The sequence below is a fragment of the Bubalus bubalis genome, chromosome 15 (genome assembly GCF_019923935.1).
Source record: "Bubalus bubalis isolate 160015118507 breed Murrah chromosome 15, NDDB_SH_1, whole genome shotgun sequence".
In the NCBI taxonomy this organism is placed as follows: domain Eukaryota; kingdom Metazoa; phylum Chordata; class Mammalia; order Artiodactyla; family Bovidae; genus Bubalus; species Bubalus bubalis.
In genome coordinates, this window is record NC_059171.1 from 68,678,768 (window position 1) to 68,750,856 (window position 72,089).

Below are 72,089 nucleotides of genomic sequence, written 5' to 3' on the forward strand. Positions count from 1 at the left end.
CCCACTCACCCTGTCACTCCTTTTCCCTCTGCTTACATTTCAGCCCAACATGTCTTTATGCATCCAAGGATTCTAGGCGCCTCAGTGAAGAATAAAAATGTGGTCTCTGCATTAGTTCTCTAAAACCTGTGGTGCTGAGACCTAAGTGAGATAATTAAATATATTACATGGTATGGTTGTTGTTTAGTTGCTCAATCGTGTCTGACTCTTTACGACCTCATGGACTATTGCCCATCAGGCTTCTCTGTCCATGGGGATTTTCCAGGCTAGAATACTGGAGTGGGTTGCCATTTCCTTCTCCAGGGGATCTTCCTGACCCAGGGATCAAACCCACGTCTCTTGCATTGGCAGGTAGATTCTTTACCACTGAGTCACCAGGGAAGTCCTAAATATATGATGCCTTTTAATTCTTCCAACAGCTTTATAAGGTAGAGATCATAAGAGAGAGATTATTATCTCCCGTTTGGTGTATTGAAGGTGTGTGCTGGGGACAGGGCCTCTTTTCCTCAGCAAGTTGGCAGGTTACTCTTGGCTCGGATCTTCACTCTCATTGGTGGGAACATCTGTATCTTCCCCTGAGATTACTGTGGTGTTGTGGGTAGTTGCAGCCTTTACGCTTACTCTGTGGTGCACTAGCAACATTCTTCAGTGGATGACTAGGAAAGGGACAAACCAGGAGGCAGTTGGATTTCTGTACCAGTGGCTGTTAAATCTCTGGGGTCAGGGATCCTTTTGAACGTCTGATAATTGCTAAGCATCCTTTCCCTAAAAAATGTAGAATCCAGTTTGAATAACATTTCAGAGGGTTCATGAATAAAAATGCTGCTTGATATAGGCTACTATGCCAGACCCTGGGCTACTGCAAGCATACAATAGACACTCGTAGCAGCTGCTTCTGGAAACCTCCCTATACCCTACACCCCATACCCTATTGCCCTTACCACTACAGCGCATGCAAACCTAACTTCCAGCGGAAGCTCCTGCATCTCCCGGCCTAAGTGCTTTTCTTTAGAGTTAGCCAGACCACCCGGACGTGCCCAGGAATGTATGTCTGCTGGGAACAGCCCTCCATCCGTTACTGACAGGTGTATTAATACCCCAGCTCCCTTTCCCCTTGGTGGGGTCAGTCTGAGGAACACATGCTGCTTTGTCTCCCAGTTTGCCTGGTGGGGTTAAGCTCACTTGCCTGCACTCGTGACTCTTCTTTCTCCCCACTCCTTTATCAGTGTTCTTTCCCTTCACTGTTAAATAAGTTAGTTGGACTGGAATCTTTGTTTCAGAGATTGCTTCTGGGGAACTCAAACTAAGACAGCACATGGTAATTATACATAGAGTGATTTATTCCTTATGCTGTATAAGGTGGGTCTTAATTTTGCAGATGGGGATCAGGGGAAGGTAAAGATGCTGTCTGTGTATCTGACACACAGGCAGGCTTAGTAACAAGCTCAAAGGTCCATGGCAGGGTTGGTTTACGTTCAGCCTGGGCCAAAGCTTCTTTCAGTAGAGACTTGTCCTCTGTTTAATTTGCTTAGATAAGACAACTGCCTTGTGCCAGGCACTGTATGAGATATTGAGAATGCACAGGACAGCATGTCAGATAAGTCACTCAGTATATGGCACTTGTGTTCTAGGAGAGGACAGGGACAGTACACACGCACAAGAATGAAATACTTGCAGATGTGATGAGGACAGTTGAAGAAAACACAGCAAAGTATAATATAATGAAGGAATTGGAGGGATCAACGGTATAGTAAAGGCCAACCTTGGAAAGGGTTTCTGCTCCAAGAATTGATGCTTTTGAATTGTTGTGCTGGAGAAGACTTCTGAGAGTCCCTGGGACTTCAAGGAGGTCAAATCAATCAATCCTAAAGGAGTCAACCCTGAATATTCATTGGAAGGACTGATGCTGAAGCTTCAATACTTGGGCTACCTGATAAGAATGGCTGACTCATTGGGAAAGACTCTGATGCTGGGAAAGATTGAGGTCAGGATGAGAAGGGAGTGACAAAGGATGAGACAGTTGGATGGCATCACTGACTCAAGGGACATGAATTTGACCAAACTTGGGGGGATGGTGAAGGACAGGGAAGCCTGGCATGCTGCAGTTCATGGTACTGCAGAGTCAAACATGACTTAGCAACTGAACAATAAGAAAGGATTTGAGAGTAGTTCTCATCCCCCTAGCTTCTCCATCTTAGTTCACTGTACCTCTTTTTTTTTTTTTTTACCTCCAATAAATACTTAATATATCTTAGGTACCAGCAAAGAAAATGGACATAGTCTCTTAAGGAGTTTACAATCTAGGCAGAAGAAATAGGGAATAAATAAAAAAATAAACAAATGAAGAAAAAATATCAGATGGTAATAACCACTTTTAGAAGAAGAATAACACTTAATGAAAGAGCATATTTTGCCTTTCTCAACAAAGGTTCCTTAGAGAATTAAGTGCAACTGTCCTAAGGCAGACACTGGATCTAATTGACTAACTTTTAATTTACACACATCTAGTACTCTTGCCTGGAAAATCCCATGGACAGAGGAACCTGGTAGGCTGCAGTCCATGGGGTTACGACACGTTGGACACGACTGAGCGACTTCACTTTCACTTTTCACTTTCATGCATTGCAGAAGGAAATGGCAACCCACTCCAGTATTCTTGCCTGGAGAATCCCAGGGACGGGGGAGCCTGGTGGGGCTGCCATCTGTGGGGTCGCACAGAGTCAGACACGACTGAAGTGGCTTAGCAGCAGCAGAATGGTACTGGTATTTACAATCCTTGAGAAAATTAGGGAGGGGCCTGTTCTGAGGTCATTTGCTGCATTTTATGGTTCAGATAAGGAATCCTAGTTGAGAAAGTCCCTCCAAGAAGGTATCATTTAAATAACATTCTAGATTTCAAAAAGAAGTTAACATCTGAAGATCAGAGTTTTCAAGATAAGGAGAAGGGCTACTGGAGAGCCCTAAGAAGGAGACTGAAGGAGAGGAGAAGAGAGGGGAAAGGAAACGGTACGAAGGAGGTGGGAAAGGGTCAAGCCATGGAGAATCTTGTACATCAAAATTTGGAGGGGTTTCCCTTGTGGCTCAGTTGTGAAGAATCCAGCTGCCAAAGCAGGAGACACTGGTTCCATCCCTTGTCGGGAAGATCCCACATGCCCTGGAGCAACTAAATCTCTGTGCCACAACTATTGAGCCTGTGCCCTAGAGCCCAGGAACTGTAACTGCTGAGACTACACGCCGCAACTACTGAAGCCCACACGCCCAGAGCCCATGCTCCACGACAAGAGAAGCCTCTGCAATGAGAGGCCCGTGGACCTCAATCAGAGAAAAGCCCGCATAGCAACAAAGACCCAGCACAGCCAAAAATAAATAAGGAAAATTATTCAAAATGAAGTTTGAAGCATATATTTTATCCAAAGTATAGTTTGTAGAAAGCCAATAATCAGAGAAGAAAGCCCAACTGAGACACTATTGTAGTATCTAGCCAAGAAGTGTTGGTAGCTTTATTCAAGAAGGTAGGAGAGTCAACAAGACTTGTTGGTGAGTTAGATTTGGTGGACAAAGGAAAGAGAAATCAAAGATAAAGCCTGGCTTTATGAATGGTAAATGAATGATGGGGCCATTTACATGGAAGAGGATGACTAAGAAGAAACAGATTTGCAAGACTAAGCTCAAGGATTCTCTTCCTATGTTATGATTGAGGTGCCCTAAGGTGAATCTAAGTAGAAATGTCAAGTTGGCCACTGAGTATGTGAGCCAGAGTCTACAGAGAAAAGTTTAAGGAAAAAAAAAAGAAAAAAAAAAAAAAAAAAAAAAGAATCTTTGCTCTGTAGAGAATGAGGGCACCCACAGAAACACACCTGTGGTCCTGTAATACTGATTGCCTGGCTCAGCATCTTCAGTCTCTCAAGGTGGTCCTGTTTTGGATGATAAATTGTATCAGCACCCTCCATGGAGAAAAAGATAAAAAAGAGATAAAGGGAGCTTCGGAAAGACCTCAGGGTGCTTCAACATTTATAGACTGAGGAAAAGAGAGAAACTAGTCTAAGAGACTGAGAAAGAATCGTCAGTGAGGAAGGAACAACACCTGAATTGTAGCAGGAAGACAAAATAAAGCGTGCTTTATGAAGGTGAGATTGTCAAGTTCTGTCAAATGTTGCTGGAAGGTCAAGCAGGCAAAGAGCATCGGTGAGATTCCTGCATCTCACCTGCTGGAAGTCATGGTTCCAACGAGTGAGACTGCAGCTATCTCTAGACCACAAAGTCCCCTGCTCCTGGAGAAGCCTAACCTGTGGTATCACCGATGAGTTAAGGACGATTGGCAGTGTACTCAGGAAGACCACAGAGTATTTTGTTTAGCATGCTCAGGACAGCTTAGGCAAATTGAAATTTCTTGAGATGAAAGAACAATGTCTTCTTTATGACATTGACTGATACTAAGCTCAGAAAGCATGGAAATTTATTTCAGAAAATAGCCTTCGAGGGCTCTGGCTTACTAATGACCGTTGCACTACTATTACCTCTGTCTGTTACCACCCCACCTGCTGCCTCTGCGGCATCATCTCTTCCAACTCCCGGCCAGTGCTGTTTTCTGGCAGATCGCGCTCCCTCAGCAAAGCTTCCTGGCTGGTTACATAAAAAGCAATGTGGGAAAGAGTTAACTGGCAAACAAAGAGATTGCATTTGCAACCCAAGAAGGCCTGCTGTGACTTGTTATCTGCAGAGCTAAGCTGTTTGCTGTACAAGTGATATTCGAAGCTCATTGCTGTTAATGCCAGTGGGGGCACTTAACACCTCTCTGTAAATGGTCTCAAGATTAATATCTTGCCGTTTATTTTATGTTATTTTTTCCCCTTTGGAGAGAAAGCCTTTACTCATCTTTTGCCTTCAGGAGCCAGAGCTGAGAGAAGGTCATATCTGGCAGGCTCCTGGAATGAGATGCTAACTTGATGGATCCTTCCAAATTTCTCCCTGTGAGATGCTAGCTTGACGGTTCCTTCCAAGCTTCTCCCCGTGTAGCGTGAATCATAGAGCTGGAACATTACTCAGCAGAATGGAAAGGGCACACGTTGGGATTCAAGATCTGCTGTCAAATCTTTGGTAACTAAATAAAAGAGCTACTTAACTCATCTCAGCATTAACTTTCACCTGTTCAAAAAAAAAAAAAAGAAACCTATATATAAAATGAAACATATATATATATCTCGCAAGCTTATTATGAAAAGTCTGCTCTCATCTGGCTTCTGCTTACTCCACTAACTGAAGCCAGTCCAGAAGTGCTATTATTTCAATTATATATTCATCAGCATGAACCCACCCCCCTCCCTGAAATATTCTCTCCTTTTAATTTCTGTGACCTCATGGTATTCCTGGTTTTCTTTCTGCCACTCCTAGCTATACTGCTCAGCTTTTGTACTGGTCTCTCCTCTTTTATCTGATCTCAGAAGTTGAAAATCTGATCTCAGAAGTTGAAAATAGGCTCTCTCTTCTCTTTCCAAGCTCTCTCTAGATATTAGCCATTATCATCTCATTAAACACTATGTGTGTGCTGATGACTTTCAAGTTTATCTCTCCAACCCAGGTGTGTCTTTTGAGATGCAGTCTTATCCATTGAGCTGCCCGTTCGACACCTCCACTAGGATGGTCAGACACCGTACACTTAGCATGCTGGTGAATCTTGAGTTTCTCCTTAAGAATCCATTCTACTCCAAGTCTATCACATGTTAGTGAACAGCGTCATAACCAACCCCACGACTCCAGGGAGAAGCCTAGAGTTCACAGTTAATACTTCTCTCTCCTCTACTCTCTGTAAAATATACATCTGCATCTCATGGGAATTCTACATCCAAGGATAGCCTGGATTCTTCCATTGACCTTTATATTCACTGTCACCTTCTGGGTGGCACATTTTCCATTTTCCCTCCCAGAGCCATTCTCCATCCTGCTCTATCCCTCAGCAGGTTTATCTGTATAAGCTGTACCAGTAGGTCCCCCTGCCCTTGGGCTTCTGGCTAATGGAGAGTGAGCGTGAGTGAAAGTCGCTCAGTTGTGTCTGACTCTTTGTGACCCCATGGACTGTAACCTGCCAGACTCCCTTGTCCATCGAATTTTCCAGGCAAGAATGCTGGAGTGGGTTGCCATTTCCTTCTCCAGGGGATCTTTCCAACCCAGGGATTGAACCCGGGTCTCCTGCATTGCAGGCCCGAGTCTTTACCTTCTAAGCCACCAGGGAAGTCTAATGGTGAGTAAGGGTGGGACGTTGGAAGGAGGGAGAAGAGCGAAGTGGGGGTGTGTGTTCCATGGGCTCCCTCCTTTCAGGAGGGCATGGATTTGCAGGGATTCTCAATGGCCAGTCTCATGCCCCGTCAGGAGGCAGCCCTCTGCCCTGTGCTCTAGCTGCCCCTCCTTCCATTTGTGTCCTCCTGTCTGGTGTAGAAATGGCTCTGTACTAGCGCTTGTCCCCAAGAAACTGCTCTGTCCTTTCTGACTTCCCTGTGCCCTGCCTTCATCTTAACCCCTTATTAGATCCCCAAATTCCTTGTTTAAAAGTATTATTTCCTGCTGGAAGCTGAATGATAAGTCACTGCAAAGCAAATAAGAAAAAAAAAAAAAATTCCTCCTAGTCTCCTATACTCAGTGAAACCAGCCTAATACAGTTTCTCTGCAGCAGCACTGATCAATTGTTTTTAAATATATATCATTTCACTCTTCTGCTGAAGAGCATCCAGAGGCTTCCTGTTGTGTTTGTAATAACCTCCTAATTATGGAATTAAGTCCCTTTGTGATCTGACGCCTGTTAACTTCTGCATGCGTGTCTTGCACACGTGCATGGCTTGTTTCTTGCACTTCAGCCATGCATATTATTAATGTCCCAAAACACTCCACCACTCTCTTTCCTGCCTCGTTTCTGCCTGGATTGTTCTCCTCATGGAGGACATGCATGTTTGCCTCCTTCTTATCGCTGAGGTCTTAGTTTAATTGTCACGTCCTCAGAAATGCCATTTCTGCCACTTATCATAATGCAGTTCCTTCCCCATTACTTTGTGTCATGGCTTTCTGTTGTTTCTTTCATAGCAACGATTTCACTAATAATTATTTATAATTTTATTATTTCATTACAGGCATACCTTGTTTTATTGTGCTTCACTTTATGGCACTTTGCACATACTGTATTTTTACAAATGGATGGTTTGTGGCAATCCTGCATAGACCAAATCTGTCACCCAGTTTTCCAGTGGCATTTGCTCCCTTCATGTCTCTGTGTCATATTCCGGTAATTCTCACAATATTTCAAACTATTTTATTATATTTCTTAGGGTGATCTGTGATCAGTGATCTTTGATATTACTAATGCAAAAAGACTAAGACTTGCTAGAAGCTCAGATGATGGTTGGTAATTTTTTAGCAATAAAGTGTTTTTAATTAACATATGTACTGTTTTTTTTAGACATAATGCTATTGCACACTCAATGAACTGCAGTATAGTGTAAACATAACTTTTATATGCCTGGGAAACCCAAAAAATTATGTGACTTGCTTTGTTGTGGTATTTGTTTTATCACGGCGGTCTGGAACTGAACCGCAGTGTCTTTGAGCCATGCTTGTATGTAGCCCTGCAGTAGACTCTAAGCTTGAGCACGTAGTTGTTGTTTTTTTTTAACCCCATTATGCACATTGCCTGATCTATGGTAGGAACTGAGTAGTAGAACTTACAGAATTAAGTTATAAAATTAAGGAATTAAGCAGGTGAAAATACCTGACTCATAGTATGTGCTATATTTATTGAGCATATACTCTTTACTAAGTACTTTCTGATACCTGATGTTAGTTAATAATATTAGTAACATCAAATCCACTCTCTTCAGGTTCTTTTGGTAATCCTGGGCCGACTTTCAAGACACAATCCATGGGAATACGTAGGGTGAGTAAAACAATTGATTTTCATAATTTAGGGGTATGGAGAAACCTATTCTTTACAGACACTATTTTCTAAATACTGATATAATTTTTCTTAGTCCAAAGAGAATAAAGCTGATTTATCCCTCCGGAAGTTCCAGGTAGACACCAGGATCTACCTGGGGCCTCCCAGGTGGCTCACTTGGAAAGAACCCACCTACAAATGCAGGAGATGCAGGTTCAATCCCTGGGTCAGGAAGATCCCCTGGAAGAGGAAATGGCAACCCATTCTAGTATTCTTGCCTGGGATATTCCATGGACAGAGGAGCCTTGTGGGCTACCATTCATGGGAGTTCATAAGAGTTGGACACAACTTCACGATTAATAACAACAATGATGAAAGGCAAATAATAATAGCTCTTATTCTCAGACCCAGCATTCAGACTAAAAGGTTTTGCATAAATATTAGAATTACCTATCACTTCTTCGTCCATACTTCTCCATATCTTAAAGAAAAATAATGACACTTCCTTCAATGAGTTTTGGAAGTTTAATAGATAAAATATATAGCAAGTACCCACTATAGTATCTGGAATCAAACAGATACCTTAAAAACATCGATTTCCTTCCCCTCCTCCATCTGATAGAGAGTAGAATAGATTTCACCAGCAGGTCTGCCAAGAGCAGTGCAAATGAATTGTATCTTCACCTGGAATACAGATGTGCATGTAGGGGTTGCTAAATGTGCTGATGCTGGCAGTTTATCCAGCGAACCATTGGTCAAGGAAGTGATAATATTTAAGCTGAAATTTAAAGGATGAGCAAGAGCCAGGGTAACAGGAGAGGGAAGTGAGTTTGGAGGCAGTGCCTTGGTGTGGTGAGGGACCAGAGCCATGATCAGGTGAGAAGAATCTGGAGACTGGGAGGGAGACTGGACAGCGGAAGTTGGAGAAGCCAGCAAGGGCCAAGTTCAGGCAGCACCTTGGAGGCCATGCCTGGGGTTCTGGATTGTGTTTTAAGAGGAAAGAGAGGTCATGGCAGGTTTTAAGCAGGAGAATGATAGATGATTTTCTGAGAGCTTAGCAGGTATTGGATATAATAATTTTCACAACACTCTTATGAATTGGATACAGTTGAGCAGACGGAGGCCTAGGAAGATTAAGTCACTTGCTTAAGAACACATCTACCCTCAGACTAGCGTGTTCCAACACCTTAATCTTAACCATGGCGTGAACCCTCTGTTCAGGGTACATCATATACTCTATGTGATAAAGTTCTCTAGTCTCCCATCTGTTCTGATTCCATCCCTTGCTTTCAGTTCTGCATGTATACCAATAACTTTATCTTTCTTCTTGTATTTATCTGTATGGTCATGCATTTATCTGTATGGTCTCTGTTCCCTTTCTAGAATGAAAGCAGAGACTTTATTGGATTCATTGTTTTACCAACTGTGATTTGTAAAGAGCCAGGCACATGATAAGATGCTCAATTGCTACTTTGCAATGTGCGAAAATACCTGGGATATAGCGGACAACTACAGCCGAAGTTCTAGAATATTCCCTGGGTGCCTGATGTCTGCAAGGCACTTACAGAGCACTTTTGCATACACTGATTTCATATTTACCCTCTCCACAGCCTCGATAGGAAGAAGCCCTTGTTTCTCTTCTAGGCTTTCCATAAAAAGATAAGGATATGCCCGAAAGAATGTGCTGTGAGAGCAGTTGTGTACGGAGGGGCAGGAAGGGGCCATGCCTCCGGTGTGCTTACAAGTGACCATTCCTGAGGTCTGAGCCACTTCTTCCCTCCAGGTGGCCACTGAGAAAAGCACTATCTCTTTAAAATAACTCACACCATTAAGACACTAATAATAAATCAGAGTTATGTGATTTTTCCTAAAAAGATTCAATCCAGGATCCTTCCCCAGAAATCCAGTTCCTGCCACAATGGGCATCCTGTTTACTGTAGATGTGAAATTGTCCTAACTGGGAAGTGTCTGAATAGAGTTAAAGGGCAAAGATACACATGGGTATAATGCCTAGAATTTTCCTTCTTTGTTAAATGCCCTATACATATATGTACTTCTCAAAAACACTGCCTAGATTCAGTCTTTTTTTTTTTTCATTGTGGTGAAATATGTGTAACACAAAATTTATCATTTTAACCATTTTGAAATGTGTAGCTTAGTGGCATTAAGGACATTCACAATGTTGTGTAAACATTAACATCTGGTGTGTGTGCTCAGTCGTGCCCAACTCTTTGTGACCCTATGGACTGTAACCCACCAGGCGCCTCTGTCCATGGGATTTTCCAGGCAAGAGTACTGGAGTGGGTTGTCATTTCTTCCTCCAGATGTCTTCCAGACCCAGGGGTTGAACCCCTGTCTCTTGCATTGTAGGTGAGTTCTTTACCCCTGAGACACCTGGGAAGCCCCTGTGTAACTCCACCATCCATTTCTAGAAACTTTTCGTCTTCCCAAACTGAAGCTCTGTACTCATTAAACATAGCAATCTATTCTCCTTATTCCTAGCCCCTGACAACCACTTTTCTGTCTTTTCTGTCTCCAAATTTGACTACTCTCTGTACCTCATACAGGTGGAATCTTAAGGCATTTGCCCTTGTGTTTGGCTTATTTCACTTTGCATAGCATCTTCAAGGTTTATCTAGCCATAACATGAGCCAAGATTTCATTCCTTTTTAAGGCTGAATAACTTCCTATTGCCTGAATAGACCACATTTTATTTATTCATTCCTCTACTGATGGACACGTGGGTTGCTTCTACCTTTTGGCTAAGGAGATCCAACCAGTCCATTCTGAAGGAGATCAGCCCTGGGGTTTCTTTGGAAGGAATGATATTAAAGCTGAAACTCCAGTACTTTGGCCACCTCATGCAAAGAGTTGACTCATTGGAAAATACTCTGATGCTGGGAGGGATTGGGGGCAGGAGGAGAAGGGGTGGACAGAGGATGAGATGGTTGGATGGCATCACTGACTCAATGGACGTGAGTCTGGGTGAACTCTGGGAGTTGGTGATGGACAGGGAGGCCTGGCGCGCTGCGATTCATGGGGTCGCAACGAGTCGGACACGACTGAGTGACTGAACTGAACTGATTGTGAGTAATGTCATTATAAACACAAGTGAATGGATATCTGTTCAGACCTTGGATTCAGTTCTTTTGAATATGCACCCAGGGGTGGGATTCTTGGATCATATGGTAATTCTATATTGAATTGCTTGAGGAACTGTCATCCTATTTTCCAATCAATCTTTTATTAAGATTTTCTTAAGTAACCTTTAAAAATCTGAATTAAAGACTGGTTTTAAGAAATGTTACAAGAAAAGCTGGTCTTCCATTTGCTTTCAAGATTCCAACTTAGTCACTACTTTCCAGGCTGCCCTAAAGACCGCTTTATCATTAAACAAGGGACAGGTACTCCGTATTTTTTCCTGTGTTTTTGTTCCCCACATGAGTCAGTGGAGGAAGCCAGGGGCTGAGGGAGTAATGCCAAGCTTTTTGTGTTTCTTCCTCCGCTGTTCCCCTAAGTTCACCACCTCAAAGTCATCCCAGCGGAGCCAGTGAACCAAGCATTCAGACTATTTCCTCATGACCCATCTGTGACCTCCTGAACCTCTGAATGGGCATTACCAGACTCTGCTGGACCAAGACAGAAAGCCAGAATCACACAATAACATTAACTCAGCTCCTGAATCAGAAGTTAGAGGCGGCTCTGAGTCCTATTCTGTGCTCCCAGCCCATTTAACATGATCGTGGCCAAGCCACTGAACTCACTCTAGGAGTGAATTAGGCCTTTCTTATTCGAGGTCTTTTTCTATCAATAGATCCCCCAGAACAAATAAAACTTTACTTAGAATCTCAACACATGGCACAGATAATAATAAAGGTGCTAAAGGAAAACTATTGCTCTACTCACAATACTGCTGACATAAAATGTGTGGGTTTTTTCCCCTCACACCAACCACCAGTTCCCCAACTCTGGGCACCAGCAGGATGTCCTACAATAAATAAAATTCAATTCCCTCAGGATCTACCTGGAGTTAGCACAGACTCCACAATTTAAGAACTCAGTCTCACAAGACTGCCCTCGCTTCAGATACCAGTCACAAGTCTAGGTTGTCACCTGTACTTCTGAACAACTGGATATAAAGTGAGAGTTTCCAGCCCCTTCTTTGGGTTTGACAATTTGCTAAAATAGAGAGCTCAGGGAAGCACTTTATTTTATCCTTTACTATAAAGGATACAAGTGAGTAGCTGTATGAGGGGGTACAGGGGGTGAGTTCTGTACAGGGTCTCCATCACAGGACTTCTGTCCCTGTAGAGGTGGGGTACACCACCCTCCTGGACATGGATGTGTTCACCATTTCAGATGCTCTCTGAAGTCTATGCGTGTGTGATGCTCAGTTGCTTCAGTAGTTGTCCAACTCTTTGCGACCCCATGAACTGTAGCCCTCCAGGACCCTCTTTACATGGTATTCTCCAGACAAGAATATTGGAGTATGTTGCCGTGTCCTCCTCCAGGGGATCTTCCTGACCCAGGGATCAAACCCACATCTCCTGCATCTCCTGCATTGCAGGCAGATTCTTTACCACTGAGCCACAGGGGAAGTCCCCTGAAGTGTGTAGTTTAGGGATTTTTTAATGAAAGCATCATTATATAAGCATGATTGATTGTTAACTCAATCTCTGACCCCTCTCCCCTCCTCAGAGGTTGGGGGTGGGTAGGTGGAGCTAAGAGTTCCAAGCTTCCAGTCATGGCTTAATTTTTCTGGTGACCAACCCCTAACCTGAGCCCATCTAGGAGCCCACCAAAAGTCTCCTCATTAGAACAAAATAAGCTCCCATAACCCAGGAAACTTCAGGAGATTAAGGAGCTCTATGTAAGAATTTATCACTCCCATCATCATTCAGGAACTTACAAGGGTTTTAGGAGCCCTGTATCAGGAACTAGAGCAGAGGCCAAATACATATTTATTATGTCATAGATGATTTGCCTAAAGAAGGGCTAGAGGGTAAGACATTCGTCTATTCATTGGCACTCACGTTCCTTATTCCCCCTAGAGATTTTTGAATCTCCATTGTGGCAACCTAGTGCCCAGTGGAACCTAGTTTGGGTACCACTGAATTAGATAACTTGATATGGATATCCAGCTGCAATATGCAATCAGTGAAGCTCTCCAAGGCCCCAATACGGAAGCTCTCCTAATTATGAACCAGTTTCCTAAATGCATTTCATAAATGCATTTGTTCATCAGAAGTCTAAATATACAGTAATATACCAGCAATGATTCTTGCCATTAAGGAAGCTGATAAAATTTTACTCTGACTCACTGCTTCATTTATGTTTATGAAAGTTTGTCAGTATTTCAGAGATGAGAAAATGGAAGCTTACAAAGGCTATGTGATTTTCACAAAGCCACATGGTTAGTAGACAGAGGAACCACAATTTGAACCTAGGAGCTTTGGCTCTTAAACAAAGTTCTCTAATGCGATTTGCAGCAACATGGATGGACCTGGAGGGTGTCATACTGAAGTCAGTCAGACAGAGAAGGAGAAATATCATATGGCATTCCTTATATGTGGACTCTAAAAAGAAATGACACAAACGAACTTACAAAACAGAAAGAGACTCACAGACTTTGAAAACAAACTTATGGTTGCCAGGGGGAAGGGATAGTTAAGCACTTTGGGAAGGTCATGTACACACTGCTATATTTAAAATGGATAACCAACAAAGACCTACTGTATAGCACATGGAAATTTGCTCAATGTTATGTGCCAGCCTGGATGGGAGGAGGTTTAGGGAAGAATGGTTACATGTATATGCATGGCCGAGTCCTTTTACTGTTCACCTGAAAATACCACAACGTTGTTAATTGGCTCTACCCCAATACAAAATGTTTTTGGTGTTTAAAAAAATTAAAAATTAAAAACATATCTCCATCAAGCCTCCTTTTAAAGCCAGAAGTGGATAAGAAGAGAAGCTTCTTTATACAGCAAATATGAGACACAAAAGCTGTATCTGTTGGACTGACCGCTATTGTTGCAATTCAATGTGAGAGATGACTATCTCCAGCCAAAGTCACTGACCTGACTTCAGAGACCCGAGTCCTCTGGGCCAGCCCTGTGCCTGCTACATCAGCAGAGCTCTTCAGCAAATGCCATTGATTCAAGTGACTCAGTTAAGGGTTCAGAGCTATAAAATAATTCATGTACTCTGGAATTGGGTCTCTGGGCCTGAATTTTCCATCAACTTTTAAATCATTTTTGCTCCTTCTTTCTGCCTTGTAAGGGAGTAGGGGTGGCGGTTCTTTTTAATTATGCAGGTACTTCCTCTTAGATCTTGTTTTCTTTCTCAAGGTTCCATGCAGAGAATTTCCTATAGTTGATTGATAAAAGATCATTCCAAAGGCCGAGTTAAGAAATATTCTTATAAATAGATCATGTTGTTAATAAAAGATCATCCCAAAAGGGGCTTTGGAATAGAGAAGTGACTGAAATTAGAACACTCAGCAATGGTGACCACAGATAAAATGGCTCATGCTCAAGAAGGAAAATCAAGAGAAGGATGGGATCAAAACTACCATTTATTAAATACCTCTGGTTTGCTAGAATCCTGACTCTGCTTATACTAATCTTGTGACCTTAGACAAGCTTCTTAACATTTCAAATCTCAGCTTCCTTAACTGTAAACTGGTATAAATTATATCTTCATAGGATGTTGTTAGGATTAAATAAAATATGTTAAGTGCTTTGTTTCCAGAAAGTAGCAAAACATAAATTGTTCTTGTTAAAAGCTATTACTACTGTTATTATTTGTGTTCTTGAAACCCTTACCAGCCTCCCAAGTGAGGTATCAGCTGGAATTTTGGGTTTCAATAATAAACAAAGATATTGTACAACTCTTGCTCACTGGGTGATGAGATAGTGCTTCTGTTTATGACTTACATTTGAAAATCAGACAACATGACGGTTGTTAGGCAAGGGGAAGATGCAGAGAAATGAAGCCAGCTGAGGAGGCAGGACTTGTAAATTTTGCAACTGTCCTCAGTTTAATGTTTGACATTCTATGCTCATTACTGACTGCATGGCTTCACAATAAATTGGGAATTTGCTATGTGGGAAAATGAAGATTTATACAAAGCCAAATTGAACAAATGGTGAATAATTGATTTAGCTGACCTTACAACTCCCACTTGTAAATAGTACAGAATGTTTCACTCTGGCAGGAATTCAGTTTTCTGGGCACCCTGACTCCTGCTAGCAGTTTACTGTAAAGACTCAGTGCTTCCTGACTTTCTCATACATCAAAAAATCTTAGATCATGAACTCTATCTTCATGTTATTGTCAACTAAAAAAGATGCACAACTTGAGAGTTGGGAGTTGAGTTTTATTTGGGGGCAAAATGAGGACTGCAGCCCAGGAGGCAGCCCTCAGATAGCTCTGAGAGGACTGCTCCGAAGAGGCAGTTGGGGAAGGTCAATATATAGAATTTGTGTGAAGGGGGAGTTCAATACCATCAAGTGCTTAGTTCACAACAGATTTTCTGCTACTCAGGAAGATCTGATGTCATCATAAAAGGATTTAGTGCTTTTCCCTAGATATGAGGAGATGCAAGGATTAGGATCATGACATCAGTTCCTGAAAATACCCAGTCATCTAAAGAGCTGTCCCACCAAATTCCCTGGAGCACAGAGTGCCTCACTCCACCCTGAACTCCCTCAGGGGGTGTTGAAGATCAACAGCTGCAGCAGGATTCAATCTCTGCAGAGGCAGATGGCAAATGCCCTTGTTGTTCAGTCACTGGCAACGCTTCTCTGTTCAGTTCAGTTCAGTTGCTCGGTCATGTCCGACTCTTTGCGACCCCATGGACTGCAGCATGCCAGGCTTCCTTGTCCATCACCAACTCCCAGAGCTTACTCAAACTCATGTCCATTGAGTCAGTGATGCCATCCAACCATCTCATCTTCTGTCATCCCCTTCTCTGCGCACCTTCAATCTTTCCAGCATCAGGGTCTTTTCCAATTAGTCAGTTCTTTGCATCAGGTGGCCAAAGTATTGGGAGTTTCGGCTTCACCATCAGTCCTTCCAATGAATATTCAGGACTGATTTCCTTTAGGATGGACTGGTTGGAGCTCTTGTCAAGTGCCAATTTGTAGTTGACATTATTCTGGCATAATCTGTAAGAAGTATGGTTTGTGTTAGATGCTCTCTGAAGAATGTGAAGATCCTTTATGTTGCCCTCTGATATAAGGATGTAGTTTGACTCCAGTTAGTATAACTTGAGATATATTTGAGTGGATTTAGAAATTACTATGTTTATTCTTCTTAGGAATAAAATAAAGTAAAAGAAATAAAAGAAAATAAATATAAAATTGACAATGTTTCAGCATTGTTTAAAATCCCTTGACTGGTGTCTGAGTATAGTGCATCCCATCTTAGAATACATTAGCAAAGGAAGTATGTATTTCCAAGGTTGGTATTTCAAGGAATGGTATAGATGAAAATAATGAATATTCCTTGGGAATTCCCTCACCACTGACTGACTGAATCACAGGTGGCTTAGTAAAAAGATACAGAAATAAATGAGGACATTTTAGAAGATATCTTTGTAGCACTCCAAAATTATGGATTACTAGAATTGAAAGTGTTCTTGACAGGTCATTCTGGTTAACCTTTTGATTACAGATTTAGTTCTGTTCAATAAGGGGCTTCCCACATGGTACAGTGGTAAAGAATCCACCTGCCAATGCAGGACATATGGGTACAATCCCTGGGTCAGGAAGATCCCCTGGAGGAGGACATGGCAACCCACTCCAGTATTCTTGCCTGAAAAATCCCATGGACAGAGGAGCCTGGAGAGCTACAGTCCATGAGGTTGCAGAGTCAGACACAACAGAATGACTGAGCACACACACAGCCCATTCAATAAACACGCCATGAGCACCTAGAAGAGGCATTAAGCTAGAATTATTGGTGGGGACATGTTTGATTGTTGGTGGTGGTTTAGTCAGTAAGTCATGTCCTACTCTTGTGACCCCATGGACTATAGCCTGCCAGGTTCCTCTGTCCATGGGATTCTTCAGGCAAGAATACTGGAGTGGGTTGCCGAAAAAGGAGCAAAGTGTGTGCCATCAAGAAGTTTATATGCTAGTGGAAGAGCGATTTGAGTAACATAGACTGAAGCTAGAGACTGAGGTTGATGTAAATAAAGTTCTCTAGGAGTAGTTGAGGAGGAGAAATCTAATTCATGTGATTAGTCTGGCCAACAGATTACCATTCATAAGTACGATCTTTTGCTTTCACCCTTCATCAAAAATCTATTGACCACCTTCCATTTAACAAAACCTTTGCTGGACATCTGGGGACGCTGAATACAGTGATCATGGTGACTTCATGGGCCCAAAGCCTAACAAAGATGGCTGGAAATTGAACAGGAAATTGCAGTGTTATGAGTATTCGTAAATGTTATTGCATTCCTCTGCTTTGGACAGACCTATATGTAACTGTCCTGGAATGACTGTGGGAAGAGATGAGCCAATACAGGCAGGAGGATTGCCCAGTTTTTGCTCCCTCTTTCTCAAGCTGGAGAGATGAAGCATATAAATGAGAGAACAACAAGCTTATCTTTATAAAAAACTGAGACCTCAAATAAACACAAGTGGTGCTAATTTTGCTAGGCCAAATGCATAATTAATGAGCTAAAAAGGTCACTGTGATTTTTTGCTAAGACTTTGGGCAGCTGGACCGTTTTCTAGATTGAGTCAGGAGTTCAAAATTCAAGTTTCAGCTTCAGCATGAAAGTAAACGTGCATCCCTGTTGGTAGGATTTTATTCAACTATATTGTGCCTCAGTTTTCTTTGATATGGCATGAAGTTATTTCAGTCAAACTGTAGGCCTGTTTTTTCCTTCTTCGACAGTCAGCATCTAATACTCTTTACTGACCACTGAAAGTCATTCTGGGCATTACTCATGACATAAGGCTCTTTGGCTGTACAGTACAATTAAGCTGAAATACATTTCAAGGGTGATGTATGCTATGGAGGCAGAGTCAGTTTTTAGTGCCGGCAAGTGTCACATCACTGAGATGCTGTTCAAATTTATGATATAACAATCACAAATTTTTGGTCTATATGTATATGAGCAACCAACATTTGAAAGGACTAATATTTCTAATACATCATGTCCAAGAGTTCTTCTTAAATGACCAATGAGACAACGACAGTGACAATGTGTGTAGACTCTATTTGTCACTTGGGACTGTGTGACACTGGAGGACTTATATAACCTTTCTGCATCACAGATTTTTCCTCCTAAAAATAGGGCTAATAACTGTGTCCACCTCATTGGACTGTTTCATATAGATAAGATACATAGCATAACCACTTACTTCTGGAACATGGTAAATTCTCAGTGACCTATTGGTGTGGGTTCCCCATCGGACAGTGGTGTCCCTTTTGAGTTCCCTTTAGACAGGACTAATTTCTATTCATATAGGTAGGAGGTGGCAAAGCTGGGATTTGCACCCAGGGAGCTATCAGAGACTGTAGTCCAATCATTGTTCTGTCTTCCTGATTAGCTATTAATAGAACCAGTGACTTTTAAACATTAAAGCTAATCGACAATATCGGTCTATGAAATTCTCTTTCCTGGAAGGCTGTTCATACCTGTTCTCTATTTCATTAACCCAGTTAATACTGGTAGTTATTATTAATACAATTCCTCCTGCTTTGTTCTAGGACCAGAGTTATAATCCAATTAAATTTTAATTTTGGTTGGGTCTTGAGGGATGTATAGGAGTTCACCAGTTATGAGTAGCGAGAAGTGAATTCAGATTGAGGAGAAATAGCAGATGAAACAACATTAAGCTGTGAAAAGGCAGAATATGATTTAAAAGCAGCAGCAAATGGTGAACAGTCCAACGGAGCATAGAATTTGAAAAAGAAGTATCTGTAGATAAAATGAACAATAAAATCAGAATTTGGTTGTGATGAGCCTAGAGTGTAGACAGTGGGAAGTCACCGAATGGTTTCACGAAGGGGAGTGACATGAGCAGATGTGAGATATATCTTACTGGCAGCAATATGCAAAGTGCACGCATCAAACTGAGAGCAAAGATGTGAGCTGATGCAGTAGGAAACGGTGCTTTGGCAGGAGGTAGTGGGGCCTGGACAGTGGCAGTGGGGATGGAGAATTGCCCCCAAAGTAGGAGAAATCTAATTTTGTGGGAAAGTTTTCCAATAGCTTGGGTGAAACAGATTTTTAATTTCCACCCATACCTCCTGTCCTGTGCCTTCCCTAGGAGAAGAGCTGTGATAAAGATGTTTGGGTCTATCATCTATCTATCTAATCTTCAAAAAATTACAAAAGAAACTTGTCTTCACTACCACTGGTGAATTCATTTCAAGCTATGAAAAGAATGTGGTGGTTTAGTCATTTGGTCATATCTGACTCTTTTACCACCCAGAATTCAGAGACTGTTAGCAACTTAACCCCCAACTCCCCAGTGGATCCATTCTTAAAGAGAATTCCTAAATGGTGGGAGATCTGCAAAGCAGAACTGGCCTTCATGGCCTAATTCAAATAATAAGGCAGTCCTTCAAACAAAGCCTCCTGTGCCACAGGGCAGGGCAGGGCTTATGGAAAGCACTGAACTGACTGACTCCAGCCTGTCCCCAGAGGCAGCTGAGGTATTCACTCTTCCTTCTACTCTAAGGAAGTTCCTTCCTAGCAAGTGGGGTGGATTTCCCGGCTGGAGGACAAAGGGCACCTCCTCTTCCCTTCTTAGTGTGGAACTCTTTGACTGTTTAGATATCCTCAGAGGCCCTGATTCACTCCTTCCTTTCCATGTCCACCCTCTAGGCTCCTGAGCATAGGTAGAAAGAAACAACACTCAACGTTCCTACCATGAAAGGAAATGCTAACCAGGACAAGACCGACAACCTTTTTCTCTAGTGATTTCTAGACCTGTCTAATCTGCAGAATCACCCAGAGAGCTTACTGATTTCTAGAACTGTCTAATATGTAGAATCACCCAGAGAGTTTATTTACAATACAGCTTGCTGATCCCAGACACATAAGTGTTATCTGTACATATTCTGGACCCCTTTGGAATTGCCATTATATATATATAATGCATATATGTAACCATGTATATACATGTATATATGTATACACATATATTTAAATATACATATTCATAAATTGCACATATAAATATATGTATATTTTATATGCATGTATATTTATAGTTACATAAATATATATGTATACATATATAGTATACATATGGAGATTTCAAAGAAGAAAATATTTAGCAAGCATTATTTTAAGCCTATTATTTAAAATTATGTTTATATATTTATTAAATTTTATGTCTATATAGTACTTTTTCTTTGGCATTTCCAGGTATTGCAGCCATTAGCATAGATTTGACCCATGGACCACATCCAATTTTGTTATTTTCTCAATGAGAAGGTTGCAGTCTACAAATATTCTCCAACTTTCCAGAAACCATTCAGCACGTCTGTGGCTGAGCCAGGACCACTCCCAGTCTCCCAGGTTCCAGGTCAAAATTCTTTCACCGAATTTATAAATACAGATTCCTTTTAAAACCAAGGGGAGATTTGTCTTTGTCAAAACTCCATGTGAGAGGATGTAGGGGCAAAAAACACAAACCAGACAAGCACTCAGGTTTTCATGGGGTTGCACAGAAGTAGCATTTCCGAGCTGTCTGAAGGGGCTGCAGGACGGTGGGTAACCAGGGTCCCACTGGGGCGAGCGGAGCACTAGGTCTTACCCACTGGCCATATTTCAAAGGCTGGTGAATGGGGAGAGCTGTGCTGGTGGACGCCAGTCTCATTCATCTCTTAAGCATATGAAAGACATTTAGAGACTGAATGATTTTCAGTTCCCCTAGGTTGGGGAATTGAAGGTAAATATGGTGCGGAAAATGCTTTGGCCTGGCTTTAAAGGCTTGTGTGAAATGCTCCCTAAGGGGGGAACTGCGGGTCACTAAAAGGTTGCTTCTTGCTAATGCGCTTGATTGGCTGTTGGCGCACAACTCCCTCTGAAGTGGCGATCCCTTGGACTGACCACTGCCCTTTTGCTGCAGTTATCAATGGTCTTGCAATTTCCCTCAGTTTTAATCAATTTGGTTTCTGAATAGCTCTTTTCTTTGTTTTAAACAAAAGAGGCAAGTGTTCCAGAGGGACGGCTCGCTTCTCCTGGCAGTCCCTGTTTTCTTTAGGAAGTTTTTGGAGACTACTCACTTAGGCAGGGGCAGAAGCCCTGCTTCTCCTTTCATTAAAACAAGAGCCATTCCAGCTGACATTCCAGCCCACCAGTGTGAACCATGTTGCAAGGGCCAGGGGTGCATGGGATAGGGGGTGATCAGAGATGGGACAGGGATGGGAAGACCTGTAGCCTAAAAATAGACTTAAACAATGGGGGCATGTATTAGGTTTGCCAGTTAAAACATGGGACTCTCAGTTAAATATACAGATAAACAACAAATTCACGTGGGACATACTTAACTCTGCATTAAAAATTGTTCATATGAAATTCCATTTTAACTGAGTGTCCTCTGTCTGTATTGGTTATACCTGGCAACCCTACCTAGTATAAATAGATGAAGGTGAAGAAGGGAATAAGATTTAAGTTCATCAAATTAAGAAGGTGTGGGAAAAATTAACAATAAAAATCATGGTGAGAAAGAACTTTCATTTACTGGTTAGTACATTTGTGTATTTGAAGATTTATTTAGAAAAAAGTTACTGAATCCTGTTATACAGCAGCATTTTAAAATTATTTATTTAGTTATTTAGTTATCTTTGGCTGAGCTGGGTCTTCACTGCTGGGTCCAGTCTGTCTCTAGTTGCAATGAGTGGGAGCTACTCTCTAGATGCAGTGCTCAGGTTTCTCATTGAAGTGGTTTCTCTTGGTGTGGAGCATGGTCCCTAGGACACATGGGCTTCAGCAGTTGGGTCCCATGGGCTTCAGCAGTTGGGTCCCATGGGCTTCAGTAGTTGGGGCTCATGGGCCCTAGAGCACAGGCTCGACAGTTGTGGCTCATGGGCTTAGTTGCTCTGTGGCATGTGAGACCTTCTGGACTAGGGATCAAACCCATGTCTGCTGCATTGGAAGGTGGATTCTTTACCCATGAGCTACCAGGGAAGCCCGGGACAGCCCACATTTTGACAGGGGTATTAAGATGAATGGAGATTAGTATGATTCAGTTCAGTTCAATTGCTCAGTCGTGTCCGACTTTGCAAACCCATGGACTGCAGCATCCCAGGCCTGCCTGTCCATCACCAACTCCCAGAGTTTGTTCAAACTCATGACCATTGAGTAACTGATGCCATCCAACCATCTCATCCTCTGTCATACCCTTCTCCTGTCTTCAATCTTTCACAGAATTAGGGTCTTTTCCAATGAGTCAGTTCTTCGCATCAGGTGGCCAAAGTATTGGAGTTTCAGCTTCAGCATCAGTCCTACCAATGAATATTCAGGCCTGATTTCCTTTAGGATGGATTGGTTGGATCTCCTTGCAGTCCAAGGGACTCTCAAGAGTCTTCTCCAACACCACAGTTCAAAAGCATCAATTCTTCAGTGCTCAACTTTCTTTATGGTCCAACTCTCATATCCAAACATGACTACTGGAAAAACCATAACTTTGACTAGACGGACCATTGTTGGCAAAGTAATGTCTCTGTTTTTTAATATGCTGTTTAGGCTGGTCATAGCTTTTCTTCCAAGGAGCAAGCATTTTTTAATCTCATGGCTTCAGTTACCATCTGCAGTGATTTTGGAGCCCAAGAAAATAAAGTCTGTCACTATTTCCACTGTTTCCCCATCTATTTGCTGTGAAGTGATGGTACCAGATGCCATGATCTTAGCTTTTTGAATGTTGAGTTTTAAGCCAGGTTTTTCACTCTCCTCTTTCACTTTCATCAAGATGCTCTTTAGTTCCTATTCACTTTCTGACATAAAGGTGGTGTCACCTGCATATCTGTGCTTATTGATATTTCTCCTGGCAGTCTTGATTCCAGCTTGTGCTTCACCCAGCCTGGCATTTTGCGTGATGTACTCTGCGTATAAGTTAAAGAAGCAGGGTGACAGTATATAGCCTTGATGTACTCCTTTCCCAATTTGCAACCAGCCCATTTTTCCATGTACGGTTCTAACTGTTGCTTCTTGACTTGGATACAGATTTCTCAGGAGGCAGGTCAGGTGGTCTGGTATTCCCATCTCGTTAAGAATTTTCCAGTTTGTTGTGATCCACACAGTCAAAGGCTTTAGCGTAGTCAATGAAGCAGAAGTAGATGTTTTTCTGGAACTCTCTTGCTTTTTTGATGATCCAGCGGATGTTGGCAATTTGCTCTCTGGTTCCTCTGGCTTTTCGAAAACCAGCTTGAACATCTGGAAGTTTATGGTTCGTGTACTGTTGAAACCTGGCTTGGAGAATTTTGAGCATTACTTTGCTAGTGTGTGAGATGAGTGCAATTGTGCAGTAGTTTGGGCATTCTTTGGCATTGCATTTCTTAGGGATTGGAATGAAAACTGACCTTTTCTAGTCCTGTGGCCACTGCCGAGTATTTCAAATTTGCTGGCATACTGAGTGCAGCACTTTCACAGCATCATCTTTTAGGATTTGAAATAGCTCAGTTGTAATTCCATCACTTCCATTGGCTTTGTTCATAGTGATGCTTCCTAAGGCCCACTTGACTTTGGACTCCAGGATGTCTGGCTCTAGTGAGTGATCACACCATCATGGTTATCTAGGTCATAAAGATCCTTTTTGTATAGTTCTTCTGTGTATTCTTGCCACTTCTTCTTAATATCTTCTGCTTCTGTTAGTTCCATACCATTTCTGTCTTTTATTGTGCCCACCTTTGCATGAAATTTCCCTTGGTATCTCTAATTTTCTTGAAGATATCGCTAGTCTTTCCCATTCAATTGTTTTCCTCTATTTCTTTTCATTGATCATTTAGGAAGGCTTTCTTATTTCTCTTTGCTCTTCTTTGGAACTGTGCATTCAGATATCTTTCCCTTCTTCAAATGGATATGTCTTTTCTTTTCTCCCACATTGCAGATGGATTCTTTATGGTGTGAGTCACCAGGGAAGCCCAAGAATACTGGAGTGGGTAGCCTATCCCTTCTCCAGGGGAGCTTCCCAAGCCAGTAATTGAACTGGCGTCTCCTGCGCTGCAGTCGGATTCTTTACCAGCTGAACTACCAGGGAAGTCCATTAGTATGATTGAAGACATACAAATCAATGTTATGATGCAATATGATAAGTACAACAAAAATCAATATAATTATTGTTCTTGGTGCCTTTTCCCACTTATCCCACTGGAGAGGTTTGATCATCAAGAGCTGAGATCTCTAGCCAATAAGACTCAGGAGATAGCAGTCTTTCGTCATCAGAAAGGTTATCTTCTAATAATCGGACCTCATTCAATGTAACTCTTCAAGTAGACTGAGAAGGTAATGAGTGAAGACTGTACACCTATATGTTGTAAAATAAATGGGCTTCAACTGAATATCTAATGGAAACCGGGTCATAGCCATGAGTATAGTCCACAACTGTGTAAGAAAAATAATAAATGAACGAAGATGTGCTATGTCTACTTAAAGTTCTCTCCAGACGAGAAGTCCTGAGGCATCTTATTAAAATTTATTTTTAAACTATACCAGACCGTTTGCGTGCCAGTGTATTTTCTATAAACGATTGTAATGCCTTTCTAAGGTATGTCATTCTGTCTGTAGTACATGGATACATAAACATATCACAGGCACAGATATACTCTTTTCAAACCAGAGTCAGATTTAATGAGAAACTAAGACCAATCTAGTGAAAACATCAGTCAAATTGGATTTTAAATCATTCCTGCAGTACCTATTAGTTTCTGTTGGGGATACAGAGACATACAAGAGACAGTCTGCTTATCTCGTAAAAGGAACTTAGACAGCAGTATGGAGATAAGATAGTTCCCTGGTGCGTCCTTGTTTTAGATGCTGCCATGCCAGCCACAGTGTTGGAATTCTCAAACAAACATAAGCCACTCACCTAGGAAACTCTGCTAGCGCCAGGTGTGAACTCAGCACCTTGGCCAAGGTTGATTTACTTGGAGTGGACATCTAACTCAAAGACCGTCAACTGGCCAGTAGCATAACAGTGACCCCTTGACCATCCAGATTCTCTCCTGGAGATGAGCAGATAGCAGGGAGGGAAAAGCAGGGACAGGGATAATGGTAGAGTGAGGGTGAAGAGCGCCCAGGGAACCCCATGCAGGAGAGGCGCAGGCACCCACCAGGCAGGGTGGATGCCCAGAAACGCCCTCTGTGTCTGTGTGAAGGATCCAGGTGACCCTCCTGTACCTGAAGGTGTTTCCGTCTCCCTGAGGCCTGGATGTATGACCAGCTCTGTTTTTCCTGGAGGCCGGATTGCCCGGGGTGCAAGGTCTGGCATTTCCTTACAATAACGTTTGATAACTCGAAGTAACGTGAGGGAGGCCTGTGCGCCTCTGAACAAAAGATTAAAATCACAAATCCAGGCCCAACAAGATGGTTGTGTTGCAAGGCAGCACAGGACTTGCTCTTAGAGCAAAAGGAAAGGACGCTGAAAACGGCAGGTGTTAGGGTGAGGGCTGGTTTCTGCTGGGAGAATTAAGCAAAGCCTCGGTAGAGAGGCAGCATCTGAAATATGCTCTGAAAGGAGGGGAACATCAAGGGGCTCCTAACCTAACCTGGTTGGTAACTTCTAAGGAATTAAACTCCAGTACTTTGGCCACCTCATGTGAAGAGTTGACTCATTGGAAAAGACTCTGATGCTGGAGGGCATTGGGGGCAGGCGGAGAAGGGGACGAAAGAGGATGAGACGCCTGGATGGCATCACTGACTTGATGGACGTGAGTCTGAGTGAACTCCGGGAGTTGGTGATGGACAGGGAGGCCTGGCGTGCTGCAATTCATGGGGTCACAAAGAGTTGGACATGACTGAGCAACTGAACTGAACTGAAGGAATTAAAAAAAAAAAAAAGAAAATGTGATTGTTAGAAAAGCCTCCTCCACCTACTGAGCTGAAGTCAGATGTCCATATTTTAACTCTCTCCCTCACACACACACACAGACACACACACTCATTTGGCATTTACTTATCTTGCTGTCTCTATCATGAAACACTCTCATGTCTTTTCATTTTCTTCCTGCAGAGAAAATTTGTAAAGGAGAAACTTAAGAAAACAAGCAGAGGGTTATCAAGTTAACACCTTGCCTTATTCCAGTTGTGTGTTTACCTCATTGAACACTTACAAGAATTTACTGATATTAATGGAATCAGAATGAGTAAACCATTTGTCCAATAGTACTCAAACATAAGGATACAGGTTTCTTTCTTTCTAATGAAAAATAATGTGAAAACAAAAACTCGCTATTTTCATGTAGGACCGGTTCTCAAATTGGCCCTTGTGGACCTAGGTCCTCTCATCACTTCCTCGTGGCTCAGGACCCACCACAGGCCAACCTCCTTCCAGTGACCTAAGATCTATGACGGTTTTGACTCTCTAGACCACATCTTAAAACTTCCCTGCCCTCTGCCTCTTACCCTTGGAATAATGCTAAAGAATTGGTTGTGAAATAAGCAAATCAAACACTGAGGTATTAATGAATGATAATGGTCAAAATGCAATTCCCTGTTAAGACTATCTTTGCATTTTATCCTGGAAAAACTGCTTTGAGAACTCAACATATTCCTAACAGTGCAAGTCATTTTAGCAGCTCAGAGGGTTCTTTATAAGGAGATCAGGCAAACCATAAGTTAGAGCCTACAAAGTGGCCCTGCTTATGAGTTTTATAAGGAAAATCTATTTTATAAATATATTTTGACTCTACTTGATTTATAAAAATGATTTATTTTTATAAATAAAAATAAATCATTTTTATTTATAGTTTTATAAATAAAAATCTATTTTATTTATAAAATAGATTTATCTTTAACTTTTACGTATAAATCCTAGAACCCCCAAATACCAGACTCAGGGAGTATAATAAATAAAGGTTTTGAAAGCCCAGCTCATATGACAGTTTCAAGTGCACTTTCCTTTTTGAAAAGGTATTGAAATGATATTTTGAATTCACCATAAAGGCTGGCTGACCAGTGCTTTTTTTCCCTCAACTCTGGCCTTTTATACCTCTTCTTGAGTAGCATATAGGCACTGCGCCCCCTGTACCAGTTTGCAAGAATTGATTATTGGATTTTCAGAAATGTTATGAGCTGTGCTGTTCTCTCATGGAAGGCATGAAATTAGCCATAATGCAAGTATTTACACCATGGACATTGGCAACCACTACCCTTCTGGATTTTGTGTATTTATTTATTATCACAGAACCAGTTCCTGAATTGTTAATCATCTACCATCAAAACCCTGCCTGTCTTCCTTCCTCACTCTTTCCCTCCCTCCCTTCCTTTCCTTCTGTGTCCTTCCTTTTCCCCCCTCCTTCCTCTCTCTCCCCATCCCTTTCTCATTTAACTTTTTTTTTTTCCTCTGCTTTCTAAAGCTTCTAATATGTACTGGGAATTTTGACAGGCTCTTTACCAAAAGAATCTCATTTCATCATTATGACAATTTTATACTATTTAAACTCAATTTTTAGAAATAAAGAAACAGAGGATCAGAAAATTTATGCAACACCCCAGGAACACTACCAGTAAATAGAAGTGGAATTGAACCACAAATTAGTCTTGTTTGAAAACTCATATTCATTCTTTAAACCTGTACTAAAACACATATATACATATACATCACCAAAAAAGCAACAAAAAGTGGCTTGACAGTTCCCAAACAAACTTACTCTGTCTTTAGATCTTGCCTTGAAAGAGCTATTACTGAATGATAAAAGTGCCTTAACATCCTCACCAAGCTTTTGGTTCCAAAGAATTGTATCAAACAAAGTTAAAAGTAAGAATGGGAAGAAGCAACCTGCCTTGGCATTATCTAAGGGTGTAAAATTCAGGTAAAATTTTTCACTGTACATTGGAGAATGTGAGCTTTCTTAGTAGAGCAGTCCAGGAGAGTGTGCCATCTTGGCAAAGAAAACTAAGGGTAGAAGTAATCAATTACCTCCTTCATCCCCAGTAACTCCTGTCAAAACTCTGAATGTAAATGCAACTTAGAGATGTTCAGGCTCTTCTTTTCCATCTCCTTAATCCTGTATCTCTGGAGGCTGCTTGTCTTCCTCTCTGGGCACTGGTTTACTCTGTAACTCAGCTCTTACAACACCAAATTCTGGCTGAGTTCATGGCAGATGATTCAGAAACATCTGGATTTAATTTCCTTGATAACAGACATGAGATTAGAAATTAAGGGGAAAATGTTTTGGCAAATGGTATTTGAGGAGATTGTCAAGCCCCAAACCCAAGGCAAATCTAAAATAGAAATGAATAAATTCACTCAACACACATTTGTTCAGCAGGCGCCTCTGTGCGGCTGGCAGACAGTAGTGTGCTGGGCAATGCAAGACAGAAAATGACTTTTTAAACTTGGAAATCAACAGAATGTTTTCAGAGAGGGTTAAGGACTGAGAAGAAAATAAAATGGGGTTTTAACAGGGTCTTTTCTAAGAAGGTTATGAGTGGTGTCGCCATGTGGAACTGGGTATTTAAGAAGAGTCTCCTTGAGAAGGGAAGATGGGAACTGAGATTTCAATCACTCAGTGAAGCTTTGAGAGGTATTTGAAACTTGTTGTTGTTTAATGAATCTGCCTGCAATGCAGGAGACCTGGGTTTGATTCCTGGGTCAGGAAGATCCCCTCGAGAAGGAAATGCAACCCACTCCAGGATTCTTGCCTAGAGAATCCCATGGACAGAGAAGCCTGGCAGGCTACAGTCCATGGGGTCGCAAGAGTTGGACACGACTTAGTGACTAAACCACCATTGTTTAATAACTAAGTTGTGTCCAACTCTTTTGTGATCCCATGGGCTGTTTTTCACCAGGTTCCTCTGTCCATGGGATTTATTGGAATAGGTTGCCATGTCCTCCTCCAGAGGATCTTCCTGACCCAGGGATGGAACTTGATTCTCTTGCATTCAGTTCAGTTCAGTTCAGTTCAGTCGCTCAGTCATGTCCGACTCTTTGCGGCCCCATGAATTGCAGCACGCCAGGCCTCCCTGTCCATCACCAACTCCCGGAGTTCACTCAGACTCACGTCCATCGAGTCAGTGATGCCATCCAGCCATCTCATCCTCTGTCATCCCCTTCTCCGCCTGCCCCCAATCCCCTCCAGCATCAGAGTCTTTTTCAATGAGTCAACTCTTTGCATGAGGTGGCCAAAGTACTGGAGTTTCAGCTTCAGCATCATTCCCTCCAAAGAAATCCCAGGGCTGATCTCCTTCAGAATGGACTGGTTGGATCTCCTTGCAGTCCAAGGGACTCTCAAGAGTCTTCTCCAACACCACAGTTCAACAGCATCAATTCTTCGGCACTCAGCTTTCTTCATAGTCCAATTCTCACATCCATACATGACCACTGGAAAAACCATAGCCTTGACTAGATGGACCGTTGTTGGCAAAGTAATGTTTCTGCTTTTGAATATGCTATCTAGGTTGGTCATAACTTTTCTTCCAAGGAGTAAGCGTCTTAGCTGGGTTCTTTGCCACTGAGCCACCTTAGTCATCAGTAAATCTCCTTAAGGCTCTCATTCCCTTTCTACACTTCTACTATGCATGTCTTTGTCAGCCAACCCTAGTGTTATTAACGCCTGTCTACTTTTCCACTATTTTATTCTCCATCCTGTATGCTTAGTCTTCAGGCTTCAAGTTCTGGTTCAGCTGAGGCAAGATATATATACATATGTGTGTGTGTGTGTGTGTGTATGAATGTGTGTACATATCTATATATATGTGTGTGTGTGTGTGTGTGTGCGTGTGTATGTGTATTCCAAACCTGGAGGAGGGCACAGCAATCCACTCCAGTATTCTTGCCTGGAGAATCCCATGGACAAAGGAGGAGCCTGGCGGGCTATGGTCCATATGGTAGCAATGAGTTGGACACGACTGAAGCAACTTAGCACACATGCACATATATTAGAAACACATGGATTTTTAGAGTCAGATTTGGTTAAAATCTTAGCTTTGTAACTCAGTAGTATTATCTTAGGTATATATTTAATTGTGCATGATTGAAATATACCATTTCATAAGTTTTAATGTTAAGTATACACCCCTCAAAAAAGTCAGAACATAAACATACACACTATCTTTAATGTTTCTTCATGACCCTTTGTATAATAATACTTTGCTCATAATTTCTTCTCCTCCCACTCTCAGGAAACAAATAATATGCTTTCTTTCATCATAGGTTAATTTGCATTTCTAGAATTTTATATAAGTTGAATGGTACACTTTTGGCAGGACCTGATTTCTTTTACTCAGTATAATGATTTTGAAACCCATCCATTTTGTTCCATGAGTCAGTAGTCCATTTCTTTTTATTGCTGAGTAGTATTCTCTTATAGATGAATCAGACTTTGTTTAAATCCATTTATATGTTGATGGACCTTTTGGTAGTTTCCAGTTTTTTGCCTATTACAAGTAAAGTTTCTATGAGTATTTGTGTAGAATTCTTATGAACATATAAGAAGATAAGCTACTTGGATAAATTACTTAGAACACAATGGCTAGCTTTTATGTTACATGTATATTTTGCTTTTAAAGAAACTGCCAAATTGTTCTCCAAAGGGTTGTACCATTTCTAATTCCTACCAGTAGTGTATTAGAGTTCTAGTGGTTCTATGTCCTCACCAACTCTGTGTAAGGTGATTTTTTTTCACTTTAGATAATTTAATATGGTGATAGTGGAATCCCAGGGATGGCAGAGCCTGGTAGGCTGCCGTCTATGGGGTCGCACAGAGTCGGACATGACTGAAGTGACTTAGCAGCAGTGGCAGCGGTATCTTATTTTTCCTTTATTTTTAAATTAATTAATTCTATTTTTTTTTTTAACATCACTGGCCAGAGTCCAAGAATTACAGAAAATTAAAGGAAACCCACCTTTGTGTGTCAGGTTTATGCTGGGTGCTGTTCATGTATTTTTGTCTTCAGTGCTCACTGTCATAATTTTGTGAGATAAACGTGATTATCCTCATTTTCATACATAACAACTGAAGGACAAATGGACAAGTAACTTGCCTAAGGTGAAAGAGCTAGAAAGTGGCAAACCTGGATAGATAACATTCCCTGCATGTGTGTCAGTCACTACAGTAACATCTTAAGATGCAATCCTTTCACCCTCACATCAACCCCATGAGGTTGCTTACAGCATCTGACAGATGAAAACATGGACGTGTACAGGGCTCAGGTGACTTCCTCCACATCACACAAGTCCAGTTAGCTGTGTCAGGGTTTGAATCAAGGTCCCTTTGGTTCTAAAGTTCTTCTTTTCTCTGTACTTAGTTGTGCCAAGAAAGGGAGAAAGTCTGCCAGAGAAGGTTCATGAGAGATGAAACTGGATCACAAGAGAAATGTAATCATCATTCCCCAGACTTGAGAGATATTTGTGGGATGGAGATTAACGGCTGGGAAAGCTTACATCAAAATGGGGATAAGAACACCATTTCCCCAGCCAACAGCTAGGCTTGAAAGTTCAGTTCTCAGAGGAACTGGAAAGGCAACCAATGCATGGAGATTTGAATAAAAATGTCTAGATGGGCATTTTGACCTAGGGAATTATTGAGGAAGCTGCCACATAAGATCTTCACAGACGGTCAAATGGTTTCTCCCTTTAGTGGAGACACAGCAGATTAATTTCAGAACCTCTTAGCCAGAGTGATGGGAAATGCTGCTTCTCCCTGATTTGTATGACAATTATGTTTTCAAACTCTGAATTTAAACTGATGAGATTCCTAAGCCTACATTAGCCACTTAATAGCTATGTCAACTTGGACAAATTATTTAAGCTCCCTGAGCCTCCATTTTTTCATCTGGGAAAAGGGGGTAATATGAACACTTCCCTTGTCATTGCATATCAGCTGAGAGGAGATTGTGGCAAGCAGGGACCGGGGCAAGATACAATTTTTCAGTACATGCTACTTAGTAATCTTTGCAATTTAAAAATTTCCCACTATTAAATTTGACAAAATATTGAGTCTTTAAAAATGTAAACCTGAGGTTAAAGATACTGTCATTGAGTATATTGTCCAGCACAAAACTTACTATTCAAGCAGCTGATCTAAGATAGATCCATTCTTTTGGCACTCAGAAAAAAAAAAAAAAAAAGAAATCTAAATTTATTGAGCACTTACTGTCAGGCAATATACTATTCACTTTATATTCATTATGGTATTTAATCTTGCAAAACCACATTTGGCCAACTTCATATCATTTTACACATGAGAGAAATAATATGTAGATATATGAGAAATAAAGAATTATTTCTTTCCACAAACTGCAAAGCTGACAACTGGAGTATCTGAGATCTGAACCCACATTTGTCTAACTCCAAAGTGTGTGCTCACTACCGTGTACTGCCTTCTAAGCTGGGAGCAAGAGGCTGGGCACCAAAGACCTGTTCTCACAGTAGGCTGACTTCCCCCCACCCAGCCCCTGCTTGAACAACCTCTGGTCTGAACTTGCAATAATCCAAAGAGGACTGGCCTTCTAGGGGAGCTGGGTATTGTTCCTTAGCATTCCATAAACTATTTTCTAACCTGCCATATCCTGTCACTCCAGCTTCCTTCCCCTAGCTGATAGCTGAGCAGACTGTGAACTGCAGACCTAATGCACACATCACTTGTCTCTTTGTCCCATTCATGCAGTGATCCTTGAGAGAAAAGATTTATGGCCCTCCTACACTTCCTAGGAAGCACGTTCCAGATGTAGAATGAAGTTTACTCTCTTAAAAAACAAAACAAGAAATAAATAGATAAAATAAGGGCAGCTGAAGAGCTTGGTCCACACCCTCTAGAACAGACACTTTGTGGTCCTCACGTGTAGGGGGTATAAGTGACTTCCCTTTTCCTTTCTCCTTATCGCTTTCCTTTAAAGTGCACTGGAAGCGTTGCAAAGGGGAAAGTATAAACAATGTCAGGGGTGGTGCTATATTTAAAGGAAATGTAGGCCTCGCATCCTGTCCTTCTCTAAAAATAAATAAATAAATAAACTCCCAAGAAAGTCCTGGACATCTTGTAACCATGCCTGGTGTGTTGGCTTATTTAAAGTTAGATAACCAGTTTCGCTTCTAAAACAATCTTAGAGCAGACTTTCTGACTTTCATGTTTGAAATGAAAGGCACCAAATTCCAGCCCTCTGGACTAACCCTCTAATAAGTGGGCTTTTTGTAATTCTAGGAATTTCCTCTTTAACACAATCCCCAAAAAGTAACATTAATAGGATTTGCCCTAGAATGATCTTCAAAGATGGAAGGAGAAATAGTGGGAGCAAACAGGAGAGCTATGAACTAAATCATCTTATACATGTGTTTTGCTTGACTTGAATGATATTTTAAAAAAGAAGTGAAAGGGCATTTAATCATTCACATACTTTGCACTTTAAAAATTGAAGATTTTGGATTATTTTGAGAAAATGGAAGTTATGTTAACATTGGGCTGGCCAGCCCACCTGGTAACAATTATATGAAGTTCAATAGCCACTGGGCCCTGTAGGAGATGTGGGTTTCCCTGTGATATGGTCTCATTCCTCTCTCTGTGTCCAGCACTGAGGTCGAGGGTCATTATATCACCTTGGCACTGTTGCAAAAACATTATTTTTTGAAAGAATAATTCTTTCATTTAATAAATAATAAAATAATTATTTCTTTTTCTGACCCATTTATCTCTGAAAAAATGAGATCATGAAAGTTGAACCAAGCTGTATGGTATTTTCTTTATTCCTGACTCATCTTTTAATTTATGTTACCTGCCTTTCCCATTGGGATTTAACATGGATACCTGTAGCTCGGATGGTAAAGAATCTGCCTGTAATGCAGGAGACCTGGGTCCAATCCCTGGGTTGGGAAGATCCTCTGGAGAGGATAATGGCAACCCACTCCAGTATTCTTGCCTGGAGAATCCCATGGACAGAGGAGCCTGGTGGGCTACAGTCCACGGGGTTGCAAAGAGTCAGACACGACTGAGTGGCTAACACTACTGCTACTATTACCCTTGATCTAGAACAGTGTCTGCAATTAGAAGACCAGGAAACTGAAGTCTGAAGATAGAAGGTAACATTTCCAAAGTCAGGCCCCAAGTTAGGCAAAATGCACTAATAATTATTCACAGATTGTGGCTCTAATTTTCTGTAGAACCGCTTGTGGGAGATGTTTTGGAATTTTATGGGGATAGCTTGGTTGTCCTGAGGAATGGGAGGATCACCTGACGTTTAGTTGAGTGAAGGCCAGAGGCTTCTCTCAGAAGTTTAGGAATATAAGGACAATCTAGAAAGAGAGTAAGGGGAGAAGAGACAAAGATGGGACCAAAAAACAGGAATGCAATGTTACGGAAGTCAAACGTGTGCTGGGTGCTCAGTTGTATCTGACTCTTTGAGACTTCATAGACTTTAGCCCACCAGGCTCCTCTGTCCTTGAGATTCTCGCAGCAAGAATATAGGAATGGGTTGCTGTTTCCTCCTCCAGGGGTTTGTCCCCACCCAGGGATCGAACTGGAGTCTCTTGCACCTCCTGCATTGGCAGGCAGATTCTTTACCACTAGCGCCACTTCCTAAGCCCATGGAAGTCACACGACAAACATATTTTAAGAAGAGGAAGTAATCAGCTGTGTTAGATGCAACTAAAAGATCAAGAAAAAAGGAAAATTGTGAATTGGCCATTTGATTTGACAAAATGGCTCTTCAACTCTTTATTCTAAGTGTTTTAAAATGTTCATCGTCATGGTCTTAGAGTGGGACATTTAACATTTCCGTATTGAGGACTCAGGTAGGTTTTTAATCTGAGGTCCTGTGTCCTTCTCTTCTGGAAACTGTTTTCATATTCTTTCATTATTTTTTCTTCCCCTCCATTTCTCAAATCATTCTCTCTGGAATTGTTAGTATTCAGATGTTGACGTTTCTGGGTTCATTTTTAATTTGGGTTTTCTCTGCCATTCTCTCTGGTGGTCCAGTAGGAAGGAATCCACCTGCAACGCAGGGGACCAGGGTTCAATCCCTGGGTCAGAAAGATCCCCTGGGGAAGGGAATGGCTCCCCACTCCAGTGTTCTTGCCTGGAGAATCCAAGGGACTGAGGAGCCTGGCGAGCTACGTTCCCTAGGGTCACAAAGAGTCAGACACGACTGAGTAACTAAAGCTTTCACTTTTCTGCCATTCTCCATTTTGGTATATTTGCTTCTATCTCTGGGCGATTTGCTCAATTTTTTAAAGAGAAAGAGAAGGCAGGGTCAGCCAGTTGGCAAAGAGAAGAACCTATTGGATCCATTTACTTCACATATAGACATTAAAACAATCTTTCCCACTCTTATACCTCAGACTTGGGGAATTGTATAAGAGGACATACATATTACTTGGCAATCTCCAGTAGGATTTCAAAAGCCTAAAAGGAGAAGAAAGCATGCCTTGTGGGGATGGGTAAGTGCCCAAGTGATTTGCTTGTCTTGTAAGTTGAAGACAACTACCAATACTATGCTAAATCCCAGAGGTTCTTCTCAGAAGAATTTGAGAGGTTGCAAGGCTTGGTTCATTTACAATGGGTTACTCTCCTGCTGATAAGAAAGACAGACATGGAGTGCTTGTGTCCCCCAACTCCTTAAGTCTTTGGTGTTCAGAGGGCTCCAAGCTCTGTCTTGTTGTGACCACACCTGTTCCCTGAACATTCAACTCTTTGATTCCCTCTTTATCAGATTTTTTTCTAGATTTAAAGTTTTGTGATTCTGTAAAGCTACCATCTCTTGAAGGGCTGAAATGTTATGGTTTGAGACCATAATTGCATATAACATCTTCCACTGTGTGCCAAGTACCCTGAGAGACTTAGGGACAGAAAGCACAATCTCCACCTGCCACCTTTGAGCAAAATAAAAGAATAGGAAGGGGAAAGGCAGCAGACAACGCAAAGCTGTGCTCTGAATTTAGCATGGCAAATGTGTTTTTTCTTCCATGTCAGTGCAGGGAGATCTATAGAGGCTGCTTTGAGTGTGTATTAAGAAATTCAGGTTGGATCATGCCTCGGTTCAAGGTAAAGAAGTGACACGTTTGATTAGAGATATCAGCCTTTGGCACAATATGGGGGAATAGCATTTTTTTTTTCCTTTTGCATTTATCTACCCTTCTGTAAATGTTTTAAGAGTTTATGAGAGAGAAAGAGAGAGGGAGAGAGATCACTGTAAACTGTATCCAAAAAAAGTGGATCAAACACATTTCCTCTGTTAGGTGGTAAGATTTTGTCATGAGGACAGATGTGTGAATGACATCCCAGGGGAGGGGGATGGAAGAAAAGGCAAAGATGTGTGACTCCTTACATTAAGGCTTCATTGATGTAACTGTTACATCTGGGACCCTGACCTCTTGTCCTCCTAGTTCCACCAATCATTAGCTATGAGTCCTAACACAGATTATTACTTCCGTCGCAGTCAGAATTGTCACTCACAAACAATTTTGTTTCTAACCCAATATTGTCATTCATTAAATGAGGGGAAGACAGCATCATGCAATGTCATGTTCCCCAGAGAGTTTTCCATGAAATTTTATGCTTATGGATTGTTCATGGGTGCTATCTGCAAAGGCACCCTGTGATCAAGTAAATTTAGGAAGCACTGGCCAAGGAAAACTAAACTGAATTATTTAGGACATTTTAGAGTCATTGATATGTCAGTGGTACCATGAATTTTATGGGAGAAATATTATATACAGAAATAGCCAAGATATTTGATCACAGAACCTTTTTATATTGACCATAACGAGGGGCTGGTGTTTATGTGTTGTTCTCCATTTTCCTAACACCTGGCAGGACGCTGTGAAGAGAAACAAAGGAAGTGAATGGACAGATGAGATACGGATGGTGAGACCTATAAACTGGCTTTGAATACCAGGGCTGCAGGTGGGTGATCTTGGAAAAGTCGACTAACATTTTTGAGTCTCAATTTCCTTATGTATATAATAGTGATAATAAGATCTACTTTGTGTGTTGCTGTTGGAATATATGGAGACAAAATATGTAAATCATATGGTATCATATTCCTGGTACTAAGTAGGTGCTCAATAAATGTTAAATCTTTCTTTTGCTTCTTTCCTATAATGTAATTTGTACTTTAGTGAGGGGGTAAATGGCAGTGGGGGCTTCCCTGGTGGCTGAGCAGTAAAGAATCTGCCTGCAATGCGGGAGGCCCAGGTTCGACCCCTGGGTTAGGAAGATCCCCTGGAGAAGGGCATGGAACCCACTTCACTCTTCTTGCCCGGAGAATTCCATGGACAGAGGATCCTGGCGGGCTACAGCCCTTAGTGTTGCAAAGAGTCGAACACGACAACACGACTGAAGCGACTGAGCACACACGCAAATGGCAGTGGGGCTGATGGCAAATGGGATGTGGGACTGGTAAACCTTGAGTGCGTTAGAGTTTTGTGCAAAGCAGTAGGGAAGAGGAGAAACTCTCCTTTTCAAACCAAAACATGGGCCTGAGGGGCCAAAAGGAACATTTCTGCACCATAGGATGACCAGATATTTGCACACATTTTGCTTGCACAGGATCACAAATCCAATATAAGCATTTGGGTTCATCATTGAAAATGGCAATAAGAAGAAAATACTGGAAATAAGATTTGTCTCGTGGTTTCAGAACAGCAGAGGTACCAGATCAGCCTGTCATGACGTCTTGTCCTTTCTCACATCCTGTTTCATCTGAACTTTCCTACTCTTAACGTCATTTTTTTAGAAAGAATTTCTAGACTTGTTGACAAATGAACCAAAGTCCACCCAAGCTTGGTGCATCTGGATCTGTACAAACTCCTGTTGATCTTCACCTCCCTTGGTGCAGGCTTGGCCAGTACAGCATAGAGTGGGCAGCTAAGCCAATAGCTGTCAGTCAGTAGCTGATAACTTACAAGGAGTTTTGATATCAGGGGTGATTGACAACTACCAAATACCAATCAATGTGGCTTCCTGTGTAAGCGGGGCTAACATAAAAGGAAATTGGCCAATCAAGGGAGAATAAAGCAGACAGGCACACAGAGTGCATGCTGTCATAAAGCTTTTGTGTATGTGTATGTGTGTGTGTGTGCCTCCACTGAATTCCTGTTTTGTTTTCTTTTTTAAATAACAAGACTATAAGTAGCATACATACATGAGCTGTGTGCTCAGCTGTGTCCCACTCTTTGTGACCCCATGGACTGTAGCCTGCCAGGCTTCCTTTGTCCATGAGATTCTCCAGGCAAGAATAATGAAGTGGGTTGCCATTTCCTACTCCAGGGGATCTTCCTGACCCAGGGATGGAACCATCATCTGTATGTCTCCTGCATTGGAAGGTACATTCTTTACCACAGGCACCACCTGGGGAGCCCATAAGTAGCATATGGAGTTCACTAATCCTTCTTCCTCGATATTTCTATGGTGGCTCAGTGGTAAAGAATCTGCCTGTCAATGCCTGCCAATGCAGGAGACGTGGGTTCAATTCCTGTGTCAGGACGAGCCCCTAGAGAAGGAAATGGCAACCCACTCCGGTCTTCTTGCCTGGGAAATCCCTGGCCAGAGGAGCCGGTGGGCTACTGTCCATAGGGTCTCAAAAGAGTCAGACATGACTTAGTGACTAAACAACAAATCCTTCTTCCTCTATATTCCTAGCCTATCCTTCACAAAAATCTACCTCCCAGCCAAAAGTTTGGACAAAACTTGCTCCTTTTTTTTTTTTAACTTTTTTTTCTTTCTTTCTTTAGAACTTGACTTCTATTCTCAAGCCTGAGGTATGAAGGGGTCCCTGAGTTGGTTTCCTAGGAAGGTTTACTTCAAAGTGGCTGAGAGATGAAGATCAACACAAGTTTGTACAGATCCAGACGTGCCAAGCTTGGGTGGACTTTCTCTTGCTTGCTTGTCAACAGCTTTGATGCTGGGCCAGGTAAAGCTATCTGTAGCCATTACTTCCTTTGATGACATCAGACAAGTACTACCTAGCAACATCAGCCGTGCATTCCTGTGGAAACTCAGGTTAATCTTGGAAGATCCTCTGAAAAAGTCATTTTGTATGTTTTGGAAACTCTATTAAAAATTACTGGTCTAATATTTATCTTTCAAATGAGGTCAAGAATTATATCATAATCCTTTTCATTTTTGCAAAGCCACAGATTCTTCAAGCTAAGGAGCAATTCAAGCAATTAATTTTTTTTTTTTTTGTAGAGTTTTAGTCCAGGCCCTCCACATGTCAGTGGCTCTGGAAGTGGGAGGAGTAGGCACTGGCCTGGGATTGATGAATCTCAGGTTTTAACCTGTGCTCTGCCACTTACTGTTTCTGGCACTTGGAGCAAATGCGTCCTTGTCTCTCAGCCTTTGCTTCCTGAAATGAATAGAATTTAGATGTTGGAGCTAAAAGCCTTCTTTAGAAAGCAGGATGTCCAACTGCCTTCTCTTGGCAAGTAAGAAAACTGAGGGTTTGTGCAACAAGCTCTTGCTGGGATCTCAGGGTGCTCACTCAGCATTTAGTTCCCATTCTTCCAGAAATAGTATTCTGGGTTGCTTTGAGGAGCAACCATTTCTTTTAGTCTCTATCCATTCAAAAGGAGTGACCACAGTCCCAGCTCTGAGGGCAAAAATGTTCCCCAGACTTAGTGATTTGTTGAGGAGTAGGTCGTAACTCAAGTCAGGTTAATCAGACACAGTGGAACTCAATAAGAAGCCTTTTCATAAGAAATTGTTGGAAAAAAGAGATGTGTATTTTCTATGAGGGTGATTGAGAGTAAAGGTGGAACAAATAAAAACCATGCTTCAACCATGGGAGGAAGCTTGGTTTGAAAATGAAGCCAAAGAACAACTGAGAGAGCGTGGTCTGGGAGGAAGGTGGGTCCTGTAGGCAAAGCTTGAGTCCCTGGACCTGCCACATCCTAAGCCAGATGGTGGAGCTAGACAACCTTCATTTGAGTCACAACTCTGCCACTGACATGCTATGTGACATCCTCAGGCAAGACACTCAGTCTTTGTATGTCTCCATCACCTTATCTGTAAAATGATATTAATGAATGGAAACCTACCTCATGAGGCTGTTATGAAAAATGAACGATTCTTAGTGCGTTTGTGTGCATGTGCTTTGAGTGTGTGCATGCTCAGTCTTTCTGACTCCATGGACTGTAGCCCATGACGCTCCTCTGTCTAGGAGATTTCCAGGCAAGAATACTGGAGTAGGTTGCCATTTCCTCCTCCAGGGGATCTTCCAACCCAGGGATCAAACCTGTGTCTCCTGTGTCTCCTGCATTGGCAGGCAGATTACCACCTAGGAATCCTATGCTTAGAGTAGAGCTCGCCATATTTTAATAGGAAGTGCTATGTGACTATTTATTAACAGCATTATTATTGCTTTGATATAACTATACATTTTAGTTACAAGGGCCCTTTCTTTTTTGAACCATTTTCATCTCAGACAAAACTGATTAGTCATTAGGTTAATGACGGATCTTAAAACCAGATCTTCTGACCCCTATTTCAGACATTATTTCCTGATTACCACAACCATGTCATAAATTACAAGGTGTAATATTAGACTATTGATTATATCGGAGAAGGCAATGGAACCCCACTCCAGTACTCTTGCCTGGAAAATCCCATGGATGGAGGAGCCTGGTAGGCTGAAGTCCGTGGGGTCGCTAAGAGTCGGACACAACTGAGCGACTTCGCTTTCACTTTTCACTTTCATGCATTTGAGAAGGAAATGGCAACCCACTCCAGTATTCTTGCCCAGGGACGGGAGAGCCTGATGGGCTCCCGTCTATGAGGTTGCACAGAATCGGACATGACTGAAGCGACGTAGCAGCAACAGCAGCAGAAGCAACTTAGCAGCAGTAGCATTGGATTATATAAGGGATCAGTCTATACTCTGAGTTTATCAACCTATATGTTAATTAATGTTAAAGACTGGATATGCAATGCCAAGGATTATTTGTTTTGATTTTGTTAAGTCTAAAATTGTTATGTTTCATAGGGTAATGGTCTCTTTGTTTTTAAAGATGCACATTAAAGCATATAGAAGTCAATGTTATAATGTCTATAATTCATTTTTAAATAATTTAGCAAAAGCCACAAGACAAGATGAAACAAATGGGACAAAATGCTAGCAACTGCCCTCCAACTGAATGCTGGATAACTGAGGGTTCATTATAAAATTCTCTCATCTTTTCTGCATGTTTGAAAAATTTTATAATGTAAATGTTAATTACAATTTCAGGCTAAATTTTATGCTTTTTATGCTTGAATGTAGAAACCATACGGGCAAGGAACAGGTCTGCCTTAGCTTTTGTTGTGTGTCCCCTCAGCTGAACTGTGTACCATGGCACATGCTCAATAAGTATGTAATGAAAGAGGAACAGGTCAGGCCTTGTCAGCTGGGAAGGAGCACCCCAGGCCAAGTGTAACTGTGCTGTGCCTGCTCTCTCTGTCCTCCCATCACCAGTCATCCTGGGCATGCCATGCCGATAGCTTCTGACTCCTAGTGTCTGGGACTCCCCTCCTCAAGGCTGTGCTCAGGGCACTCAGCCTCTTCCTGGGACTAGTCAGAAGGCTGAGAAGTTGACATTCTCCAGGTATAACCCTGAACTGATGAGTAACAGACCCTGGAGGATAAATATTTTAGCTTCCTTGTCTCTCAAATGAACATCTGAGGCTTCTTCCATATTCTCTCCCAGAGGTCTCTGGTGTAATTCAATAACAACTGCCCATTAACACAGCCTTTATTGATTATTCCCCTTCTCTTTCTTACATCTGCTCTCCCTACTAGCGCTTCTTAGGATCGCTTTTGAAGTTAACTACAATTGACCCCTTATGACACAGGTTTGAACTGAGTTGGTCCACTTATATGCATATTTCTTTTTTCTATGGTAAATGTACTACAAGATAAGCAGTCTAATCTGCAGATGTGGAACCATGGATACAGAGGAACTGACAGACACCAGAAACCGTGCATATGGAAGGCCAGCTATTAATTAGATATGCAGATTTTGTACTGTGCAGAGAGCTGGCACCCCTAACTTTACGTTGTTTAAGAGCCAACTATATTTGCTGTAAAATCCCTGTCTAAGATTCAACTACTAGGAGAAAAAAGAATCAGCCTAAACAATCATGGAGGAATGGACTAGAGAACTTTCTGGATAAATTGAACTTAATCTTCCCCTTGGCGTGAGATTGTTAAAAGGCAGAGATTTCTTCCTGGGGACACCCCATGGTCTTTGAGCGTTGGACCAGGTCACCTGGCTACCTGGACATTGGACATCGGGAAAACCTCAGAGCTTATTTCCAGTTTCACTATTTCTAGAACCAAATTACTCAGCTATTCCACTCTCAATCCCCCTTTCTGCTTTCTCCATAGAGGTATTTCCTGGTGCTGGTTTTTGAATCACCAGTCAAATATTCTTTCCATCTCTGCATGGTGACTTTGCAGTACAGTAAAGACATATGCTCTTCCCTGAGGGCCAAGCCTAAATTCCATCCTGGCTTCTTCAAATACCCTTGAATGAAAACAGACATTCCTTTCTTCTACAATCTTTGTGTATACCTATTCATTAGACATGCTATGTTAAATCCATTAATGGAGTTGTAGTGCCTATGAAACTCCTAAATTGTAATCAATTCAAAATAAAGCCCTCTCAAAATGAAACACAAAGGGGAGTAAAAAAAAAAAGTTGCTTAGCTACTCATAGTATTATCTGCTCAGTGACAATCAAGAAACTTAGAGCCTCAAGTCAAAGAAATCTAAATTTGATTACTGAGTCTGCTTCACCACCCTCCTAGGTAGCTTTGAATCTATGCCTGTGTTTTGTTCTCTCTCCAAACAAACAACAGCACACACAATCCACAGGGACATTTCAGTTCTTATTTTCCCAGGCAAATGGGGAACTTATTTCTCATAAGAGAATGATTTCAAAAGGATATATGAATCAAATGATGCATTCTTTATCTTCATGTTTCCAAATGCTCCCCCTGAGTTGTTACAAATCTAGCCCTCCAGGTGTTAAAATTCAGTCATTCTCAACTTCTCTTACCTAAACTTTTCTCAAAGGTCATCTTAAATTCTGTTGGTGCTGTCTCCACAGTGTTCTCTCAAACCTTCCTACTCCCACTTTCTTTGTCTATAAAGAGACGACCCTTCCTATTGGCTGCATCATTTCAAAGGTTCTCATTGGTTTCCCTGCCTCCCGTGTCCTGTCCTCTTCTCCAGCTGTCCCCATTCCATTTTTTTTTTTTTTTTACCCTGCTGCCATGCATATGGACCTTATATCAACCTCTTGTTCTCAAATAGTCAGTGGTCCTTCCACTGAATTATACGTTGTCTCTAGCTAATTGTATCCTCCCAGGTGGCTCATGGTAATGAATCCACTTGCCAATGCAGGAGATGAAAGAGATGTGAGTTTGATTCCTGGGTTGGGAAGATCTTCTGGAGAAGGAAATGGCAACCCACTCCAGTATTCTTGCCTGGGAAATCCCATGAACAGAGAAGTGTGGTGGGCTACAGTCCACGGAGTTGCAAAGAATGGACACGATTCTTTGAATGGACTTGGCGATTAAGCAAGAGCAGCAGCAGCAACTGCATCCTGCTTTGTTTCGCTATTCAGTACCTTGAATCCTATGTTTCATCCTCACAAGTCCTGGAATGTTCTTTTTTCCTGCCACAGTGCCTTGGCTGTTCCTTATCCTGGATCTCCTTCTTAAAGTCTTCTCTGTCCTTAAGGTGTAGCTCAAATTTTATTGCATCCCCAAATAGTAGAGGATTTTTCTTTACTCATTAGACTATAGCACACAGTTTCTCTATAATGAAATTTGCTAGCATCATTGGAAATTAATTCTCTTCTGTGTTTTCCTCAGTTGCTGGTGAGCTTTTAGAAGGCTAAAAATCTGCTATTTTATTCATTTCAGAGTCATCCCTTGGACTTTAGAATTGTGCTATGTACAGAGTAGGGGCTCAATAGATGTAATCCCCAAGATCAGTTATGGAGAAGGTGAAGTTTGGCTCTTATAAATATAAGTGAAAATAAAGTCATGCTGGTGCTTCATGTTTTCAATCTCTCCTCTGAGAACCGACAAGTATGTTTTTAGAGGAAAAAGCAGAACTTTCAAGCATCTACTGTGGTGGACTGCAAAGACTCTCAATGATCCCTGCTTCCTGGTGTTTGTGTACCTGGGTAATCCTGTCTATTTGAGTGTGGCTGGATCTCAGGACTCACTTCTGATGAATAGGATATGGTGGAAGTGATGTGACGTCACTTCCACGGCTAGGTTACCTAAAGGCTATGACGTCTATGTCACCAGCACTCTCCCTTATGCTGGCACCCTCTTTTGCCCTCTTGCTTACATGGCAGGGAACCAAGGAAGGCCTTTAACTAACAACTTGCAAGAAACTGAGGCCTCAGTCCAACAACCTCTGAGAGGCTGAATCCTGCCAACAACCATGTGAGTGAACTCAGAGGCAAAACTTTGCCAGTTGAGTCTTAGGATGACTGCAGACTTGTAAGAGACCCAGAATCTGAGGACCCAACTAATCTGTCCCAGATTCTTGGCTTACAGACTGAAAAAATAAATACTATTGCTTAAAGACAGTATGTCTATCAGAAGTTTTCAATGCAGGAATAGATAACCGAGACTTCTATCTTCGAAAATTCTGACTACCATATTCGGGCTATCAGGATGTACTGTCTCATTGATAGATTGCCCCTGGTCTTGATTTACATTGTCTTTCTATCCTCTCTAAGTCTTTGGGGCTTTGTATAAAAATTCTTAGCTCCTAAGAACATGGCTTATGCATTTTTCTGTATAGAGCTAGTACAGAATCACATAAAGCTAAGTCTTTAATAGATAAGAACTTAAAATAAATCTTAGGGAAAATATATCAATTATGGATTACCTACTGGTTCATGCATTTATGTGGTGTTAAATATTTTCCTTTTCAATTCTACAAATAAGGAAAATGAGAATCAAGGGAAGACATTTACTCAAGGGCACACATTTACCAAGTACTGAAATCCGATGTCAAGCCGAGATGTGTGTATTGTTGAAACCAAGCTCTTTTCCCTAAACCAAAGTTTTCAACTGTAGCTGTTCACTGTAATCACCTGAAAAGCATTAACTAAACTTTGAGAAATCCTGATTAATTCTTCCAGGGCACAGCCTGGGCAATGGGGTTTTTTAAAAGCTTCCTGGATGATTCTAATATAGATTCAAATTTGAGAACCACTAGACTATACATAGACCCTCCCAAGCTGCATTCTTTGCTCGTGGAATTTAACCACACTCCCAATTTGAAATTAAGCCACTTGAATCCCTCTGGAAAAGGACAAAAATCCACCAAGACTGAAGCAATTGTTGAATACAAGCTGTGGAGAGGTGTTCTAGGTGAGGAGGAAAGAGAGAGGAGAGAAGCTCTGACCTTGACTTACACTGACCACGAATAAAGGAGATTTTATTACAGACCAGGAAACTGATCAGCAGTTCTCCCCACATCTTACACGGCTAGACTATTTACTCATATTTCACTTGTCCTTGAATAATGGCCATTTCCCTTGAATGATAGTATATTAGAGTTGAAAGGGAACCTAGAATTTCATTATTTCTTATACAAAGAAACTGAATCTTAGGGGGAGTGGTTTGCTAAAGGCCACACAGAGAATTAGTGGCAGAACTGAATTTAATCTAAATATTTACACTCTTTGCTCAAATGTCTCGTTATCAGAGAATCCAGCCCTGATTGCTATGTATAACATAGCAGCCACCCCAAGCATTCTCTATTCCATTTACTCTACTTTTTCCCTATAGCTTTTATCATACATGTTGTTCAGTTATTTATTTCTATCTTTTCCCCTTACTGCACTGAAATGAAAACTGCACAAGAGCAGGATCTTATCTAGTTTATTTGCAGCTGTACCCTTAATGCCTGGTGGCCTGAAGGGGGCCCTCAGTAAGTGTTAGCTAATTAAATGCAGAATAACTAGTCAAATATTCACAGATTAACCATCCTAAGAGTCAGTAAATTCAGCATTGAAAGCACAAGAAAGTACAGATTGGGCTTCCCTGGTGGCTCAGATGGTAAAGCATCTGCTTGCAATGCAGGAGACCCAGGTTCAATCCCTGGGTTAGGAAGAGCCCCTGGAGAAAGGAAAGAATTCTTTATATATTTTGGATATAAGTTCCTCATCAGATATATGATTTATAAACTTTTTTCCCCATTATTTGAGTTGTCTTTTCACTTCCTTGGGTTGTCTTTCAAAGAACTTTTTTTTTTTTAAATTTTGGTCAAGTTCAATTTATGTATTTTTTTTCTTTTTTGTTGTGTTTCTGCTGTTATATCTAAAAGGCTATTGCCTAATCCTTGGTAACAAACCTTTATTCCTATTTTTTTTTCTGAATGTTTTATAGTTTAAGCTGTTACATTTAGGTCTGTTACACATGGTCCACTTTAATTTTTTTTACAAGTGGTGAGGTAAGAGCCCAGGTTTATTTCTTTGTATGTGGGTATTTAGTTTTTCTTCCACCGCTTATTGAAAAAGACTACTTTTTCTTGTGTTAACATTCTTGTCAAATAATAATTTATTATAAATATACAGTTTCATTTCTGTACTCTTGATTTCATTCCACTAATTTAAGTATCTATCTTTATAACAATATCACACTATTTTGATTGTTGTGTGATACAAACTATTATAAGTTTGTAATAGTTTTGAAATTAGAAAGTATGTGTCCTCTAAGTTTGTTTTTCTTTTACTATAGTGTTTTGACTCCCCAAGACAGTTTCATATGAAGTTAATTAATTAATTGATTAATTTAAAATTTTTATATTTTATATAATTTTGAAAGTTACTTTCCATTTACAGTTATTACAAAATATAGGCTATATTCCCTGTGTTGTAAAGTACATCCTTGAGCCTAGCTTGCACTGCACACTTTGTATCTCCCACTCACTCAGCCCTCTGTGCCCCCACTGTTGATAACCACTAGTTTGTTCTCAATATCTGTGAGTCTGCTTCTTTTTTGTTATAGTCACTGGTTTGTTGTATTTTTAGATTCCAGGTTTAATGGTATCATATTGTATTTCTTTCTCTGTCTGACTTCACTTCACTCAGCATGACAGTCTCTAGGTCCATCCATGTTGCTGAAATTGCATTATTTTGTCCTATTTTGTGGCTGAGTAATATTCCACTGTATTTAGGTACCGCATCTTCTTTATCCATTCCTCTGTTGATGGACATTTAGGTAGCTTCATGTTCTGGCTATTGTAAATAATGCTGCAATGAACATTAGGTGGCATGTATTTTTTAAATTATGGTTTTCTCTGGACTTATGCCCAGGAGTGGATGAATTTTAGAGTTAGTAGTCAAGTTCTTCAATTTATGTATATGGCATTTTGATAAAAACTCTTGAATCTTTAGATCAACTTGGTGTATACTGCCATTATAGCAATATTGTCTTTCAGTTAATAAACATAAGATGCTGTTCCATTCTTTTAGGTCTTCCTTAATTTCTTCCCATGATGTTTTAGTGTACAAGTCTGGCATTTCTTTTGTGAAGTTGATTCCTAAGTATTTCACTCTTGTTAATACTATGGCATCTGGTCCCATCATTTCATGGCAAATAGATGGGAAAACAATGGAAACAGTGACAGACTTTATTTTTAGGGGGCTCCAAAATCACTGCAGATGGTGACTGCAGCCATGAAATTAAGAGATGCTTGCTCCTTGGAAGAAAAGCTATGACCAACCTAGACAGCATATTAGAAAGCAGAGGCATTACTTTGCCAACAAAGGTCCATCTAGTCAAAGTTATGGTTTTTCCTCTAGTCATGTATGGATGTGATAGTTGGACTGTAAAGAAAGCTGAGTGCTGAGAAATTGATGCTTTTGAACTGTGGTGTTGGAGAAGACTCTTGAGAGTTCCTTGGACTGCAAGGAGATCCAACCAGTCCATTCTGAAGGAGATCAGCCCTGGGATTTCTTTGGAAGGAATGATGCTAAAGCTGAAACTCTAGTACTTTGGCCACCTGACTCATTTGAAAAGACCCTGATGCTGGGAAAGATTGAAAGGGGGAGGAGAAGGGGATGATAGAAGATGAGATGGTTGGATGGCAACACCTACTCAATGGACATGAGTTTGAGCAAACTCTGGGAGCTGGTGATGGACAGGGAAGCCTGGCGTGCTGCAATCCATGAGGTCACAAAGAGTTGAACATGACTGAGTGACTGAACTGAACTGAATGCTGATTACTTTTTAGTTTAATTTTTGGATTTTTCTAGTATATAAAAACAAAATCAATTTTGTATATTAATATATCTGCACCCTAACTGAACTAGTTCTAATAGTTTTCAGAATTTCTTAAGGATTTTCCACATAAGACATTATGTCATCTGTTTTACTTATTCCTTTACAATCTGATGTCTTTTTTTAAAATCTACACTAATGGCCTTGACTTGAACCTCCAGTGCAATGTTCAATAGAAGTGGCAAGAACAACCTTTTCCTGTTGTCTGTCTTAGCGGGGAAAGCATTCAGTCTGTGACTAGTAAGCGTGGTGCTAGCTGTGGGTTATCAGTCGACGTCCTTTTACAGATTAAGAATAAAAGGTAACCTCTAGTCCTGTTTTGTCGAGTGTTTTTGTCACAAAAAGATGTTGATTCCGTCAAATGATTTTTCTGTCTCTGTTAAAATGATTATGTAGTTTTTGTCCTTCATTCTCTTAATATGGTGAATTGTGCTGATTGATTTTCATTTGCTAAAACAACTGCATTCCTAGAATGAATCCTACCATTTCATGGTGCACAATTCCTTTTATATACTGCTGGATTTGGTTTCCTAGTATTTTGTCAAGGATTTTTGTATCTACATTTATAATGATTATTGGTCTAGAGTTTTTTTTTCCTGTGGCATCTTTATCTGGTTTTGGAATCATTGTAATACTCGTCTCTTATTATGAGTTGGAAACTCTTTCTCCTCTTCTATTTTTTGGAAGAACATGTAAAGAAAGGTATGAATTATTTTTTTAAACATTTGGTAACCTTCATCCATAAAGATGTGGTCATGTGCTTTTTTGTGTGAAAAGTTTGTTGATTTAATAAGTTAGTCTCTTTACTTGTAGTTGAACTATTTAGGTTTTCTCTTTCTTCTTGAGTCCATCTTGGTAGGCTCTGTCTTTCCAGGAATGTGTCCCTTTTACCTATGTTATCTAATTTGTTGGCATATATTTATTATTTTCTTAATAACTTATTTCTTTGAGATCAATTGTGATGGCTCCTTTTATGATTTTAGTAATTAGAGCTCTATCTCTTTTATTCTTGGTCAGTTTTGCTAAACATTAACCTTTTTTTTTTTTTCAAAAACAATTTTTTTTTGTTTTGTTGATTTTCTTTGTTGTATTTCTATTAAATTTTTTCCATTCTATTCTTTATTATTTCCTTCCTTCTTCTTGTTTAGGATTTAGTCTGGACTTTTCCTATTTTGTTAATGTGTAAGGTTAGGATATTTATTTGATACTTTTTCTTCTTCTTTGGTCTCTTCTTTAATGCCAGTGTTTAGAGCTATAGATATTCTGCAAATATTGTTCTAACTATGTTGCATACTTTTGATACCTTGTGTTTTAATTCTTCTTTGACTCATCAGTTATTTAGGAGTGTGTTGCTTAATTTCTATCTATTCATGAATTTCCCCAATTTCATTTTGTTACTGAAGTTTTAATTTAATTCCATATTGCCATAGAACATAACTGTATAGTTTCAAATCTATAAAGGGACTGAATAAAAATTCTGGAACTGAATAAGTAATTGAAATGAAAAATTCATAAGAGGACTCCAACAACATATTTGAAATTATCAAAGAAAGAATCAGCAAGCTGAAAAATAGGTCAACTGAGATTATCCCATTGGAGGAATAGAAAAAGAATGAAAGAATGAAAATTAGCAGTCTCAGAGACCTATGAGATGCTATCAGCTGTGTCAATCCCCGTATTCCTGCTGAGCCTGCATTCTCACTTAGAAGAATCAACAGTGCAGTGAGCATCACCTCTAGAAACTGTGTACTTCCCCTCACTGCCATTCCTACAGCTCCTTCCTCTGTATCAGGCAATCCTCACTAACTTTACATTACCTGCCTAGCCGCCATGGGAACTAAGTTTTAAACTTTTCAGACACAGTGTCAGAGATAAAGGGAAGAATATTTTAAGAAGGAAAAACAGCAGAAACAAAGTATAAGAGGGAAGAAAATACATGTCTGAATGGGAGAGAGTGAAGATGAGTTTGGATGAGGAGGCTCAATCTGTGGGAAGGGCAAGAGTAGATACATCTGGGAAGATGAATGGGACTAGACTGTGAAGAATGTATATGGGAAAACTCCTACATACTATTTTATATATCTTTATGTGTTTCAGAGAACAGGAACACCAAGGATCTTATTTGATCCTCACAGATACCCTTAAATGCAGATTATAATTATGGCTCTATAGCTGTGAAAATTAAAGCAGATGCTTAAATACATACATAGGCTGTCAATAGTTAATAACAGAACTGGAACCAAAATCCAGTTCTCTAATTTCAGGCCCACTGCCAATAAACAGATAAACAAGCCATCAAAAACTAGCCATACACGAGCCAGAACTTGGTCTTGTTCTTTGCTCTGTTGTTGGCACCTAGTACAATATCTAGCACTTGAAAGAAATGATTGAATCCTTCCAACCTCAATCTACTTACTCCGTGGTTAAATATAATTTTGGCTTCCACAGAGGCTCAGCACACAAAGAGCTCCTGGAAGACAGAAAACTTTAACCAAGAGCAGCTGTTTGACTTCAGCTTCCTAGCTCCTTGCATAGACTGAATCAGCTCCTTCGCTGGGAAGTTTCCGGTTCAGAAGGCATTGAGGCCTGGGCTCTTTATTGGACTCCCTACAATGAGGAGACTTGGCTGACCTGTGCGATGGTGATGAACAGACTGGGTGGTGGGTAGGACTTGAGGACATGGTGATAAACAGTTGTCATCTGAAACACAGACTCTGTTTCCAATTTACTCTCAATAGCGCTATAAGATGTGACTATTATTTGCTTAAAAAAGAATTGCATCTCAAAGTTTATAGCCTCTGAGGAGGCATTCTGGGACCTTATATGAATATCTCAGTTCCTCATAGAGTATTTGTGGACAATAAGATTTAGAGAGTAGCGTTATAAGACTGCAGCATTTCCAAAACCTAAAGCACGAAAGCTATCTAATGTTGTATTTAGTTTAGTCATGAATTAATGGGTACATTGAACAACAGACTGGTTCCAAATCGGGAAAAGAGTATGTCAAGGTTGTATATTGCCACCCTGAGTATTTAACTTATATGCAGAGTACATCATGTGAAATGCCAGGGTGGATGAAGCACAAGCTGGAATCAGGATTGCTGGGAGAAATATCCATAAACTCAGATATGCAGATGATACCACCCTTATGGCAGAAAGTAAAGAAGTAAAGAGCTTCTTGATGAAAGTGAAAGAGGAGAGTAAAAATGTTGGGTTAAAACTCAACATTCAGAAAACTAAGATCATGGCATCTGGTCCCATCACTTCATGGCAAATAGATGGGGAAACAATGGAAACAGTGACAGACTTTATTTTCTTGGGCTTCACAATCACTGCAGATGGTGACTGCAGCCATGAAATTAAAAGATGCTTGCTCCTTGGAAGAAAAGCTATGACAAATCTAGACAGCAAAAAAGCAGAGACATTACTTTGCCAGCAAAGGTCCATCTAGTTAAAGCCATGGTTTTTCCACATGTATGGATGTGAGAATTGGACTATAAAGAAAGCTGAGTACCAAAGAATTGATGCTTTTGAACTGTGGTGTTGGAGAAGACTCTTGAGAGTCCCTTGGACAGCAAGGAGATCCAACCAGTCCATCCTAAAGGAAATCAGTCCTGAATATTCATTGGAAGGACTCATGCTGAAGTTGAAACTCCAATTCTTTGACCACCTGATGTGAAGAACTGACTCATTGGAAAAGACCCTGCTGCTGGGAAAGATTGAAGACGAGAGGGGAAGGGGATAATAGAGGATGAGATGGTTGGGATGGCATCACCAACACAATGGACATGAGTTTGAGTAAGCTCTGGGAGTTGGTGATGGACAGGGAAGCCTGGTGTGCTGCAGTCCATGGGGTCACAAAGAGTCGGACACAACTGAGTGACTGAACTGAATCCTTCCCAGCTGGCTCAAGTGGTAAAGAATTCACCTGCTAATGCAGGAGATGCCAGTTTGATCCCTAGTTCTGGAGGATTGCCTGGTGGAGGAAATGGCAACGCACTCCAGTGTTCTTGTCTGGAACATCCTGTGGGCAGGGGAGCCTGGTGGACTACAGTCATGGGGTCACAGAGTTGGACACTACTGACCGACTGAGCACAATCCAGATGGAGCTTGGTTTATTATAGAGAGAAACATACAGGGAATCCAGAGGTTTGAGTCTTAACGTGTTCCAATTTAGCAATCCTTAGCCAAGTTCATAATAGCTTTGAGTCTCAGAATCAGTTTTTATAAAACAAGGATGGATAATTCCTAAGAGTTTTCCAAGTTTATAATTCATTTACTTGAGCTTTGCAAAATTCTCAGAGAAACTTCAAGTTCTGTGATTGATTTTGTTGTTTTTGTTGTTCCTAATTCCAACTGAAAGGAATGAAGGCTTAGTTACCTCTATGACATATTTTTATAGTGATCAAATGGTTACAACCAAGTTAAACATTTTCTCTAACAATATTTTATATTTGCTTAGCATCTTGTAATTAAAAAAAAAATAACATGGATTATTAAATTTGTTTTACTTTTTCCATAGTAACTCCTAAGGAGACCAGGTAGGTGGTGAAGATCTAAGGGAATTATTCTCATTTCAGATAGGAGGAAACAACTGAGTATTTTCAGTAATTTAGCTAAAATAATGTGACTAATTAATGGAAGAGGTGGGATGAAATACTAGGTCATCTGATTCATGGCCCAAAGCTTTGAAACTTATTAAATAACTACCCATGTGTAATCATTGCTCTAGACATTGAGTATGTTTTTAAAATAAGACATGCACCACTTTTCCAGGAGCTTCCAATCTGTCAGATCTGTAATCAGATAATTTGAGTAGATTGTTTGGGAAATGAGCAAAGGGAGTAAAATGAATAAAGGGAACACAGGAAAAAGAAGCACAGTCCAACCCAGCCCAGGATTCACAAAGGGCTCATGTAGAAGATGATCTCTGACTTTGGTCTTGAAAAGTGGGTGAGTTAGCCAGACCTAGGATGGAGGAAGGGCTTTCCTGGTGGAAAAACAATGTTAACAAATATAAAAAGATGAGAAACAACAATTTCTGTGCCGGAAGATGAGCATAGATTGGAGAGTAGGAATTGGAGTGAAAGGGAGCTGGAAAGGCAGCTGGAGACAGATTCTGGAAGGTTCTCTTTGCCTCACGAAGGAGCCTGGACTTCTGTCTGGAGGACGTGGTGGGAAGCTATTGATGGGTTTCATGTGGGGTCGAGACTTGGTTCCATCTGCAGATGGTACTGGCTGCATGGAGGTGATGACAGAGATGAAACAGGAGGCAAAACAGGAAAATCAGTTTGGAGGCTTTAGCCTGGGGTGGGAAATTCTCACGTGTTTTTGTTTTTTAATTTGCTTGCTTGGAGCTTTGTTTTTGTTTTATGGTGTTTTCACAATAACAAACCCAAAACAAGCAGGAGGGTAGAAAACCTAACAGAAACAATCATCTTTCTAGAGGAAAATGAGCTACTTTGGCTCAGACCTTGGTTGCTTAAAGTTATGCATCCTCTTTGAGCTGTGATTAGATCTCCTCTTATGAGCTAAAGATACACTGTCTACAACATAAAGCTAATACTACTGCTAAGACAACTTGAGACACTACTATAGTCTAGGCAGTCAGCTAAGCCTTCTACATTTATATATTAGTCAATATTCCTAACAGCTTTGTTAAGAAATTATACTTATCGCAGATGAGAAATTAAAGCACAAAGTAAATAAGTTACCTGCTAAAAGTCACAAAGTATTCTTGCCTGTAGAATCCCATGGACTGAGAAGCCTGGCAGGCTACAGTCCATAGGGTCACACAGACTCAGACATGGCTGAAGCAACTTAGCACAGCACAGTGCAAAGGTCACAAAGCTTGTGTGTGTGTGTGTGACTGAGCCAAGACTCAAATTCAGATTGGACTATTTCCTCAAATATAGCTCTTAATTGCTGTGAGTCTTAAGAATGGGGGACACTGAATACTAAAGAGAGGGGTGGTGTTGTACGTGAGGGAGCTTGTATGCCATGACTCAAACGTGGTGGGAACTGTGAGACCTATGGCTCATCAGTGTCAAAGAGCACCCGGTCCTCACCGGGAAAAGGGAAAAGACCCGGCCACAGTTCTCTGAGCCCTGTAGAAATAATGGGAAACTATTTTTGCAGGATTGGATGAAAAGCCAGTGAATGCAGCTTCAGTTCAGTTCAGTTGCTCAGTCGTGTCCCACTCTTTGCAACCCCATGGACTGCAGCACGCCAGGCTTCCTTGTCCATCACCAACTCCTGGAGCTTCCTCAAACTCATGTCCATTGAGTCAGTGATGCCATCCAACCATCTTATCCTCTGTTGTCCCCTTCTCCTTCAGTCTTTCCCAACATCAGTGGGATGGGGCTTAGAATTTCCGTAATTGCTCACTCTACCACTTCCTATTTTAGGTTTATTATATAGACTCCATGCTCTGAGTCCTACAGATGTTTCTCTTATGATTTAAAACCTAGAATTTGGGAAACTTTACCAGATGCTTAGTTGCAGCTCATTTTTCATGACCATTGTTTTTGCTACAGGCTAAAAATAATCTTCTTTGGAACTCAAAGTCATCAACTTGACTGGTTGTTCCTTCTGGATTCTTTTCTGTCATCTTGCTACAGCCTCTGGCTGGGAAAAGCAGAATGGAAGGGAAAAGGGAATTTTGGAGATGAAAAAATGTGCTAGATCATAATTCAGAGCATTATCCCACTAAATGTAGGCATTAATATGTATAAAACATGAGAAAAATGAAGGAGTCCTCAAACCTCTGGATTCTAATGCCTGATGATCAGAGGTGGAGCTGATATAATTAATAATAATAGAAATAAAGTGCACAATAATTGCCATGCTCTTGAATCATCCCCAAACCACTCCCACCCTGGTCTGTGGAAGCATTGTCATCCATGAAACCAGTCCCCGGTGCCAAAAAGGTTGGGGATCACTGACCTAGAGTATCACAATCATTTTTCAATAGAATTTACTATGTGGGTTCCCTGAGGGCAGGTGATATGTCTGTTTTGCTCACTGCCATACCTCCATTGTATAAAATTGTGCCTAAAACAGGACACTCAAGAAACATCTGTTGTTTGAACAACTGAAGTGATAAATAGTTCCTTCTTGCCTTCAGGTCATGATCGACTCTACTAATTGTCAGAAACCCACTGAATACATGTGACGTTTAGGGAAAAGGTGTGCTTGTGCAGGATACAGGACTCGCTCAAACAGTGGAAAAACCTGCCTGAAAGAGAGGATAAGCTTTTCCAGTGGTGTTCCAAAAGTCGGAGCAGGGACCAGTTTTTGCAGACTTCAAGTAGGCAGATTTCAGTTCTTGAAAGGAAATAGTCTGACAGCTGGAGCAGAACAACCATAGCATCATTTATCTTTGGATCTTGTGAGGCGCGTGTCAACAGATCAAGTTAGATGAAGACTGAGAATTGATCCTTGAATTTGGCAACACGAAACTCACCGATCACTTTGACAAGGTGGTTTCAAAATGGACCAAAAGCCTATTAGGAGTGAGTGTAAGAGAAAATGAGAAAAAGATTAAATAAATATCTTTTTGGAGTTTGCTGTGAAAGGGATCAGAGGAATATGAGTTAACAGGAGAGAAAGGGTAGGTTAAGAGAGTTTTTCTGTGGTTTTCATGTGTGTGTTTTAATTTGGAAGGAAGAATAACATGATTGTGCATTGGACAGAGTAATCCAACAGAGAGGAAAATTTGATGATAAAAGAGAGAGTGTTGCCCTTTGGTAGGTGAGAGAGATGATCCGCTACACAAGGTGAAGGGTTGGCCTTAGCCCAAGGCATGCACTGTTCATCTGCGATGGGGAAGGCAGATGTCCATTACTGATTACAGCTCTTGATGCGTAGGTGGACATAAGGTTGAAGATGGCAGACCTTCTCTATTAATCATATTAATAATCAAATTATTTCATTTGGCTTGCATGTTCTTTCACATCAAGCTATGTAGTCTCCTTTGGGACAGTGGCTTAGACTTATTTGATTCTTTTTTTCTAACAGTTTGTAGCTACTTGGCACTTGGTAGGCAAATTTAAATGAATGGATGAGTGACTGAAAAATATATTTTTCCAAATATTAGTATAGTACTAGAAATCTCCAAGAAATAGAGGTGGGAGAGGAGTTAAAACCTAACTATTCAGTATTTAATGAAAAGAAGGAAATAAAATAATGAAAAGGCTGTGTGTGAATTGAGTATTATCAAGGTGGGTGGAGTACAGATTTTATGGAATCAGTCAGCAAGTTTAATAAAAACCTCCCAGGACCCAGCCCTACATTTTGCATTGTTGGGACTTGAAAAGAAGAAGGATGTGGTACAGCTGGTGAAGACTTTATAATCTGGTTGTTGAGTCAAGACCTTATATGGCTAGGTGGAAATTCACATGGCTCTGACTCTAAGCCTTCCAGCATATTACTTAATGTCTCAGGCTCTGAAATTTAAAAATTGACTAGATTTGAATCCAGGTTCTGCCAAGCAGTCAGTGGATAGATAATCTTGAGCAAATTATTTTCTCTGTATCTCAGTTGCTTCATCTTTAAAATGGCAAAAACAATTGTAGCACCTCATAGGCCATTGTGCAGATTGATTAAGTCAATATACATAAGACTCTAGGAAGAATTTGGGACATGGAAGCAGCCCCAGTGGGTTAAACACCATCATACTAAGAAAAAAGTGTAAGGGTTGACACTGATCAGGTAGGAGAGAGAAGGTGCACTCTGGGGTGGTTGCCCGTGTCCAGATGATCCGCTTAGTGGTGATGTCCTCTTTGCCTGGTGACCCCCAGCTATGTTGAACTGAGAAGAGGGACTTGTTGACCAAAGCTGGAACAAATTCTCCCACTTAGGAATTTGACGTGAAAATGAGAGACACAAGAATTGAGATTAGTAGGGGAAGAGTCAGGTTTGTGGCATCAGTTTAGCAGAAAAGGCTCACAAACTCCTAATGCTGACCTCCCAGTAAGTAGTTCCCTTAGTTGTTTTCCTGAACTTCAAGAGTCTAATTTTTCACCTGAAGCTTTGACTATTCCATTATCTTTTCACTAAATCATCTTTTCATCTAAAGAGCAAAAGTTGCTTTCTGTGACTTGCCAGCAAACAGATTCATAAACTTGCAGGCTCAACGGAGCTCCCTCAGGGAGAATCTTGTATCATGGAGATTTTCACCATGAAGCAGGTCCTGTTAATCCTTCATTTATTATGCTGGTTTTGGTGAGCACATTTTGTTTTAGTATTGTTATCCATTAGGATTGTGTAGGTGATTCAGACATAATTCCTGCCTTCAAGGAACTGAAGTCTTGCAGTCAAGAGATTTATATGCCAGATTCAGAGGAGGAAGGGATTAGGTTAATTTGAGTTTAGGTGAAGTGAGTCAGTGAATGGTGATACTACCATCAAGTATTGTTGGACATGACAAGAGCTGTGGTCTTCAGAAAAACAAGCCAGTACTCTTCAGGTGAGAGCTCAGCTTGTTTTGCCTTCACCTTTCTCTAAGCACCTCCAGGTGACCCCCTTAAGAGCACAACAGACATCAAATTTGGAAATGTAAATCTTTGGAACTGATGAAAAGAACATTAGAAATATGTGCTATTCTATTTATTTGTTAAAGGGGGTTAACATATGCCTCTCCCACTTTTGTTTATTTTATTTTTGTATTTTAGTATGGTATCATATTTTCAAGTACAAAGAATTTTCCCACTCTAGCCACTCTTTCTGTTTTAACTTTGGAATACTAATATTCTAGTTATTCTATTCAATTTTATTTTTCACTATTTCTCTATAAACACTTTAAACCCCAGTCATCATGCTAGCATCCTTTACATACCCCATATATTCCTCCCTCTCTTTGTCTATGCCTTTTCTTCTCATCACCTGAAACAATTCCTTTTCACAATTTCATGTATAAATCATTCTTAGGTTTTGAAATTCAACGAATATATTGACCATTCTATGAAAAAATTTTTTTATCATCCTTCAGTTGGAAATTCTTCTTTCAAATTCCAAACCAAGTTATCTTCTTTTTACAAATTTTATTATTTGATGCCTCATGTAGCTATTATTTTCAACAATTATCTGGCTTTTTAGAGCTATTTGAGTGCTTTTAAGCAGAATGTTCTAGAGATTCTGTCTCATTTCTTCCATAAAAGCCACTGATGAAGACCTTGGGAGTCTTCTGAGACTGAGAAAAAATGCATATTCTTATAAGCCCTGACATATGAAATGTAGATTTTCTAGTTGACTTGATGGGTTAAGATGAAAAGATGATGAAAGAGAGATGGATTTCTGAGAAGGAATAAGTTAATATGAGCCTTGTATAAAGACAGTAGGAAAGAAAGACTAAAGAGAACAGTTGAGATAATCAGACAGACACCTCAATGACTAAGCCAACATATGGAAAAAAAGGACAAGGAAGAAGAACAGGCTGGGTACTTGAATGATGACCCAAAGAAGAAAATGTATGCTAGGCTGGGTTCCCTAGGGAACAGTCAGATATGGATATTAGCATGCAAATGTTTATGGGATGTTTTTGGAATCAGTACATGTGGAAAATAAGGGAAGTAAATAGGATTGGGAAATGGGAGAAGTCACGATTCAGTGCCATCAGCTAGCCCTATGAAGAAGTCTGAAGATGAGATGACTCTTCAGAGGTGTCCTGAATTGGATCACAAGGTTATAGGTCCTTATCCCGAAGCATCAAGTAGTCCTTGTCTGTAGGCCACCCAGGAAAGGGCATGGCCTCTGGCAAGGCGACTCCTTTCAGCAGGGATGCTCTCAAAAGGAATGGACAGATATGGTTGTGTAATAAGTCTTTAATTACAGAAGGGAGACCTGGACAGTGCACCATAATGTAAAGCATGAGGTGTCTGTGTGCCTAAGGGCCGTGTGGGTTAACTGGAGGACAAAGTGATCAGGTTATAAATTTAGCTTTTAGATTCTGAAACTTGGACCTAAGTAGCCTCAACAGGATGTAGTTTCCATCAGTCAACACATGGGTGACCAAGATTATCATAACAATAGTGACCCCTGTTTCTGATGGGAACAGTGACAGACAACCCAGCAATAGGTGCATCGTATCTTACACACAGGAGATTATTCAGCAAAGGACTGTTGAGGAATGAACGGCCATCTAACACCAGTGAAGTCCTAGACAGCCGAGTAGTCTGTTATTTTATATGAATCTCTCCCCATTGCCTTTGAGGTCTCTTGCATTGTCTAACTCTTCAATCCTGTTTTAAACTAGCACTGTATATCTTCATGGTCTCAAGCTTGAGTTAACTTTTCCTTTTTTCAGATTCAGAAGGTAGCTCTTCCGTGCGCTGTCTCTCCTCTTTGGCACTGAAGGGGTGTTGCTCCTTTGTTCTTGCACCTGAGGTGTGTGTGTATGCATGTTTGATCTTCATCCCACCTTTCTCCTGGCCTGGAGAGACAGTTTCTCATTTATAATGCCCCAACGTCACCATCCAGACACAGACCCATCCTTGTGAAAACTCAAATAAAAGTGCATAGAGAGGAGACCTGGGCTCTTACTAATGTGTTTTGGCCAGCTGCCTGGATCGTACTTGAAACTTTCCTACTTGAATCTGAGCTTTGAGTGGCCTAGGGCTTGTTTCCCAGCTTTGGTAGAAAGTCATGAATTCAAAAGATGAAAAATTAATTTGAGGCTCAAAACAGATAGTCCTAGGGAGTTATGATTCCAAGACTAAAAGATGATGGATTACAAATTAATTAGCCTTTGCTCATTCCCATTTTTTTCTCCTTTAGAAATAATAGCATCTAATTCATGTACATTATTAGGATTAAATGCAATGATACGTACAAATATTTAGCATAGTAGCTGGTGTGTAGCCTTCAATAAACTGGCATTTTTGTTGTTTAGTATTAATGATTATTATTACAATCCAAGAATGAAGTATACAGTAATGCATTAAATAAAATAATATCCTTAGAAGCAGTTAAAGATATGGTAGGCAATGGTGGCAGTGATGAAGTGGGCTTCAAGTCAGTGGAAAATAGATATTTGTCATAGACTTATAAAGACAAAGTTATGGGACATTGGACTTAAGACTCAGGATAACTGAGCATCTAACAACATATTGATTGTGGTCCCCTGTGCTATACAGTAAATCCTGTTGCTTATCTATTTTGTATACATAGAAGTGTGTATCTGTTAACCCCAAACTCTCAATTTTTCCCTCCCCGTGCACCTTTCCCCTTTGGTAACCGTACACTTGTATATGTCTATTAGCTTGTTTCTTTTGTAAATAAATTAATTTGTATCACTTTTTTTTTAAGATTCCACTTGTAAGTGATGTCTTATGATGTTTGGCTTTCTGTATCTGACTTAGTTCACTTTGTATGGTAATCTCTAGGTCCATCCATGTTGCTACAAATGGCATTATTTCATTTTTAATGACTGAGTAATATTCCATATATATATATATATATATATATATATATACCACTAGAATTTTTGTCTTTTCTGTATTTTTTTAAAATGTGAACTTCATGAAAGAGAAAACTGGAAGAAAATTATTAAATTAGGGCTCAGCAAGGCAAAAAAAAAGGTGGGATGATTCAAGGACTTATTTAAAATTGATAGAGATAATTATAAAACTTTGCATTTAAGTTAAAAAATAAGTAGGTGTGAATGGATACATACAGTTAGCATGTTGTGTCTTATACACAGATCATGCACAAATATTAGTGAATTCCAATTTGCAAAGTCAGTATGAACCAGAAGTGTACATTTTGCCCATAAAAACCACAACACACACACACAGATACATACATACTCCAACTCTAAATCTATACAAACTTTAACTGTATTGATAATATTAGAGCCGAATAGCTACAAGCCAGAGTTTTGAAGCAAAAATCTCTTACTATATGGATAAATTCAGAAAAGTTATTTACTCTCTCTAAACCTCAATTTTCTAATTTGCGAAAAAGAAAGAACAGTGCAATAGTTACCTATCTTATGGGACTATTCTGAGGAGTAATCAATAATGATGTATGTAAAACGCATAACATAGAGGAAGTGCTAATAAAAGTTATCTGTCAATGTAATTAAATCGTTTTGGAGAAAAGACTAGCCTCGTGTGTTAGAAGATTGTTTACCTTTCTGACTAGCAAGACTATGTGTTTGAGATGATATTAAGGTAACTCCTGTATAGAAGTGATATTTTGGACCAGATTACTTTCCAACTGAAGATTATTTGACGATATATTTCCTTGACACCTATGTTTTATCTAAAAATAGGTCTTCCTATACAGCTAAACGTACTGTGACAGTCTGAAAATTGGAATTGGTTTCTGCCTTTCTCCACCCAGCACAGCACAGGCATCACTTGCTCACTTCTCAAACGGGGCAAGCTACAAGTCTGATTTCCTACAGAAGAGTGAGAAGGGACATAATGGGTGTCTCACCATCATTTGGGATTTTCTTACATAATTTCACAGTGTACAATTATTTGGAAGTAATAAGATCTATTTTCTAAATGCTTAATAGTGGGAAAATGAAGGCTTTTTGTCTCTTGCACATAGTAATTGAAGGACTGACTTGAAATATGTTCCTCTTACTATAATCAAAAGAAAGTTCAAGTGGCTATAAGGAGACAAAGTAAACTTCAAAACAAGAGATATGGCCACCTGTAAAGAGAAACAGTTCAAAATGATCAAGGGGTCAACCTGCCAAGAAAACATGTCAATTCTGTGTGTGTCTTCTAGTGGGCAAAGAAGATGTGGTACACAGATACATTGGAATGTTACTTTCAACTTCTGTCTTAAAATGACTTTATTTCACCTTTATTTTGGAAACTATTTTTGCTGTATATAGACTTTTGGGTTGATAGTTTTTTAATTTGTTTTGTTTTGTTTTTCCTTTAAGTTCTTCCATTGTTTCATGGAAACAAAACATTATTTTGCTAATAAGAAAACAAGCCAACAATCTTATCTTTGTGTACCAGTGTATAACATGCCATTTATTCTTTTGCTACTTCTAAAATGTTTCTCTTTATCTAGGTTCTCATTAGCTTCAATGTGATGTGTCTAGGTGTGGTTTGCTTTGTTTATATCCTGCTTATTAAGCTTCTTGAAACTGTGAGTTGATACATTTCATTAATTTTGGAAAATTGATGTCCATAATTTCATCAAATACATTTTCTCTCCTAGTTTTTCCCCCTCTCTTTCATCAGCCCTAATTCATGTACATTAGACCCTTCGCAATCCAGATGATGTTTCATTCTCTTGAGTTTTCTCTCTTGAGTTTTCCCACTCCTTTGCTCTTTGTCTTTTAGTTTAAGTAATTTCAATTGATTTAACTTTTTTCCTGTGCTAATTCTGTCTCCTGATAATCACTTTAAATAGATTCTTCATCTTTAATATCATATTAGATTTTTCATTTTTACTTTTATAATCCCTTTTTAAAATTCTATTTCCTTTCTTCTTTAAGTGTGCTTACAGCTTTCCACTAGATTCCTTAAATATTTCTCTTCATGATATACCACCATCTGGGACATCTTTGAACATGCTTCTTTTTTATCTTGATTCTTTATTATCTTGACCTCACATTTTCTTGATTCTTTACATATCTCCTAATTGTTATTTTATTTCATATATTATATGTAAATAACTGTAGAGACTGAAATAATGTTTTTTTAAGAAAAGGTCTGACCTTTTTCTCTCAGGCTGCTAATATGGAAGCTTGAGCTAATCTAACCTGTAGCCGAGCTAGGTCTGGGATTTATGTTCATTTTATTTCAATTCTGAACACTAAACACCACTGGTTTCTGATGATTTAAGATTAGGATTAGGAATTTTCCTTCAGCTGTCTGGGAGTCTGAGCACCTCGACTTGGGACATCTCCTTGTGGTTTGCAGCCCGTCAACTGGCCTTTCAAACTCTTTGCTTTGCAGTCTACAGGTAGGTAAAGAATCTGCCTGCAATGCAGGAGATACAGGAGACATGGGTTCGATCCCCGGGTAGGGAAGATCCCTTGGAGGAGGAAATGGCAATCCACTCCAGTTTTCTTGCCTGGAAAATCCCATGGACAGAGGAACCTGGTGGCTACAGTCCATGGGGTACAAAGAGTTGGACATGACTGAGCATGCACGCAGGCAGGCTACCAAATTTGGGGCTTTCTTTCACATTCCTTGATTTCTGCTTCCTAGGGATACTAAGCTCCGGAAGATCCCCTGGAGAAGGAAATGGCAATCCACTCCAGTATTCTTGCCTGGAGAATCCCATGGATGGAGGAGCCTCGTAGGCTACAGTCCATGGGGTTGCAAAGAGTCGGACACAACTGAGCGACTTCACTTTCACTTTCACTGTCTATTCCAGCCTTTAGAGACGTGTTCATGCTCTGAAGCTTCAGAGAAGATTCCAGAAGTTTCCCTCAGTCTCTCACCCCGTCTCCAGCCTTTGGCACCTTCTGCCTTACACTGTCTTCTGGCTCCAGCTTTTGCCATCCATTGTCTCACGCTCAGTACGGGATTGAAGTGCCTCAGAGGGGTTTCTCAGTTCTCACCCTGCATATTGATGGGTATGTGCAGACCAGTTCTCTGGCTAAGGTTCCAAATCTTCTCATCGGCTCTCTCTGCTATTAAAACTTCATTAAACATCCAACTGTTTCCTTCTTATTTATCAATGTTGCATTCTTCCTCCTCTTATATCACTGATGAAAGCAACGAAAGCACTCTTTTCTTTTAGAAGGACTTGTTGCTATACGGAATTGAGTTTACCTAGGTTTTATTGGGCTTCCCTGGTGGCTCAGCTGGTAAACATGCTGCCTGCAATGCGAGAGACCTGGGTTCAATCCCTGGGTTGGGAAGACTCCCTGGAGAAGGGAACAGCTACCGACTCCAGTATTCTGGCCTGGAGAATTCCATGGACTGCATAGTCCATGGGTTTGCAATGAGTTGGACATGACTGACTTTCATTTTCACTTAGGTTTTATATCTAGTGAGTTTCCTGATGATAGCAGCTATGATTTCGTAGTTTATACAGCTTGTTCTTATTGCTACAGTGAGAATGATGAATTCTTACAGCTGTTTGTATCATAACTGAAATCCTATAATCCCACATTGCCACTGTTATTGTTTTATATGTTACCACCTGCATTAGGTGCTGGCAGACAGTGGTCAGCAGGCCACTAGCTGTATATTTCTGTAGCCTGTAAGCTAAGAGTTGTTCTTACATTTCTAAGAGTTGAGGAAGGGAAACGAGAAGGAGGAGGAGGAGGAGGAAATAAGGAGGGGAGGTGGAGATGAGACTGTACATTCCCCTCAAAGCCTGAAATAGTCAATATTATAGGAAATAATCACTGACTCCTGACCTAGGCTGTACCCATTTCTTTGCTATAGATTTTTTTTTCCTTTGAGAAGGAATGATAAGCATTTTGTAATACAGCTGCAGATATGGAGCAGAGCATGTGATGCAGGGAAAGAAAATGGGGAACATGGGAGTGGGGTGACTATATGGTGCAGGACATGCGGACTGTCCTTTAAACAGCTCTCCAGAGGCTTTGACTCAGAGAGGCACATCAGGGGTATGAAATCTCTTTCAATGATTTCCTGAAACAGCCCTTCTGGCACTTTGGTTGGGGATATGGTACTGGCCAAACAATGTTGTCGTGTTCTGGGGACACTTTAATCTGTATTTGATGGAATCTTGGCCCTGGAACCCTTAGTAACAAGCAGAATTAACTCTGTGTGAACTCTGTGAAGAGAGGACACTGGCTCAGCATCCCACTCGAATGACTTCATGTCTGGGCTGACCAAAAACACCCGTTGTGATGTCTGTGCTGTGGAGATGGGGTCCTGACAGATACAATGACCCTTTATCTAAAGCCATCGAAGTCCTGTTTCCTGTCTTTATGCTTCTTTAGTTATCTCTTCTCCCGATAGCTAGGTGATGGCTGCTGAAAATAGAAACAGCAGAACCAGGGGCAATGTCACTCCGTTAGGGACACATCGTTTAAACATGTTGGAGGGAAGTTAGAAATTTGTCACTCCATGTCCCTCCAAACCCTTTTGTTTCCTTCCGTTCCTGAATTATATTTGTCTCTTGTCCCCAGTCTTCTGCTAGGTTTAAGGAAGTGAGAAGAGCAACTTTTGTCATGTTTGTTTACCAGGCCATCCATCGGTAAGCTTGTGATGACCATTTATTAGGTGCTAGAACTGGCGGGGATGTTGCCTTCAAAACTCTCCAATGTCTGATTGCTATAATGACTGTTCGTGTACCTCTTTTTGTACAATCGTCACCACAACCCTAGGAGTCATTTGCTCTTATTACATCATGATCCTGATCATTGTTAAGTCTGTTTTATAGAGCAAAAAACTAGGGCTGAGAGAGATTCAGTAAATTGCCGTGTATTATGCAGCTGGATGTACAGAACTAGGTCTCAAACCAGGACATGAAGATTCTAGAACTTCAATTCTGGATTCTGAACTCTGTCCTCTGTCCTGCAGCTGTACTTCAAGCCTGTAGCTTTCTCTGGAATCTAGTTTGGAATAATTAAATGATGGGATTACTACCGTCACTTTTTGTAGGCTGTTGGTGTGTGGTACTCTAAAATAACTGCTTTCTAGCATGCCTGTAGGAGTCAGTTATCTAACATCTGCCCTTCAGAGTTCCAGCAATTTCTCTTTTTCAGTGCCAGTGGATTTGAAGACCAAATAGAGTTTAGGGCCCAGAAAGATTCCTAGAATCCTCCAGAAAGAAAATCTGCCATATGAGCCCCAGTGTATTTACTTGTTTAATATAAAACCCAAACCAAAGACTTGATGACTAGAAACTTTTCTAACAATATGAGAAAACCATTAAACACTAGGGATCGAAGACTACATAGAAATCATTTCATCGCAGTCTGTTGATTTGTGGATGAGGACTCTGAAGTTCAGTGTTTAGGCAATGTGTCCAGAATCATTTGCTTGCTCAGGATGAGACTTTATATCCCTGTTTTCTAGCTGAAAGCCTAGTACTCTTTATGTAACTGCATTGAGACACTAGAGAATTGCCTCTTTTAAGTATTATAAATTACATGAATGCAATCGTGTTGATTCAGCATCTGTCAAAAAAAGAAAAAAAAATGATAATTTTAAAGTGGAAATAGCATCCTGATTTAACTCCACAGCATATCTTAGAGTGAGCATAGCTGTGAATTGGAATCTGTGCTTTCTTTTGATAATTTCAAATCTTAAGGCCCGTGGTGTCTCTCATTGACCACCTTCTGCCTCTTGGTACAGTTCTGGTGTCTTAAAATTTTTTTTCTGTCAATATAAGGCTAGTACTTTATTGCTCAACCAGAAACAACAATCTCCTTAAAAACTGAAAGCTGTATACCAGAGTTGACAATTGTATGTGTACTGGTTCCAAAAATTACTTTGGAATAGGTAATGGATTTCCAAGGAGAAATAATGCTGAATAGTTTTCTGCAGGGGCTTCCCAGGTGGTGCTAGTGGTAAAGAATCTGCCTGCCTGTGCAGGAGACCCAAGATACCTCGGTTCAATCTCTGGGTTGGAAAGATCCCCTGGAGGAGGAAATGGCAACCCACTCCAGTATTCTTGCCTGGAAAATCCCATGGACAGAGGAGCCTGGTGGGCTACAGTTCATGAGGTTGCAAAGAGTCAGACCCAACTGAATACACACACACACACACACACACACACACACACGCACACACACCCAGGTTTTCTTCCTTTGCATCAATTTTAGAATGTAACTTTTACCTCTCCCCCATTCTACTCCTGGTAAGACAGTATTCCATCATCTCCTTATTAGCAATGTCCCCTGTTCTCCAGCAATTAATGGCTTATTACTTACAGGAAAAATATTAAATATTGAAACTTTTAAATTTATTAAATTAGTTTATTAAATATTGAAACTGATTTAAGTGTTACTCCCTTTTATATACCAATTTATTCTCTTTTCCTATCATAATTGTCAGTCTAGTTCATTTAGGAATTCATCAGCTACATTAGCCAAACCTCACTATGGCCTGGTTTCTTCTTTAAATCTTTTTATGATTAATATGTTTATGGCTGTTTCTACACCTAGATCTTAAGTTATTTGATGATGATGTCTTTTACCTTGTATCTTATTTCCATACTGTCTTGTATATACAGGCATCCCATAAATATCTCCTTTTCTGAACAAATGACTGTAGACTCATCTCCGTATCAGTTCAGTTCAGTTCATTTCAATCGCTCAGTCATGTCCGACTCTTTGTGACCCCATGAACCACAGCATGCCAGGCCTCCCTGTCCATCACCAACTCCCGGAGTCCACCCAAACCCATGTCCATTGAGTCGGTGATGCCATCCAACCATCTCATCCTCTGGCGTCCCTTTCTCCTCCTGCCCCCAATCCCTCCCAGCATCAGGGTCTTTTCCAATGAGTCAACTCTTCACATCAGGTGGCCAAAGTATTGGAGTTTCAGCTTCAACATCAGTCCTTCCAACGAACACCCAGAACTGATCTCCTTTAGTATGGACTGGTTGGATCTCCTTGCAGTCCAAGGGACTCTCAAGAGTCTTCTCCAACACCACAATTCAAAAGCATCAATTCTTCTGTTCTCAGCTTTCTTCACAGTCCAAGTCTCATATCCATACATGACCACTGGAAAAACCATAGTCTTGACTAGATGGACCTTTATTGGCAAAGTAATGTCTCTGCTTTTTAATATGTTGTCTGGGTTGGTCAAAACATAATTAAACTCATGTATCAGCATCTTGTTAAGTAGTTTATATATACACCATTTGAAAAATTCTAAGTGTTAAGGACTTTTGAAGGGGAAAGAACAACTTAAATCTGGAAGCGGAGCCTGGGAGAGGTTCAGCGAGTTGCCAAAAATCAGACTACTGAGTGTGGAGTGGGACCTCCGATTCTGCGTGCTGTGTGATGGAAGGGGTAGTAATGATTCATCCGCTAGTGGATAGGCATGACTGCTGCTCTCTGAGAAAAGAGACCAGGCAAGCCTTTGCTCAAGCTGTTCCCCCTACCTGGGACATCTTTTTCAGCCATCATTCATTTGTCAAGGTTAAATATCACCCCCTCTGTGGAACCATCCTCAGACAAATTTGGTTTTTCCTGTGCTGGGCTCTATGCCTTGCAAGTATGCACTGTTTCCCATCACTCCATCCCAGTCCTGCCAAGCCTCAAGGTAAATATCTGTCTACTTGTCTGTTTTCTTCATATGAAAAATGAAAGTGAAAGCCGCTTAGCCTTATCCGACTCTTTGTGACCTTATGGACTGTAGCCTGTCAGGCTTCTCTGTCCATGGAATTCTCCAAGCCAGAATACTGGACTGGGTAGCCGTTCCCTTCTCTAGGGGATCTTCACAACCCTTGGATCAAACCCAGGTCTCCCACATTGTAGGCGTATTCTTTACCATCTGAGCCACCAGGGAAGCCCTTCAAGGACTGTGTTTATTTACTCTATCACCAACTCTGATGAGGTCCTTCATTTAAATTGTGTCACATTTGCCTCTTTACCATATGATTTCCTTGTTATAATCCCTTAAGGGAAAAAAAAAAAAAAAATCCAGCCTTCAACTGTGTGGCCGCAAAATTCTTCACCAATGTATAGAAGCAGAAGTCCCGGGCAGCTCAGAGGTGCTTGTGGTCATTGTGGTCATTCAGAGGCCGAGAAGCCAGAGCTCCACTGCTGCATTTTCTTCCACATTAGTCAGGGAGGATAAAGATTCAATCACGTTTTCAGGCTTTGCCTTGTGAGGCTCTGAAAGTGCTGTACACAGCAAGCTTATAAATGATCTCACCTTCAAACCCTAGTGAGCTAGCCGGAGGCGATTCCGTCTCTGAAGCGATGTCTGTAATTGTTATCAGATGGCTTCTTTGGCCTGGGCCCTGAGAGCCCCTGAGCAGAGCACAGCTAGCTGTGAGCATAGCAGTGGGAGATTTCCCTCACTTACTTATCTATGCTTCCAGAAGGTGACATGGTCCTGGGTTAGCTGGTCAGGGTTAGTCTCAGAACTCTAGACCCCCAGTCACTGGGTGCCTGGAGCAGAGGGACACAGACTCCGCTGGTTGAGCAGACCTCCTTGGCATTTCCATGTGCACAGGCAGGCGGGGTGACAGCAAGACGCCCCAGCTTCCAGGCTCTGAAGGGGCTGGCAGAGAAAAGAGGTCACTTTCTTCAAAACCCTGATAGAGTTCTGTAACCTTGTGGAGAGATGCTGGTGACTCTGGCCTGTGGTCTTCTATGGCAGTGCCTACAAGGAGAGTTGTCCAGTCCAGCAGCCTGAAGTCAAGGGAAGCCCTGCCAGGTGGTCCCAAAATTCCAGGGACCTACAACTTTGGAATGCAGGGACTTCATGAGGTGTTTAAAACCCTCAAGACTTCTCTTTCCCAGGCTTTAAAATAGAATTAATTTCTCCTTCCCTTTCACTCTCCCATGACTAATCAGGAGCCAACTGCTCAGCACCACCTGAGGAATGTGAGTGAGTGAGTGAAAGTTGCTGAGTCGTGTCAGACTCTTTGCGACCCCGTGAACTATATATATAGTCCGGGGAATTCTCCAGGCCAGAATACTGGAGTGGGTAGCCTTTCCCTTCTCCAGGGGATCTTCCCAACCCAGGGATCAAACCCAGGTCTCCCGCATTGCAGGCAGATTGTTTACCAACTGAGCCACAAGGGAAGCCCAAGAATACTGGAGTAGGTAACCTATTCCTTCTCCAGTGGATCTTCCCGACCCGGGAATCCAACCAGGGTCTCCTGCATTGCAGGCGGATTATTTACTAACTGAGCCATCAGCGAAGCCCACCCCACCTGAGGACATCTTTTCAATGTTTCTCTCCTTTCTGGTTCCCTTGTTTCATTCTTCTCTGACCTCTGCCTGGATTTCCTTCTAATCTATGTACCACATACTAGCTGTTTGGTACAGAACAAATGTGAAGAAAGAGAAGATGTGTTCACAGTCAAACACACATGATGCAAAGGGCCTAATGTTTCCTAGATACAAGCCCCCTGACCTTTAGGTTTTAATGTTACCATTTATTAAAAAAGAGGTATCCTTTATATTTATTATAGGGTTGACATTATTATATGGTTGATATCATGTGCTTTAAGCAGTTAGTAGGATTTATGAATTAAGTGGATTAAGTGAATAAAGTCCATTATTATGCTGGTCCCTTCCTCAAAGATCCCAGTGGTTCCTGTGTTGGATATATATGGATATATTGGATATATTGGAGTTAAGTAGATTATATATAAAATGTATTCATATATCTGTTTATCTCCCTACACACTGACTATAATGGCGTCTATATTACCTATAAAATAAAATCCAAACCCCTAATCCTGCATTCATAGTTGCTATTCCACTCTGCCCCTTCAGGACTGGATGCTCAGCCATACCACACAACCCACTGTGTCTCAGACTTTCATTTCTCTAGGGTTTTGTTCTTGCTGTTTTCCTCCACCTAGAAGGACATTTTTTTTGTCTTTCAAATTCCTCTGCCTCCACAAACTCAGAATTAATCATTTCCTTGCTGAATGACAGCCATTCATGATCTAGATTTTCTCTGATATTTTTCATTTTCTTCCTTGCATTTTTGCTATTGCATGCACGTATCCTTTCTCTCCTTCAGAGCAGGTATCAAGTCTTGTTCATCTATCTACCTTCAGAAGCAAGCATGGCGAATGACACAGCATAGGCACCTAATACATGTTTGTGGAATTGACTTGAATTATTGGATGCAGAGCAATGGGAGAATGGGATTCATGTCTTTTCGTTTTAGGATTCAGTTCAGTTCAGTTCAGTTCAGTCACTCAGTCATGTCCGACTCTTTGCAACCCCATGAATCACAGCACGCTAGGCCTCCCTGTCCATCATCAAATCCTGGAGTTCACTCAAACTCATGTCCATCGAGTCGGTGATGCCATCCAGCCATCTCATCCTCTGTCATCCCCTTCTCCTCCTGCCTCCAATCCCTCCCAGCATCAGAGTCTTTTCCAATGAGTCAACTCTTTGCATGAGGTGGCCAAAGTATTGGAGTTTCAACTTCAACGTCAGTCCTTCCAATGAACACCCAGGACTGATCTCCTTTAGGATGGACTGGTTGGATCTCCTTGCAGTCCAAGGGACACTCAATAGTCTTCTCCAACACCACAGTTCAAAAGCATCAATTCTTCGGGGCTCAGTTTTCTTCACAGTCCAACTCTCACATCCATACATGACCACTGGAAAAACCATAGCCTTGACTAGACAGACCTTTGTTGGCAAAGTAATGTCTCTGCTTTTTACTATGCTGTCTAGGTTGGTCATAACTTTCCTTCCAAGGAGTAAACATCTTTTAATTTCATGGCTGCAATCATCATCTGCAATGATTTTGGAGCCCCCCAAAATAAAGTCTGACACTGTTTCCACTGTTTCCCCATCTAATTCCCTATAATCCTATCCAGCTTCTGCATTCAGAATGTGGGAGAAAATTGCAAGGGTGTCATGGACACCTGCAATTTGAAGAAGAATCTGGTTCTTCTTTTTCACTTCCTCCAAGAACCCTGTTGAATACCTTCATGGAGGGTCCAAGATGCAGACTTTCTGTTCTGGTCTATTGTGAGCAGGAGCATAGCCATACATTCATCAGCAATCCCATTGTGGGTGCAGACAGATGATCATACGTTCTTGATTGGTGCAACAGCAAAACAGATGTCTAGAAAATGACCCCAGAGAAGATGCTCTGCTTCTTATCTAAAACTTTCTTCCTCTCATATTATATTT